A 72,089-nucleotide genomic window follows, 5' to 3' on the forward strand; every position below is an offset into this window, starting at 1 on the left:
GTTTTAGTCTGCTGGGTTTCAGTTTGATAGCCACTGGTACATGGATAAAGCCATGCCAATGAGCTGTGCTCAGTAGCCTTTGCAGCTTTTGAAACCTTCAGCATCTACTTGGCGTGGGCAGTTAAAGTTGAGTAATTCACCCTCAGGTCATCCACTATCTGGATGACTTCTTATTGGAGGGGTTGGCGCCACAAATAAACCACAAATGCACACTGAGGGAAATGCAGGGCCTCTTGGGCATGGCGCCCGCTTCGAGTGGCTGGCTGCACCTTTCTTGGACATGTCTGAGGGAGAGGATCACAGGAAGGGTCAGAGAGGGGCTGGGGGGAGGCTAATTTCCAGAGGAAAAAACCCTCCCTGATTTCTTAGGGGGGGCTCTGCTTCCCCCCCCCCCACTCCTACGATCATGTTTGGTGACTCATGAGTGCGGTGCCAGCTTTGCGCTGCACTTTCCAAAAAATAAAGCAGGTGCAGCAGCACAGCCTCCAGCTCCCCCATCCCTGCCGGTCTGCTGGCTGGACTCCTCCAGGTCCTCAAGCCAGACATCCCACTGCAGTGCCCATGTCCCCGTCAGCCCACTAAGGAAAGTCAGCCAGCGGGCAGTGGGCCAACAGGGATGGGTCAGGGAGCTGGAGGTGCGCTGTTGCTGTGCCCCTGCTTTATTTTTTGGAAACTGTCGCCAATTATGGGAATGGGGTGGGGTGGGGGAGAAGTGGAGGATGGGAGCTGGAGGAAGCGCACTAGCACTGTGCCTGCTTTATTTTTTGAAAAAGGGGGAAGCTGAGGATGGGAGCTGGAGGTGTGCTGCCGCTGCACCTGCTTTATGTTTTAGAAAGTGTCACTGATCACGAGAGCAGCGGGGTGGGGGTGAGAAGCGGATGTGGATTGGAAGCTGGAGGAGGTGGGCTGCTGCTGCTGCTGCTGCTGCTTTATTTTTTGGAAAGCAACGCGCAGCGCATGCCATCGCTGATCAGGGGAGCATGGAGGGGAAGTGGAGGCTGCCCCCAGAAGATATTAAAGTGTGCCTGGGTGCACCGGGCACATCCCATGCACACACCTATGCTCTTGGGGTAGATCAATTTTGCATGCAAGGTGGTTTCACCAGCAGAGCCTTCTGTGCATGCCCGGCAAGGGAGAGAGCCAAAATCCCACCACTCCATCAGCATCTTAGAATTACAAAAAGCATGAGGGAGGATCTGAGGGTATAGATAATCTTCTTGACTGAATACAATGGGGTATTGATTTGGTAAGATCAGCTCTCTCGACTGGATTGGATTCTGAAATCCAATCAGATGCTTTCAGGAGCCTGGGTTGGGGGGTGGTTCTTCCAGGGGCAATAAATAGTTGGCCTGCTCACTGTCATGACAAAGGCAGCATGTGCGATCTCACATGCCTTGAATTGTTGCCCATCTTCGTGGCGGTGTACATTTGGAAAGACAGATTTGGCTGTAGTCAAAGTTATTGACAGCCAGATGTCTTGCACAGTCAGAGTCATGTATTTAGTCAGCAAACTTGTCCTGGCTTGCTAAGCATCCAACATTCCAGGTGGAGCTAATAAGACCGCGGATGCCCTGTCTTGCTTTCAAGAAGAGAGATTCCGGTTATTGTTGCCAGAAGCAAGAATCACCCCGGACATTTCCCAAAAGAGCTGTGGGCACTTGGGAGGAGCAATAATGCAGGCAGCATTTAATTCAATTGCATTTAATTCACTCCTACACATCAGCAGCTATCATATTTAGTTCCTTCACCATTAGCAAAGGAAATCCAGGCACATGATGGTCCTACAGTATCTGGCATGTCTCAGAGAACAGGGTGTCACACCCAAAAGCATGTCCATCAACATTTCTTTCTTCAGTAAGCCCCCCCCCCCCGACCCATTCCTCTTTTGGGGCTAGAAGGATGTTAGAAGAGCGTTTTGCAATCTTCACCTTGGCATTCTTTGGTGCTGTGCAAGTTAGTGAGCTCATGACGGGATCTAAAACAGATGGCAGAAGATTATTTTTTGGTCCCTACTTCTTTGATGCAGCAAATAAAGGCTTCTAAGGCCTTTGCTAGACCAGGCTATATCTCGAGGTGATACCCAGGATCGTCCCTGTGTGTCCAGATGACTCACAGGGGATCCCGGGCTCAGGCAGGGTTCAACCCTGCCTGGCACTGGGATATTAGCCTGCCCTTTGGTCCCTGTTTTTCCCACAGTCTTGAGCTAAGCCCGAGACCGCGAGCGTGTGGCCCGTTCCGCGGCTTTCCCCGGCTCCACGCAATTACTCGCGCATAGCTGGGAGAAGCTGCGCATGGGGCACAGCGGGGGGGGGGGGAGAGGGAAAATCAAGGGTTTTTTTTAAAAAAAACTTACCTGAGTGCACGAGCATTCGTGCGCATCGCCCCTTTAAGAAAATTTTTTAAATGGCAGACGCGACGGCTCTCTTCTTGAGCTCGTTGCGTGTGATGTCTGGACTACTGCAACAGCCTGCGATAGTTGCATCCTGGGCTCTCCCCTCCTACATCACAGATTTAACGGTAGGTCTAGCAAAGGCCTAAGACTGATACATTGGTAGTTTCAGATCATGCGTCAATATGTTTGTGGTTGCAGTTCTCAGATTTGCCTAGGCTTCCCAGTCTCTGGCATCTTAATCTCTCTCTGGTTTTTAATGATATATTTAAATCTCAGATTTCTGCTGAATTATTCAAGTATTTTAATATCAATGAGAGTTCTTATGCCATTGAATGGGAAGCCAGCAAAGCTTTTATAAATTATTACCTATGCTTCTTATAAGAAAAAAAACTTAGAAAAACTCATCAAGTCTTTTTAAATAAGTAGTTGAAATCTTTTATAATCCAGTTCACCATTTCCTCAACAGCACAACTGTATCAGGAGTTGCAGAACGCTAAATCTGAGCTGAACAATATTCCTTTGCAGCAGGCAAAATTTGCCTTAACCTGTTTAAGACAGGTGTATTGGGAAAATGGGTAACATCCCGGTAAATGTTTTGGCATATTGTCTTAAACATCAAAACATTCAAGTGACATTTCTCTTATAAAAGATGAGACTAACACGATACATACAGTATTTTTTCCATAGCTTTTAAGTTCACAATTTTTAAGGTTTTACATGCAGTTGCATAACAAGGGTAGGGAGAATGCATAGAGGAGACATAATGGGAGACAGAATAGGAATGCTATTTTTGCTCAGGCTAAGCTCCCATACTTAGATTCTTTACAAAGGCGATATGTTATGGATCCACTGAGACTGAAAGAGATTATAAAAGCAATTACAAATACGAACACTGGGAAATTCTGGATGGATTTTCAATTAATGGTATGAAACGTTTCTAGCCTTTTAGCTCCAAAGCTTTATCATCTTTATGTATTTGAATCAGGTTCTCTTTGTTGCTGAATGATGCTTATATTACAGTTATCTGGCAATAAATATGGTCCTTGCCAGTTTCGAACTCTGCCCAAATGCCAATACTTTGTACACTAAACAGCTGGCAGCTCCAATTACAAAGTCAAAGTATAGTCATTTCAAACTATCCGAAGATAAAAGGAGTCTTGACATCATCGGAGCGGAAAGAACATGCTGTACATGTCCTGTCCCCCATCACCCACCTGCAATTGCATGCTGCTTCTATCCAAAAAGTAGAATATGTTTTCTACAATTACAACAACGCTCGTGCTATTGTTACATTTGCCTCCTCCAATATAGCTTCCAAAATCTTTTGAGCTAAGGAGGCATTTAATAGATATGGCACACAGATACATAGATACTTTAAGAACATGTCTCCAGCGTACCCTATCGGACCATCATCTTAAAACAGACCTCTTAGTAAGGAGCCCTCACTAATGGACTTGATTGATTTGACATCAACTGAGGAGCAAGACATAAAGAATTGATCACCATTCAAACACAGTAAGAACAAAGAAACCCATAAAATATCTGAGTATAATGTGAACAATAAATATGGTAGTGCCCCTAATTTTTATGAGGACCTATCGATAGATGAAATCAATTTAATTAACAGTTATGATGCTATGCCAACCCAGGAACAACTTAAAATTTTACTAAGACTTTCTTCACTGAAAGAGCTACTCCTGCTTAAATCACAATTGAACAATAAAATCCCAGCGTTAAACCCTCCAACGCTCTTTGAACCCCTTTACCATGTAAACACAGCCCCAAATGAGGTTATTGAATTACAGTCGACAGAGCAGCCTTTAGATGGAGAATGGCACTACCAACCAGTAAAAGGAGGTCCAGTATTGAGTCCTAAAATCCTGGTTTCAAAATCTGGCCAACCATCTACAAAGGAACTGATAACTAGCTCGACCAAATTGGACCAAACGGCAGACTCTAACAAAGGCGCTGATACTGTATATAGAAGCAAACTTCAAGCATCCTTTAAATCTAATCAACTTTATACACAACACCCAGAGTCATTGATAAGCGCAACTCCAAAGTTTAACAACGATCAGCGCCCATGTAGGGCCCAAACGAGCCTACAGCCTAAATCTTCTAATGGTTGAATCCAGGAAAATATGAAAGATCATTTGGACATAATAACTGAGCTCGATTGACTCAAGAAAAAGGAAGCCCTGAACCCCCTAAAAATCACCTCTTGGAACATTGCTGGATGGAATACTAAATGCAGGAAAGAGGATTTCCTCAACTATCTAGCTGATGCCGATATCATTCTGCTCCAGGAAACTTGGTGCTGGGATGACATTTATTTAAATGGATATACTTCCATCTGCCTCCCTGCATACCCCATTAGCGCAAAAGGCGGAGCCAGCCAGGGACTTTGCATATTGATTTCTACCGCTCTTGATTTTAAGATCACTAATCTCCCCTGCAGAGATTCATTTATACAGGCCCTGACTCTGGAACTGAAGGCTTGTAGGATATCTATATTATTGATAAACATTTATATTATCCCACTAGCGCGCAAAGAAGAAATTTTGGCAACATGGCTTAAATTTGATTGTCTCTATTCCGGCTGGACAACAAAATATCCGAATGCATATCCAATTATCGCAGGTGACTTAAATGCTAGGACAGGCAGCTACCTGGTAGTTCCAGCTACCTGCGGTAATAGTTTGATTGCACTCAAAACAAACCTAAGAGTTAACTCTCGAATTTCAAAGGATTCCTATATTAACCCTGCTGGGCTATGCTCACCACAATTTGCTGCAAATTGTAGTAATTTTAATTTTATTAATTTTAAATGGCCATGGTATTGTTGATGGACAAGGAGAGTTTACCTACGTTTCCTCCAAAGGATCCAGTGTGATTGACTATTTTTTAATCCATAAGGAACTGGAATTAATCCAAAAGGAACTTTCCTTTTCCCCCTCCTCCTCCCTCCCAATCCCTTTTCCTTTTGTGTCATGTCTTTTAGATTGTAAGCCTGTGGGCAGGGACTGTCAAGAAATACTTTTGTAAGCCGCCGTGAGAGCCTTTTTTGGCTGAATGGCGGCATAAAAATCCTTAAATAAATAAATAAAATAAATAAATAAATAAATAAATTATTGGGTTGCAATCTTAAAATAGCTGAGCGACTCGATAGCGATCATTTGCCCTTGGAGCTCTAACTTACCTTGCCAGGGAATATAAAGACAACAGTGCAATATCCTTTTCTTTCTAATATGAACTCTGTGCCAACTATTAAAAGAATAAGATGGTCAAAAGACTCTGAACACCAGTTTAAGACCATTACCTCCGCTCCATCTACTCTAAACATCTTTAATCATATTATTGAAGCTACATCCCCTGAAAGTGGTATGCTTGCTTATGAGGAGCTGTCTCAAACGCTGTACCCTATACTTTATAGAAATGCCATCAAACTAAATGGTACAAGAGACCAGTCTAAAAAGTGGTTTGACAGAGAATGTGTCCATCTAAGAAGAGAAATCCAGGGGGGTTACCGTTCATATCGAGAGAACAACGATCCCCGATTACCTAGATTATATTATGAGCTGTCATTTAGCTACCACCTCTAACTCTTTAGTGTCATTGACCCTGCTAGATACTGGTAAATCTCATTGGGCAAAAATGATTGAAGCAAAAATCTGCACTATAGGGCTCTCGCCTTCCCATTTGCTATCAATGGATCTAGTAAAGGCTAAATTGACTGTTAGACAGTGACTAATGGATATAGATTGCCAGGAACTACAGGGAGCTGCCTGTGGCTCATGCTCTCCCTACTCACTGGGCTTAACTAGTCACCTTGATAAAGGTGGCCCTCCATACTTACGTTGGCTGACTGTCCCCAAGTATAGGAGGGCATTTACCCTGGCTAGATTTAATGCCCTCCCTTCCAAGTTGATGGAAGGTAGATATAAAAAAAATCCCTTTATGTCAAAGATGCTGCCCTTGCAATAAAACTGAAGTAGAGAACATTACTCATGTCCTGCTCTTTTGCAATTTTTATGATGACATTAGAAAGGAGTTGATACGTCCTATCACACAGGCTCTGCCCGGCCGATCCCCAGAGACCCTGATGATTAGTCTCCTCCAGGGCCAAAATAAAACAATTACCATACAGGTCCCCAAGTTTTTGAACCTGGCCATCCTTACCAGATCCCGCATGATTGTATAATTGTTTGAATATATTCAGCTCAAGACCTAACGTTAATTTATGTATCCTTCATTTGATTCTGCTCCCTTCCACATTTGATCCCTATGTATTATTTCCATATATGTTTTAATGGTATGTTTTCTGTAATCAATTCAATGTATTGATTCCCTGTTGAAATGATTTGTATTTTTCTCTTTCTGGTCAATTGACTGCAAATAAAGATGATGATGGTATATGTTTTTAAATTTTGTAAGGCTGCCTTGAGGCCCAGTATTGGGCAAAAGGCAGGATACAAATTAATAATAATAATAATAATAATAATAATAATAATAATAATAATAATAATTTTACTTTGGATCAATTACTGGCTCTAGATGATGCATTTCTTTCATTTTCTGATTTACATACTAAATATAAATTATCTACTACTAGCTGTACCCGGCGTAACATATGTTGTTGTAGCATATCTTAAAGTTTATTAATTAAATATCATCGCGGAGGTGCGGGCTGCTTGGAGGCTGTCGATACAGTGCCGTCTGGCAGATCTGGGGGGCAAGGAGGTTGGGGGGAGGGGGAGCAGGTGTCCCCCTCTCCCTGGGGTTCCTGTCAGCCTTGGGCTGCCCGCCCAGCTCGCATGAGATTAGGTCAGGGCCTGGGCTCGCAGCAGGCGAGCGGCCTCCCACCTGGCCTCCAAGGGCCCTGGCTGTGCCTTGCTCATGATCCGGACCCTTTCCCCAGGGTTCCTGTCAGCCTTGGGCCACCCGCCCAGCTCGCATGAGAATAGGCCAGGGCCTTGGCTTGCAGCAGGCGAGCGGCCTCCCACCTGGCCACCAAGGGCCCCGGCCATGCCTTGCTCATGCTCCGGACCATGGCAGTGCCCCCTTTGTGGGGGGAGCAAAGAGGCAAAAAGGGGGGTAGATTACCTTGGAAAGCCCGGAGGAGTCGGGCGAAGAGCTTAGCAACCTGTATCAGCTGATGTTACATGTTGTTACTGTTGCTTAGCAACCTGTATCAGCTGAAGCCTATACAGAAACATACCTAAGCATTTTATATATATATAGATGGCTGAATGGCAATACTTTCAATTGCAACACTTACTGGAATCTAGGTTTGGTCTGGCCATTTTTTCAGCTTCAGAGCCTCCATTACTGTTGGAAACACTTATAGCAGCTGAACAGGCATATCGACCCACGATCCATATGTATAAAAATACTTAATATCAGTAAATAAATACGATATCCAGGCTCTAAGACAGGGATGGAATAGAGAATTGGAGCATCCTATTTTGCCTTATCAATGGATTGTTGCCTTAGAGACTGTACCTGAAGCTTCTATGGATCTTAGGCTACGTCTTATTTAGCAAAAAATCTTGTTTCAGGTTTATTGGGCTCCAAAATGCCTGTTTAATAAGGTTTTGTCTAATTTGCATAATTGTTGATGTAACACACCTAATGCTTCTTTTATTCATATGTTTTGGCAATGCCCAATAGTTGTCTACTTTTGGGAGGAGGTCATAATAAGGATAAATTTTGTATTGAAATAGTCTTTAACATGGAACGATGTGTATGTCTTCTTAAACTACCTACTGGTTTCTTGAAAGTTGCATGGTAAGTGCAAATGGATTTTCTGAGCCCTTGCGACAACTAAAAGACTGGTATTATTACGTTGGAAGGATAAATGTTCACCTCCCATAATGCTTAACAATGCTATCAACATTAGAATGTGTGGTATACAGGCGCCAGTTGTGAGTGGAAAAATAATAGGGCTGTGCACAGCCTTGGGCAGAATCCCTGAAATCGAGAAACTCTTTATGATTTAGAAGGGGAGTGGTAGAAGGAGATCTGTTTTTTTCTTGAAGTTATTGAGGGTGATTTTTTGTTTGATCTAATTAGAATTTTGTTATATACTTGTTCCCCCCCCCCCCCCGGTATTTGTTTAACAATGCCAATATACACTGGAAACTCAATTTTCCTTAACCAAATGTCAGTGCAATTGTGTTTTTCTTATCTACAACACACAGCTCAGATGGCTTCTAGGTAAACTGTTCGTCACTGAAACATACTTGTAGCTCATTCGACAGCGTTAGGTGACTACAATGAAGGCTCTTCCTCTGGTAGATTCCAATCAGACAGTAGGTTCATGTGGAACTACCAGGAGCATGCCCTTGGATGACCTCGGTGACCAGGCAGGTTAATAGGGGAGAAGACGCTGTGTCTGGTATCCTGGTCCCAAGTTGTCTCCACCATCCAGCTATACACTGATATGGGACCTCCTGAAATTGTGGATGCCCAACCTGCCTCTGTGCCTAATCTACTCAAAGCCATACTGTAGTGCCTGTTGACTGGCTATACAGCCCTGAGATTTGAAGTGGCTTTTCCATGATGCTTGTAAAGTCCACCACCTTTCTTTGTTAAGCAGGAATGAGACAAGTCTTACTTTTGTGCACCTGAAAACCACCCATCTATGACCACTTGATTATTTTGTATGTCATTATCACTACCCCAACGCTTTAAAGCTCTTTATAACAGATTTGAAAAATGGTATATGGAGTGTGTCCTGGGCCTCAACAGTTGTCAAAACTGTTATAAAGCACTTTAAAGCGCTTTAAAGCAGTAGTGTAGATCCCGCCCCTGAAATCAGTGAATCTCCCTTCCACAGCACACACACAAACACCACCACCACCAGTTGTCTACATGCCTTTCAAACCTGTGTTTGCCGACAGACACTCTGCACAATGTAAGTTTGCCAGAAGACACTCTGCCCAATAAAATTTTGCTTGTTTGGAAGTTCAGGTGCCCGGTGAACCAGTCATTGAACCTGGAATGATCCACATTACATGTAGCTGCGAGCTAAGCGAAAAAGAGAAATGTGCTGAACTGCGGTTACTCTGTTATTGCTGTATTTCCTCATTGGTGGTTCTTAAACTTTGGTGTGTGGAGGACCGCTATTCCTCCTTGCTTGTTTGTTGTGGGTTTTTTTTTTACCTTAGAGACAGTAAATGAAACATCCCTTGAAAGGCTTCTGAAATAGCACTCAATGTTTGTGCTACAGCTTGCTAATTTTCCATGCAAAATGCAGCCTTGATGTCAAGGTATTCTATGTGAATGCTAGGCTCTTCATAGAATCATAGAATAGCAGAGTTGGAAGGGGCCTACAAGGCCTTCGAGTCCAACCCCCTGCTCAATGCAGAAATCCACCCTAAAGCATCCCTGACAGATGCTTCTTTGTAGCATGTTTCAGAACTGTGCAAAAGTCTCATCGTAGGCCTTAGCTAGACCTACCTGTTAATCCATGATGGAGGGGTGAAGATCTCGTGATGATTTTATCGTGAGATCCCCCCTCTATTTACATGCGACGTGCGATGACCTCAGAGGGAGAGGCGTCACACCCGCCATTTAAAAATTTTTCTTAAAGGGGAAGATGCACATGAATGCTCGTGCGCAAAAGGTAAGGTTTTTTTTTTTAAAAAAATAATTACTTTCCCTGCTCCCCACCCCACCCTCAATGGGCGCCATGCTCCCGAGGAGCTCTGCACCCCGTGCGCAGTTCCTGGCTCCTCACGAGGAACCATGAGGATCCGGGACAAACCGCAGCGCCCGGCCACACGTTCTACGGTCTTGGGCTCAGCGGAAAAACCGGGCCTAAAGGGTAGGGCGAGATCCTGGGACAAGGGAGGGTTCATCCTTCCCTGATCCCAGGATCCCCTGTGCATCATGTGAATGCACAGGGACGATCCCGGGGATCACCCCAGGATTTCGCCCCATCTAGCTATGGCCATAGTCTTCATCATATTTTTGGGAATAGCCTTTGGCGACGAGCCTTAGCCTTGTATCACTGTACCTCTCCTTCTGCACCTGCTTGGCTTTAAGAACTAGGTCGCAGCCTTTTTGCCAACCGGCAATTTTGCAGTAGTCCACGTTTTGTTTTTTGTGTAGGATTTCTACTTCAACTTGTGATTTGTTTTTCAATTTGCTTGCTTGCAGCTGTTGTAGGTTGGCACCTCGCAAAATCTGATTAAGCATGTGGTTATTCAATATTTTAATATTTCAGTAATTTTGACTTAAATTCTTTAAAAAATTATATTTTTAAACAGGGTTTTCTACATTCTATATTGTCAGTGTTGTTAGGGGTATGTGTGTGTGTGTGTATGTGTTTGTGTGTGTGTGGCAGTTCAGATGAAATGACAATGAAAGGTAGTGTGATGGCTATAAGCATATTTTGACATGAGATCAATCTGATCAATTGGAATAGAAAGGTCAGAGGTCAGACATCGGGCATTGTTAAACAGCTGGGCAGGAGCTTTTAGAAATCATCTGTGTTTCACACCCCACCCACCCCACACAGGCAGACGTCCCTTTATCATACAGTCCTGCGCTCAAAAACCTCAGCATGGCAGAATCTGAATGGGTGGTTGTCAGGGAGTCCTGGGAAGTGAAGTGAGGTAGGAACTAAATTCAAATAGTTTGGGGAACATTGAACTAATGTTAAAACAATGAAGAATCTACTGGCACATTAATGACTAACACATTTAGAGGCGGTAAATGTAACATCCTTTAAATGCCTCCTGAAAACACATCTTTTCACATGGCTTTCCCTAGGCTGTAACTGTTGCTGTGTTATTTTAATTTCATGTGGTATTTTCAAACTTTTATGTTTTGATCGGTTGTATTTTATAGTTTTAATTGAGAGCCTTGGCTATTGGGCAATGTAAAAATGTAATAAATAAACAAATAAATTTATATTAAAACCAACCAGCCAACAAGCCTAAAGTTAGCTGTTCTGGTCCATGAGATCCCCGGTTCTCTTAAATGCCCAGTTGGGCAATAGGACCAAGCAAAATGTTGCAAGAATGTTTGTTAGTCACCAAGATGCCTCTTTGCTGTTTTGTATCGAACAAACACCAAGTACCCCCCTGGAAAATGTCAAGCTCTGTCTATGATCCAGTAAAGTCAGACATAGGTTTATAGACTGAAAAAACGCACACACATATGCACAATATATATCTGCGTTCCTCAGCCTGGTGCTCACCAGATGTGTTGGATGACAGCTGTTAGAATACCCTGGCCAGCAGGTGTACAGCATACACAAAATGAAAATACAGTAATCATGGGGTTCTTTGCTGCTCTCTTGTGCTCATTGTATAGAACTGATGCCTTATTTTTTAAGAAGTAAATTGCTAATGCTGGATTAACATAAGAACAAAAGAAATGCCATGCTGGATCAGACCAAGGGTCCATCTAGCTCCCTTTTATTTTCCTCACTTGAGCAAGACTTGCATTTTTTTTTGAAGGAAGCATTTTATCAGTCAATCCAAAAATAGACCTCATTTCAGAAGTTCATTAAAAAAAAAAAGAGTTTCTTTTAAAAGTTCTTTTTTAAAAAAAACAGCTTTCAGAAATGTGACATTGGTTCTTCGGAACCAAAGAGTCATTTTTTAAATGGATCCACTTTTGCTAGAATTGGATACACTGCTGATGTTTCCATTTCTACACAACTATTAAATGTGCAGAAGCCCATCTTCTTTTGTACATCACCTTACAACCGGCTCAAATATGCATGTGGAGCCTGCCAAAATCTCCTTGCCATTTAAAATTCAAATTCTCATATTGATGAACTCTTTTATTATATACTAGCAAATGGACATGGCTTTGCAAGTGTTTGAATAGCCCTTAGTTTTATTGTTTTAACAAAAAATTAGAGGAGAGGGGGGAAAATGGGAATTTCCCTTAGATTCATATCATAAAGACTTCAAACTACCTATGCAGTTGTTAGAGTTGGACACATTGTGCCCACCCTATCCAAGTGAAGCCATGCCTGCTGGCACCCCTAGGTACAGGCCCTGCCATGGTACAGTTCTATAACCCCAAAGGAGGGCTCTGTCTACTCCAGTCCCTGAACAAAGGGAATGGGGCAGGCATATAACTCAAAGCTCCATCACACCAGTGTTATAGCCTGCTGTCGCAGTGAATTTCATGCAAAGGACTCAGATGACGCTAACCATGTCCTGCTGTGATTGCGGTTCTTCCCCACTTCTTAGCAACGTATTTTGGCACGCAGAAAGTCTGGTTCTTCTGGTAATAATAATAATAATAATAATAATAATAATAATAATAATAATAATTATAGTTATTTATTTGTTACCCGCCTCTCCCTCTGGATCAAGGCGGGCACAACACAAATGCAAACACCACAGAATGCATATTAGTGATGAAAACATTTTAAACTAATACATTATTAAAAGCAGCACATTAGCAAAAAGGCATCTTAAAATTCAACTGGGTAGGCCTGGCAGAAGAGATCAGTTTTTATGGCTTTCTTAAATTCCGGAAGACGGTTAAGTTGAAAAATCTCTCCCGACAAGCCATTCCACAAACTGGGAGTGGCAGAAGAAAAGGTCCTCTGGGTAATAGTTGTCAGCTTTGTTTTCGTTGGCTGGAGTAAATTCTTCCCAGAGGACCTGAGTGTGTGGGGCGGATTGTACGGGAGAAGGCGATCCCGCAGGTAGCCTGGACCCAAACCATGTAGGGATTTAAAGGTGATAGCCAACACTTTATACTTCACCAAGAAACTAATTGGCAGCCAGTGAAGAGATTTTAAAACTGGTGTAATTTGGTCACCCCTAGGTGTACTGGTGACTAGCCTGGTAATGCGAAAGCACACTGCTGAAACTTCAACATGTATTTTCATCCATCATTTTCAATCTGATGCTCTGTGGGCATGTTTTCAAAGGGAGATATTGCTGACGAAAGAGAGGGGCGTGCCTTTTCTCCAGTGGGCTGTGTAGCTTCTCTCCCCTCCCCTTTCCCTCTCTCCTTTTCAATAAAAGGGAGTTTTAGGGCCTTGCTAGACATGCCAGATAAGCCGGCAGGGAGGAGGGGTGACGGCACGCTAGAGGTAGCGCACGCCGTCGCCGGCTTCTACATGCACGACGCGACGGGGCAACGGGAAGCCCCGTAGCATCGGCCATTTTTTTTATTTTTAAAGGAGCCATGTGCGCCAGATCCCCGCCGGAGAAGGTAAGAAGTTTTTTTTAAAAAATAAAGCCCCCCCCGCTCTCCCTGCCCCCCCTGCCTGCTAGCTCGTTCTCCCCCCATCCGCCATCCGCGATCCCGTCCCCGATCTTCCCCCCCGTGCCAGGCCTGATCCCCGATCTCCCCCCGTGCCAGACCCGATCCCCATCCTCCCCCCATGCCAGGCCCAATCCCCGTCTTCCCCCCCGTGCCAGGCCTGATCCCCGTCTTTCCCCCCCCGTGCCAGGCTCGATCCCCCTCTTTCCCCCCCGTGCCAGGCCTGATCCCCGTCTTCCCCCCCCCGTGCCAGGCCCGATTCCCGTCTTCCCCCCCGTGCCAGGCCTGATCCCCGTCTTCCCCCCCGTGCCAGGCCTGATCCCCGTCTTCCCCCCCCCCCCCGTGCCAGGCTCAATCCCCATCTTTCCCCCCCGTGCCAGGCCTGATCCCCGTCTTTCCCCCCATGCCAGGCCCAATCCCCGTCTCCTCCCCGTGCCAGGCCTGATCCCCGTCTTCCCCCCCATGCCAGGCCCAATCCCCATCTTTCCCCCCTGTGCCAGGCCTGATCCCCGTCTTTCCCCCCTGTGCCAGGCTCGATCCCCATCTTCCCCCCCCCCCGTGCCAGGCCTGATCCCCGTCATTCCCCCCCTGTGCCAGGCCTGATCCCTGTCTTTCCTCCCCCTTGCCATTGCCGATGTCTGGCTTTCCCCCCTCTCCTGGCGGGTCCAGCCTTCCCCCTGCCCCTCTCTCCCCTCCGGGATCCCCCCCCGGCCTGATAGGCACAGCGCTCGTATGAGCGCTGTGCCCAGTCTGTGGCTTTTCCCAGCTATTCGCGAGTAAGCGAGTAGCCGCAAAAAGCCACGGACCCTGCTAGACGTTCCGCAGCCACGGCCTGAGGCCGGAGCTGCGGAAAAGCTGGGCCATAAGTGACTTCGCTTATGCCAGCTTAAGGCAGGCTTCAGCGCGGCCTGACCCTGGATTCCCCTGTGCGTCATCTGGATGCACAGGAGGGAAACCGGGCCTCACACCGCGCTAACGCCTGGTCTAGCAAGGCCCCATGTTGATTAATCAATTAATCTATGGATTAAATTTGTATGTGAGTTATAAGCAGTCCCTCTGGAGCAAGAAGAGGTTCCATTGAACTCTATGTTCCTACTCCTGAGTAGGCATTTCCACCTTAAAAGAAATGTGGAAAATGCACCCTCCTTGCCAGCAGTGCCCTCATTTTTAAAGATAAAGAGATCCAAATAGGGCTTTCAGCATGCCCAATTTAAATCCGATTGGATCATTCCTTGATTTTAAGGTTTTTTTTAAATGGAAATTAAACAAATGCTTACATCTGCATAGGTTTTAAAGATAAGGAGATCCAAATCAGCACAGTGATAGGTCTTAAGGAGGGCTTTCAGCATACCAAATTTGAATCAGATTGAGTCATCCCTTGATTTTTTTATGATTTTTAAATTCCCCCTTAAATTCTTTTCCTCTGTTTTGCAACAGTGAGAAGGATCATAGGATCGATTTTCCATTGCTTTGATCATGCAAAGCTATGCATCTTCAATTTCATAAATTACATATCTGCTGGTTCCCTTACTCAAAAGCAAATCCCATTGATTTCAACTGCTAACTTCATATGGAGGCTTAGCTTTGAGTAAACCCCATTGAACAGAGAGAGTCTTACTTCTGAGTAAACACATATTCTAGTTCTAGAGAGCCACAGAGGGCTCATGCGTATGTGTGAGCGTTTGACAGCTGGAGTGTGTATGAGAGATGCACCATGCGAGGCAGGGAGAGGAAGGGGGCAAGGGGAACTGGGTTTGCCTGGTGCCCTTTCCACAAGGCTTGGACACCAGGTGTCTCCAAGGTTGGCTGAGGATACCAATCCTGGGAGGGTTGCAGCGGCGGCTTCTTTTCTTATTCCAGGTGGTGGTGGGGCTCTGTTTTGCATCAAGGGGAGGCAGAGAGGCAACCTTTAGTCAAGCGGCAGGGAAGTGAGAGCTCCATGTCTCTTTCCATCCTGGTTGGCACTTTACCGATGTGGGATTCTCTCTCTCTCTCTACGTATGTACACACGCACTCACCCCCTTTCCTTTCTTTCTACCAGCCAGATCCCAGGCAGTGTTCAGTGCGCCTAACCGGGACTTACTTCTGAGTAAAGATGTGTAGGAGGGCGCTTAATGACTCACAGGGGATTTCCACGAAACTACTTGTATTTCTTTATTTACAGTCAACAGACCAATATAAAACAAGAAGATACACCATTATATAAAACAGTACAAAGTAGGGATAAAAAAAGAAGGGGGAGTGTTACTTAAGGGGGGAGAAGTCCTTGTTTTCCCCAAATCTGTTCAGCAACAAGAGAAGCTACTGCCGAGGAAAAAGCAGAGCAACACCCTAGTAGCCCCATGTCCATCACAGTCAGTGCAGGGGGTGCGGGGAGTTCTCCAACCACCACCACTCAATAAAATGTAGGGGGAGGTACAAAGGAGATCTGCTGGCAGATGCAATAGCTAATTCACAGATTTGCAGGGGAGGAGAGGTGTAAAGATGCATGAACCCTAAAAGCACACAGATGTAAGTGCGCACTCACTATGGAAACGAAGGAGGATAATACCAGGAGGGCAAAAGTGTAGGTGTGATGGAGCTTTCAGTTCCTCCAGCCTCAAACTGTATGGACTGCAAAACTATGAGACATTTGCCACCTACTGACCAACTAGGGTATTGCAGGCTTGAAACTCATGGACATATTACCATGTGATATATATTGAAATATGAAACAATTTCTTTAGAAATCAATACCTTGAATTCAACTCAGCCAGTTTGCTTTTTTTTTTTTTTTAAAGAAAGCCTTTACCACACAGATTCAATGAAAAATACTGAAAATCACATTTTGGGCTAATTTCATCCATACATGTGTCTAGTTAAAGTACATTTTCCTATTAACGCCAAAACTGTAGGTCATAGTGATTTCAGGTTATTTTTTATTTTGAAAAAGCTTTCAAAACTGAAAAACTTCCTTACGTACTGTACCAGTTTATCTCTAACAGTGTTTATACAAATTTAATTAAAAAAAATGTGTAAACTCAAAATTGGGTAAAACAGCTGATTAACCATGTTACAAAGTCTTTTTTTATATATATAATTTTTATTTGTTTTCTACACTATATAAACATACATAAAACATTACAATAATAATAATAATAACAAAAAGAAAAACATCAAACAACTGCTACATACATATTGAATAAATGTTGAGTACATATATGTTGAATAACATATATGTTACATATATGTTGAATAACTGTCTCTTCCGCCAAGACGCTTGTTCATGCACTGGTTATTTCACGGTTGGACTACTGCAACCTTCTTCTCTCTGGCCTTCCTTCTTCTCACATCAGTCCGTTGGTTTCTGTTCACCACCCTGTCGCAAAGATCATCTTCTTGGCTCGCCGCTCTGACCATGTTACTCCACTTCTGAAATCTCTTCATTGGCTTCCAATTCACTTCAGAATCCAATATAAACTTCTCCTGTTAACCTTCAAAGCTTTTCACGGTCTAGCTCCTTCCTATCTCTCCTCTCTCATCTCACACTATTGCCCCGCTCGTGCTCTTCGCTCCTCTGATGCCATGTTTCTCGCCTGCCCAAGGGCCTCTACTTCCCTTGCTCGGCTCCGTCCATTTTCTTCTGCTGCCCCTTACGCCTGGAATGCTCTTCCAGAACATTTGAGAACTACAACTTCAACCGCAGCTTTTAAAGCTCAACTAAAAACTTTTCTTTTTCCTAAAGCTTTTAAAACTTGATGTTGTGCAGACTTTATACTGTTAGTTTTACCCTACCCTGTGCCTGCTTACCCTACCCCGTGCCTGTTTGCATTCTCTTCCCCTCCTTATAGTTTTACTATGATTTTATTAGATTGTAAGCCTATGCGGCAGAGTCTTGCTATTTACTGTTTTACTCTGTACAGCACCATGTACATTGATGGTGCTATATAAATAATAATAATAATAATAATAATAATAATAATAATAATACCTATACCTTATCATACTACAACAACATCATTCTTAACATAAAAGTGCACCCCCCACCTCGGGATCATTCCTGAGTCCAAAATCTAATCGTTCCTTCTGCTGGCGGTTTCCCACTTCCCTTAGTAAACACAAATATTAGGAACTGTTTCCAGATTCCCTCAAACTCATTTATTTTAGTTACGCCTTTTCTCCACTTAATATTACATGTCAATTTATCATTAATGGCTATATCCCATACTTCTTTGTACCATTCTTCAATAGAATATTCCCCTTGAATCTTCCAGTTCCTAGCTACCATCAATCGCGCTGCAACCAGCAAACTCGATATCAGCTCTATAGTTTCTTTTCCACACTTTATATCTTCAAATAGTGACAGCAATGCAATCTTTGGTGTTTGTTCTATTTTCATTCCCACTATTTCTTCAATTTCTGAAAACACCATCTTCCATAATCTTTGTACATATTTGCATTGCCACCACATATGTAAATACGTTCCTTTTTCCCCACAACCTCTCCAACAATTTGCTGAATGCTGATCATTTATCTTATTCAATCTAATCGGGGTTAGGTACCACCTCCATAAAATTTTTAAATAGTTCTCCTTTATTCTCACTGATAAACTTCTCAACACTCTTTGTTTCCATAGTCCCTCCCAGCTCTGTCGCCCTATTTGTACCTTCAAATCTGATTCCCATACCATTTTCTCTGGGTTCTCTCTAAACTCCTTCTCTAACAGTAATTTATATATTTCACTCATTAACCCTTTTAAAACTATACTACCTCCTTTCCCTTTTTCCTTATTTACTATTAACTCTTCAAACTTCGTCATCTTTCTACAAACTTTATTATCTTTAATCCACTTTTTATTCCATTGCTCTAATTGCCCATATTCTAACCAAGATAATTTTTTCTCCTTTAACAATTTTTCCATATCTTCTCTTGTTTTTATATCTCTTAACCAATCCTTTAATTTCATTTTACTTTTCTCTTTTAATATTTTACATAATCTACCCTTCAGATCCTCTGGGAAATTCTTTAACATTATTATCGGCGCTAAGGGAGAGTTGCTCGGAAGCAGCTTCCCTTTAAATTTACTCCAAATTTCCCATTGAGTCCTCAGGAGTGGATTATCTATACTTCCAACCCACTTTCTCCCTCCATCTTTAAAAAAGACATTGTCCAAGTTCATAGTTTTTTCCTCCATCCAATATAAATCTCCTACTCCTATAATTGCTTCTACGATATGTCTTAATCTATTTGCTACGTAGTATAATTTTATATTTGGGAGACCCAATCCACCCTTTTTTTGGCTTAGATACCAATTATTTTTATTCACTCTTGCTCTCTTTTCTCCGTTACAATATTTATTAATAATATTTTGCCAACTTTTTATCTCAGTTTCTGATATTTTTATTGGTAACATCCTAAACACAAAATTAATTTTAGCTAATATCTTCATTTTTATTAAAGCTATTCTTCCAAACCAAGATAAATTTAATCTTTTATATTTCTCCAATTTCTCTAATACCTCCTTCTTTAACCTCGTTAAATTTTCCCTTTCAAGATTCTCTAGATTTTTTGTAATTTTAATTCCCAAATATTTAATCTCCTCCTTAACTTTCATTTCTATTCCCTTATGTTCCCAATCCTTTTCTTCCTTCTTAGTATAATTAAACAACATCATCTCTGATTTAGACCAATTTATTTTTAACCCTGTAATTTCCTCAAATTCCCTCAACTGATATTTAATTCTTTCTAATTTTCTTAATGTTACAAAGTCTTAAGTTACACAAACATTTGAAAAAAATGCAATGGGTGCAGCTAGTGTGCTTTATATGGTGATGCATGTGAGGAGAGCATGCTTCTTATCCATTATATGCTTTGAGCCAGATCTTGCCTGCATCCTTCAAGGAACTACAAAGAAGAGGAAAATAAAGAGCCTGGTTCATTGCTGTGAGACAGAAGTCATAGAAAGTACGTACATTTCATTCAAGAAAAGGGGAGATTTCAAGCAGTTAATTTCGAACAGAGAGCAGCAGACAGCTTGTCAATGTCAATTTCTTCTACGTACTGCTTCTCCTCCCAGGTATTCCATACCTTGTTGTTTTCTGATAGCATTACTGTTTTCTGATAGCATTACTGTTTTGTTGACCAACAGTGCCATAGTTAATGATGCCATGTTGTCAGCGCAACCAAATTTGGTGGGGAAAGGCAGGCTCTACCTCTCTCTGATGATAAGTCATGTTTCAGTGATTTTAAGAGAGAGAAGCCCTGCCCAGCGAAGGCGCACATACTAGACAGGTCTCCAGTTGTCACTGGCACTTCCAATTAAAGAAGGATCTCAGAGAACTTGGAAGGCTGCTACCAGTTGAAATCCCACTCTGTATGGGAAAAGAACAAGGTGGGCAACTTGTGACCCTTCAGATCTTTTGGCTTACAATTCCCATCTATCCTAGACAGTATAACCAATGTTGAGGGATGTTGCCCAGCATTGTTTATGGACCAATGGTCTGGCCAATGGTCAGATTCAGTATAGGAAGCTTTGTATGAATATATATATATATATATATATATATATATATATATATATATAGTGTCAGAGCTTTCAGGTGAAACAGCCAATGGCACTGAGGTGTGGGTGCAAATGTTTGAATTAATGTCCCCTTGTGGCAAGTTGTAGCAGGCTGAGTAGCAATGGTTTCAGTGAAGGAAACTGGGCTTTTTGATACATCTTTACATATTGTCCTTGGACAAAACGTAAGAGCAGTTCAACAATGGAGCCTAGGGTGACCATATGGAAAGGAGGACAGGGCTCCTGTATCTTTAACAGTTACATAGAAAAGGGAATTTCAGCAGGTGTCATTTGTTTGCATGCAGCACCTGGTGAAATTCCCACTTCATCACCACAGTTAAAGCTGCAGGAGCCCTGCCCTCCTGATTAGATACAAAAGAGGGCATGGATCCTGCAACTTTAACTGTTGTGATGAAGAAGGAATTTCACCAGGTACTGCATGCATACAAATGACACCTGCTGAAATTCCCTTTTCAATACAACTGTTAAAGAAACAGGAGCCCTGACCCCCTTTTCATGTGGTCATCCTAATGGAGCCATTTGCCTGGAAGGGTAGTGGGCTCACCCTCATTGCAGGTCTTCAAGCAGAGACTGGACAGTGGGTGTATAGGAGGTGATGGAACTCAATTGATTTATGTGGTTCTCTCATTCTTTTTCTTCACTTGCTTTCCAAACAGTTGTGGAGTGGCCACAATCCACAACTTGCCTCCTTTGAAGCAGGCCCATTGACTTTAATTGTGTTGCTGTCAAGTAAATCCCAAACATTCGGAATCTTTCAGTTATTCCAAGTGCTTTTGCCAACGTTAACAAGCTGTTCAAAATTGCATACAATTGCTAGTTTCTATCAGTAGTGTGCTAAGATGTGTGATCGGGAAGTTTGTTTTTGTGAATAACTGCACAAATGTTACGAACCTGCCAGCCAACAAGTAATACTGCATTTCCCAGTGTAACACTAGATGGTGCTCTTTACATTGTGTCCAGATACAACAGGCAGATTGCAAGAGACCTATGTAAACACAGCTACAATAGCAAGTGTTTTGGCATTCTCCAGTCTTCCTCAGTGCTTCCTTTTAACGCAGCAGTCAACATTTGGGACTCATCAAGCCAAACACAGCTCACCAGCCACGTGCAAAATAAACCCAAAGTCTTCATAGCGATGTTGGTCGAGAACAAACATTATTCTGGCAAGGCAACAACTCCCGGGGTATCTCTACAAATCTGCAAAACTCTTGTTCATTGGAAGCACGACCCAATTGCTACCAATTTTACTTATCAGTGGTTTGTATCCAAAGTTACTCTAACTTATGTCTCATTAATTTCAGTGGGTCTACTATAAGTAGTGTAGGACTGACATTGGATACATCCCCATGTTTGCGTTGTACCATAAGAAGTACGGATGCAGGGCCGTCCTCTATCACATTTCCTGCTTTAGATAGGGCCATTCTTTCGAAGAACAAGTCATAATAGTAATGACACAGGTGCAAGAGATCAAGGTAGATCCTTAATCTGAGCTAACAAGATTGTGACTTCTATCCCTTTTCCTTTTTCTGTCGTCGTTGTCATCATCAGCATCAGCATCGATGTGCTAGAGACAGCATATGAAAAAAAAAAATCCTGGGGAAATGTGTGACATGTTTTGTGACTTGTGATTTCATAGGGACTGTTTAGGGGGCTGTTAACTTACAATGTGTATGTCTTATACATGTCTACTTAGAAGCAAGTCTTCTTCTTATATATGTCTACTCAGAAATGAGTTCCATTGAGTGGGTTTAGAATTACAGACTGAATGCAGAATAGATAACCATAAATAAAAAAACAACTCTCAAATAAATGGAATATCCATTTGTGTGAATTTGTAAACTTACCATGAATCAGAGAGGTAGCCATAGGTTGAATACTACCAAGAGTTAGACTTAATCAACAGAGATCTGTACACTAATGCTCAACCCAGGAGAATGTTATGTTCTGAGACTAGACTTGAACATTTCCTAAAACAGCCTGCATTTAAACCCCCTTTCTTTACCTTGTCAACATGAATCATCATGTTTCCTTATATGATTGCACAAGGCCCCTTCTGAGGTCTTTACCCACAGTTGCTTAGTTCTGATCAGATGCAATTTGCATGCCCACAAATGTGTGTCCATCAGGGAGTGTCATCTCACCGATTCCCTCTCTCTTTTACCCTTCATGGCATAAATGGGTGAATGGTGAATTCTATTTAGTCTTCTGTTGACTTTTAGATCCGTGTGCATCCCCCAGTCCCAGATGCTTTCCCCATCCCCATTTCTCAACACATCTTCCTACCTTGATATAACTTGCGATTGGATACTTACTGCAAAATGTCCGCAAAGCCATTGAGCAGGGGCTTGCTTTGATAGTCAATGCCATGCTTGGCACACAGGGATTTAACCAAAGGGGCCACCTTCCAGAAATTGTGTCGAGGCATTGTCGGGAAAAGGCTAAGAGAGAGGGGGGTGGGAAAGAAAAGGCAAGGTGGTGATATTAGGCCCCCTTTCTTCTCGCAGGGCCTGTGGGCCTACTGGAGCAGCTACCCATCCCATATAGGGCAATTTCTCAATGGTGCGTTTACATTTGTACTCACTGGTGCTCAATTTGGAAATTCAGGTGCCCTGTCACCCAGTCATTGAAAAAAGATTGGTTCACATTGCATGTTGCCTGAATCTGATGAAAAAAGAAGAGAGAAATATGAGGGTGGTGGGTGCATGGATGCTCCATCAAACCAAGACAGTTGGAATGAATTGCGGGAGGAAATTCTCAAGCAAATTTTTCTAATTCAGAATTCTAATTTAGATTCACCTCTTTTATTTCTCTCTCTCCAGCACTGCCTGGAGGTAGAAAACCTTCTTTAAGGCTTTTAGGAAGAATATAAAACACTTTATTTTGGGAAGTTATTTCTTGAGAAATGTATCAGTACTTGTATCTATGTAGCTTAACGCTAATGCCTCTGGATAATGAGTTGGATATTAGCAGTAGGATAATTATTACAATCACCTAATTGATGTTGTACTTCTTGGCAATAAACTCCTTTGTTCAGAAGTACTATGGCTCTACCCTTGTCAGCTGGTTTAATAATAATAATGTTGGAATTACCAGCCAGGGAAGCCAGGCTTTCAATTCTCTTCTAGACAGATTGTGCCATGAGGTGCGTGAGTTGTGTTCCAATTTCAGAAGGTTTTAACAGTATTGCCTAAACCAGGGGGACTTCCGGTCCTGCATGGGCAGTGTCCACCAGTGGGGGCCTCTACTGCTTCCATTCCATGAGCAGCCAGCCCTGCCAATTCCCTTCTGCAAGCAGCACCCACCACGGGTGTAACGAAATTTAATGTTTCCAGGGGCAAGTCCCGAAATGAGTGGAAATGCTAGTTCCTGGAAAAGGGGAGGTTGGCACAAGTCCCCTATGCAAGTTCTGCTGGCCGTTCTAGAATTCCTCATTCTGAATGCCTCTGGAAGTGCTTAATCTCTATTCCACAAGCAGTGGGTGCCTCTGAAGCAGAAGGGAACTGATGGGGCTTGCTGCTCACGGGCAGTCTCCATTGGACACTGTTGTTGGACTACAGCTCTTATCATCCCTGACTATTGTCCATGCTGCCTGTGTACAACAACGTCTTGGGCCACAGGATCCCATTCCTGGCCTAAACGGTCCCCCCCCCAAAAAAAAAGGAGAAAAAAAAAAGATGGAAAACCAATCTATCAAAGTCAAATTTGAAAAGTAGCATTATGGTGAATTCAAAATTCAGGAAGCCCAAACTGGATTCAGAAAAGATGCTTAATCTTTTCAATTTGTGTAAAGTTTCTTTTCAGCTTTGATTCCAAACTCTTAGCCTTCTTATTTCAGACTGCACCAGATCACCAAGAATGTTGGGAATGACAGGCCTCTCTTCCTTAAAAAAAAAAAAAAAAAGGTGGGGGGGGAGAAAGAAAAAAGGATGGCTTGATCGTTTGGTGGAAAAGGAATGCTGGGAAACAAGATAATTAATTTCTGCCTTGGCCAGGTTCATGTTGTGAATGCTACTGTCCTGAAATGAGATCAAAAGATTACTGCTCTGCCCATCTGATGTGGATTGGAGGGTTGTTTTTTTTATAGCATCTAAAAGAAATGTAACAAACAAATAAAATAAATAAATCTAGAAAAAATCAAGGACAATAAAGCCGTATCAAACTACATGTGTTCAGGCAAGTTTCTCCTTAGAAGCTCTTTATCAGATATTTGCTTACTTTCAAAGGATGGATTATAAAAAACAGAGAAACAATCATAACCCAATAGATTTCAAATAAAAAAAACCTATAAGTTAACACAACTTTCACACAGGTATATTGCAGTTTGATGTGAATCAGTTAATTATATATGTGTGAACCAGCTCACACATACGTGGACATACAACACACACACAGCCTCTGGCAAGAAATGTAATCCCCTATGCCCATCATTTTGGAGGTGGGAGAATGAAAATGAAAACAATTATTTCTTACCTGGGTAGAGACCCAGTCCATGTTACTATCATAATCAATGTGCATAGGAATATGGTTCATTTGCGATATCCATGTAAATATGATACCCTCCAGAATGCTGAGAGACAGAAAGGACAAAAAGTCAGGGCTGAAAAAGCCACCCCTCTCACAAGCTGAAGTGTCAATTCTCTCACAAGTGTCAATTCTCTGACCCACTCTTTATTTGCTAGGTTTCAAGTGGCAGTCAGGCCCACCGTATTAATGCCTTCTTGTCTAAACCGGTAGCTGTCCAGCTGAGCAAGGACACACATGAGGTTGGACCCAGACTAAGTTAGTCAACTTTAGTCCCATTCAAATGAATGGGACAAGTTACTGGTGGCTAACAGAATTTAAAACAATGGGACTGAAGTGTGACTAACCTAAGAATAATCCTAATGATCAGAGTTGGGAGCGCTGATACCGGAAGCTCCAACAAATGCAAAGCCCTGGGTGGAAGGGAGAGATGACTCCTACATTTTGTTTCTCTCCCCACTTTCTTTCTTGGTTCTGACTTTTCTGACTGGGGCTAAGGGGAGCCCCTTCCTCTTTCCATTGGTGGGGAGGTGTGGGGTGTGCTATCTCTTGGTTATACTAGCAGGGGGACATAGCTCAGTGTGACAGAGCACATGCTTGCCCTGCAGAAGGTCTCAGGTTCAATCCCCATCTTCTTCGGGTAGGGCAAGGAAAGAATCCTGCCTAAAATCCCAGAAAGCCATTGATGTCAGTCAGTGTCGACAATACACGGCTAGATGGACCCATGGTCTGACTCTGCATAAGGCAGCTTCCTATGTTTTTATATTCTTTGTTGAACAGCTTCCTTCTCATTGGTGCCCATGGGAGAGAAATGAACTATGCAGGAGTTCCAACCTCAGAGTAGTACAGGCTGTAGCCTCATGGAGGAAACTTACTAGGTCAGATCTCCCTCTGAAAGGGTAGACCTCTCTCTTTCCAGCCTCTTAGAGAGAGAAATCTGACAAAGCCTATGGACCCTTAGACTGTCTCCCAGGGACCATATAATTGCTCCCTTAAATTAGCCTGGATCCAACCCATTGCCTTCATTTTAAAAATTGTGAAGAGTCTACTCAGGTTCAATACAAAGATAAAGACAAGGAAGAGAAAGCAAGAAGGTATGATTTCAAAGAAGAAATAGTTACTGAGGGCAGGGTCACACACAGAGGGACAGGGTCGGTCCCTCTGATCACTTCTGCCTGTGGTGTTGGATCTATGATGGCTTATTCAGACATGGAAGTCGTCACTTGGTGCTACAGTCATCAAGGGATGAATAGGGATGTATCAGCCCTCAATAGGAGAGCAAATGAGGAGGGTGTCCTAAAAGTAATTTCAGGAGATAGGAAAGGAATAGTTTGGGACCAGGTGATAAGTGAAGAGACCAGGCAAAGAGAGCAGGAAAATCCAATGAACAGTACTTGAGTAGGAAGAGGAATCCCAAGGTGCCCTTCACTCCCAATATTGGCACGGAGGCAATAAAAAATCGGACAAAATACATCACGGTCCATATTACTTCCTATGAAAGAGAAATACAAGAATGGATCAGTTATATTATCACCATCTCTTGAGCCAAGTAAACACATATTTCCAAAGAGGGTGAACACAATGCTCACATATCTTATCATGTACAGGGTAGACTGGGCATGCTGTACTTTTGAAAACCACCCAGCCTCTGCATTGGTCCATCTGCACTGCAGGAAGCATCATCTGTATTTCCAGCAAGACCAGTGTTGGCACAACATTGTGGCTGATAACAGTGGAGGTTGGTCGCTCTGAGTCGTGGGGCGGTGGTTCCACTCTGGGTTTCAGTCAGAACCAGTCAGTACTCTAAGGGAGCTATCCTATTTTGGGGATAGGATTCACATCTTGGTTAGCCCTTTTAGAGTTCTGAACGAAACCGAGAGTGGATTCACTGCCCCGTGGCTTGGAGTTTCCAGCTTCCACTGGGCCATAACTTCTACCTACCCATTTCCGAGTGGAACATTTGTTCCCACAAGCCCAGCTTAGGGTTCAGACCCAAAGCATAAGAGGTTTTGTGCAGCCCCTTAACTACACAGATGCCCTGTTCATGCCACCTGAGCAAACCCATTTTGTTTTCAAAGTGGGTCATGGAAACTATCAAGCCACGTTGTGCATGATGACCATTTCCTCAGATCAGTTCTCGATCCAGAGCAGCCTTTCCCAATCTGGCACCCTTCAGACATGTTGGATTGCAACTCCCACCATGAGCAGCCAGCTCAGAAAGGGGCAATGCTGGCCAAGGATTATGGGAGTTGTAGTCCAACACATCTGGAAGACATCATGTTGGGGAAGGTTGGTCTAGAAGTTCATATAGTTAGTGAACCTGTGAGGAACTGTGTGTAAAATCACTCCCTTGGGCATCATAAAATTGCCAGTCATATGTGCTTGTGAAAAAAGGCCTTTTGGCCATAGGCAAGTTAGGAATAAGTGGAATGCTCTATACCAGCCTTCTTCAACCTGGGGTGCTCCAGATGTGTTGGACTACAACTCCCAGAATGCCCCAGCCAGCTGACTGGGGCATTCTGGGAGATGCAGTCCAACACATCTGGAGCGCCCCAGGTTGAGGAAGGCTGCTCTATACAGTTTAATCCATGGAAAGTTGAGATTCAAATTGAGATTGATTGAACAAAAATCAATGTTTCATGTATAAAGGACACCACAGCAGCTTGTTTAAGAGGAAGCTGGCTAGCTCTGCCAGATGTTGGAGATGTAATGAGGACAATGCCTTATTGAGGCATATGACGTGGGCGTGTCCATAGTAGCTTCTTTTTGGTTGGAGGTCATTGCTTGTAAAAATTGTGTTCTCAAAAAACCTGTAATACTAGCGGACATACATGTACTTCTAAATTACATGCTGTGATCCCCTGTGATGTGGGGATTAACAGATGGACAGCAAAAGTGGATACGGAGAGCCGTTACAGTTGCTTATACTTCAAGCTTAGAAGGAAAAAAAATACCCACTAGCTATCACTTGATGGACTGAAGGTTTTACAGCTCTTGCTACATGTGGATGTATTTCCTATAACCATCAAAGTCGTATGGATGCTTTTTTAGCTCTATGGACTACTTATGTTAACATACGTATTTGAAATGTTAATGTTAATTCTTTTTCTCCCTCTCCTTGTCTTGTCTTTTCCCCCATCACCTTTTCCTTACAGCTAATGACTACTGTATATGGATATGTTTATGGTACGAAGTTCTTTGGGCTTTGCGGGGGGCGGGGCTTTTTAAAATTAGTTTATTGTTGTCATCATATAAATAAAAATATTAATTCATCTGTCAATATGGACCTGAAAATACACCCAGAGCGGATCTACACTGCGTACTGAAGGCGCTTGCGTGCGCCTGCAGTGCGCCCCCAAAGTGATTGTGTAGATCCTGGAAGGAAGAGACGCAGGAAGAGGCGGAGGAGGAGGCGGCTGGGGAATCCGGCCGCGTCCTTGCCGCCGGCGCTGCCCACCTCCCCGCCGGCCTCCTGCTGCCGGCGAAAGAGCCACCCGGGTCGGAGAGCTTCTTCTGCTCTCCGCCCTGCCTTCTTCCGCCGAGTGGCTCCTTCGCCAGCAGCAGGAGGCCGGCGGGGAGGTGGGCGGCGGCGGCGGCAAGGACACGGCCGGATTCCCCAGCCGCCTCTTCCTCCGCCTCTTCCTTCCAGGATCTACACAATCGCTTTGGGGGCGCACTGCAGGCGCACGCAAGCACCTTCAGTACGCAGTGTAGATCCACTCCCAGAAAACTGAGTAATCTAAAGTGGCTTTCAGGGCTTTTTCCTGCGCATCACTTTAAAACACAAATTTGTGTCGTTGCGGGGGATCTACTTCACATATCTTTCCTCAAAGGAGCATTTACATTGCTGACAAATTGTATACTTCTCTCAACATTAAGCCAAAATATTTTATTGCATGGGAAAATGTAACTCCCTATCTGCCCCTTTCTGTTCAGCTCGCATATCCACTGAGATCAGTGTTATCTGGATGATGGTTGAGTGTCACAGGACTGGGTAGAGGTATGTGACTTCTGGTGACAAGTCACTAAAGGCATCACTAACAATAGCTCCACTCCCATGGCAATATTTTTGGTGTCCCATTAAAGCGTTTTAGTCTTTTTTTCCTTAAGGTTTTAATATCTTTTGAGGCTGAGCACTTCCCTGCAGAATCTGGAAAGTGGCCAAAGTGCTTACCCAGCACAGCTTTTCCCCAACATGGTGCCCTCCAGATGCTGGCTGGGGTAGATGGCTATTGGGACTAGGGGACCTAGGTTCCTAGCCTATAGGCTGATCTAGCACTTTAGACAAAAGTGAACTAATAAATAAATAGCAAAGACCAGCAAAGCTACGCCCTGTAGTACTGTACCCTCCATTACAGACCTTTCCCCTTTTTCTTTAAAAGATGTTTTAGCGAATGCACACTTCCCCTTTCTGACATGCCATAGCACACATCTCCTCTAACATTAAAGCCATAGAGCCTTGTGAATTTCACCTGCCCAGCTGGTGACATGGACAAAATTCTACTCCAAGGGCATCACCCATTGGTTTGTTTCTTACATTTATACCGTGCTTTTCCCCTTTTGGTAAGGAACGCAAAGAAGTGTACATGATCCTGTTCCTCTCCATTTTATCCTCACAACAACCTTGTGAGGTAGGTTTAGGCTGAGAGTCAGTGACTGTTCCATAGTCTCCCAAAGAGCTTCCTGGTGGTGACTAGAAATTGAGTTTTCCAATTCCCAGTCCAGTACTCCACAGTGGCTCTCACCTAGATTAGTCTTCAGGAGGTGTGATCCACCAAAGTGAATGCAACCCTCCAGCCATGTATGGTAACCAACCAGTAGTGTGATCAAACTCCTGTTTGTGCCTGAACTGCATAATAAATAAATAAATAAGTATGATGGCAGAGTGCAAAAAAGCCTGGTGGTTGTGTTCAGCTTGGAAGGTCATAAATTGTGCAGGCACCATCAGTACATATACCCTGTAGTATGAGGCCTTGATGGAGGATATACTGCTTCTTCTATTCCGTCTTGCACTGTTTCATAGAATCATAGAATAGTAGAGTTGGAAGGGGCCTAAAAGGCCATCGAGTCCAACCCCCTGCTCAGTGCAGGAATCCACCCTACAGCATCCCTGACAGATGGTTGTCCAGCTGCCTCTTGAATGCCTCTAGTGTGGGAGAGCCCACAACCTCCCTAGGTAACTGGTTCCATTGTCGTACTGCTCTAACAGTCAGGAAGTTTTTCCTGATGTCCAGCTGGATATTAGCTATCCCACCCAACTTTGTGTCATCTGCAAATTTAATAAGCATTCCCTGCACCTCCTTGTCCAAATCATTAATAAAAATGTTGAAGAGCACTGGGCCCAGGACTGAGCCCTGCAGTACCCCAATCGTTACCTCCCCCCAGTTTGAGAAGGTTCCGTTGATAAGCACTCTTTGAGTCCGATTCTGTAGCCAACTGTGAATCCACCTAATAGTTGTTCCGTCTAGCCCACTTTTAGCTAGTTTGTTAATCAGCATAAATTCCACTACTATACAAAATCCCATGGGATTCCATCTCTTGTTATTCTCACCATCTCTGCCACAAGCTGGCTTGTGCCACTATGACAGAAGGCACACGCTCCTGAAAATGTGCTATCATTTTTCATATCATCTTGGATGGGTGAAATTCTAACCCTAGAAAACACTTCATTGTGGGGAAGGACAACCCCAGCATCTTAAAGTCTGGAAAGGGCTGTGGTAATTCAAGGCATACTCACCCTCCACAGTTTGCGTTTGAATATGTAATACAATGAGTAAGCCTGAAATGTAGGCATTGTAATTGGGGGAAACACTGTAGAAGGAGACAAGAAGAGCACATCAATTAACACCAAGGTAATTACTTGGAAAACAATAAGCAACTGAGAATGTTCTGTTATCTTCTTCTTACAAGCAAGTTGACCTCTTACACTGCTGTCCGAAAATACTTGTGCCAGTACAAGTGTAATTTCAGTGTGTGATGTCACACTGGTCTATGTCAAGTACTAGAACAGCATGGGCAACAGTTGGCCCCAGGGCCTTTATCCTAATTTCATGTGGCCTTCAGCCTAATTTCAATAGCCCCCTGGTTTGAGCTATGCTGGCTTAGGCTGATGGGAGTTCTAGCCCAAAACAGCTGGCGCGCAATGGATTGCCTAGCCTTGGAGTCTAATAATACAACGCTTTGTCATGTTCAGACATAAAGTTGGTGTGGAAGTACCTATGATGGCCCCAGGGAGAGGTTTCTTCTCTCTAATGAATGTAATGTGCCACGGGTTAAAAGTTGGCTTCCCTGCCAAAGGGTGGCTACAGGTGGCTACATGCCAGATTTGCATTCCTTAATGGTGGACATCATGTGCTAGCAGACAAAGTGGAAAACTTTCGACCAATAGAGCATCGAGTGTAACCTATGACTCATTGAGATTGTGCACCTTAACTTGAAAATTGAATGGAACTTAACTTGCTAATCCAGAACTGACCAATAGAAGGGTTAGAAAGAGACTAACACCCTCTTGTAGTCAGGGCCTATATATACTGTGAGATTCCCTTGTTCTGGGCGCCTCCATCTTGTGGAAATGGAGAGTGCCCCCATACTGCAGTATCAGAAGTAAATGGATTGATTAAGTGTATTCTCCAGCCTCACGTGTTTCATTGGCTATTAACGCGCTGGGGAAGCGGGCCTTTAAATCCCTGATTGAGGAACAACACCTATGTTAAGTCAGAATGAGATAAGACAGCAGCAGAGAAGATTTTGAAGTATGGGGGTCACTTATGAACAGCTGTTAAACAAGATGGAGGAGATGAGAGGGCCTTTTCAGTGGTGGCTCCCCAATTATGGAATGATCTCCCCGATGAGGCTTGCCTGGCACCAACATTGATATCTTTTCAGCACCAGGTCAAGACCTTTCTCTTTTCCCAGGCATTTAACAGCATTTAACAACATATGCTAAGTTTGTTTGTTTTTAATGGACCCCAGAAATTTTGTTGTTTAAAATGGATACTGTTTTATACCGTTGTTTTTAAATTTTTTGATGGTTTTAAATTTTGTATTTTTTTTTAATGTGCACTGTTTTTAACTTTTGTAAACCGCCCAGAGAGCTTCGGCTATGGGGTGGTATATAAATGTAATAAATAAATAAATAAATAAATAAATGATTTCAAGCAGTAGAAATGGCAGTTGCTGATGGAAATAGGTCAAAGGCTTTCTCTAAATGAGCAATTTATAGCATGCTCATGATTGCCTACTCACAGAAGTTTGTGGGTCAATTATATGACACTGTCAACAGCCAGGACCTCTCTGGCAGTTTTCCCCAGTAATTTTAAAAACACAGAGATAATCTAATTTATGACGGAATTAATTCCACCACTAGATTGATATGAATAGGCTGCAATAGCATTCCCTTTTCAATTCAAAATCATGTGGCCTTTGTTGCTCGCTGTCTGAAGGAGCCTGTTGTGAATGTGAAAAGTTCCAAGACCTGGTAAGGGTGCATTTTTCTTTCTTTCTTTCTTAAAGTAGTGATGCCCAAAGGGATATGTGAGAAAAGCCAAAATACTCACAGATGGAAAAATACATGTGCTGATAATTGTATGGCATGTGCTTCTTCTTTTGCATCCCTAGCTGTAAAAGAAAAAGGGGACTTTCATGGAAAGTCATGAAAAGTATATAACTAATCCATTACTAAGTAATTGTGCTTTCTTAGAAACATAATTCTATAAATACCCTTCAGCTGGTCTCCCCATGAAATAAATACTTTGGATAAGGGGGATGGGGAATCAGGAAAACCTGTACACAGACTGCTGCTGTTTTGCTTTCTTTAAACACACACACGAGAAATGGGAAGGGAACTAGTTTTGGAACATTATGTCAAAATATAAAGATGTGAGAAAGGTAGAGCAATTCTAAACCCTCAGCTCTGTTGAGGCTAAATCCAGATCAGCTGGCTTGAGGGGGTTAGGATAGGGTGGGCATTTCTCTGCTGGCTGAAACTTCAGCAGCTTGAAGGGCCGGTGTCAAGGGTAGACATGGTTGGCATGGGCCCACGCCCCAGCAGGGGATCATGAACAAGTGTCCCCAGACATGCTCCTCCTCTTCACCATTGCAACGTGCTTGTTCACTTGCTCCTCGCTCTGGCCTGGACTGATGGTGGTGGTGAGACTGAAGAGCAGTAGATGCCACTGCATACTGGCTTACTGGAAAGCAAGTGGTAGCAATGATGAGAAAAAGGGGGAGGAGTGTTAAGAGGGTAGGCTCATGGAGGGAATATATCCCACCCAAGGGCCCTCCAAAACCTAGAGTCGGCACTCCCAGGGTGGTGGTGGTGGTGGGCGGCTGTCTTGCAGATACCAGTAACACCAGTGGAAAACTCTGTAGCTGTAGAACTACCACCAGCAGTGTATTCCGACAGTGGTAGCCCCCCAAACATGTGATTCTCGGGATGAGTGAAGGACATGGTTGTTTTGGATCTGCTGGATCAAGAGCTACCATGTTTCATTTTTCCCACAAGGACCCAGGATTATGGACCTCAGCTGACATCAGCCTAGAACCAGTATAGGTAATCCCCCCACCCCCGGTAGGAAATGAAAAAGATCTAACAAACCTGGAAAAGTCAGCCCCCCACCTTCCCCTCCTTGGCTGGCATGAGCTGGCAGGGCTTTTGGAGTGGTGAATGATCCCCCATTTTGCTCCCCCATCCGCTTAGGAGTGCATTGTTAATCAAGGTTAACTATACAAAACTGATCCATAGCTAGAGTGACCATATGAAAAGGAGGACCGGGCTCCTGTATCTTTAACAGTTGTATTGAAAAGGGAATTTCAGCAGGTGTCATTTGTATATATGAAGAACCTGGTGAAATTTCCTCTTCATCACAACAGTTATACTGCAGTTATACTGTGACCAGATTTAAAAGGGCAGGGCACCTGCAGCTTTAACTGTTGTGATGAAGAGGAAATTTCACCAGGTTCTCCATATATATAAACGACACCTGATGAAATTCCCTTTTTAATACAACTGTTAAAGATACAGGAGCCCTGTCCTCCTTTTCATATGGTCACCCTATCCATAGCTAGCAACAGCTACTACAACCTACAGGCCTCTGGGACCACGAAGGACATGTGACTTAAGGGCAAGACCTCAAATTACCAACTCCTTAATACTAAGGGAGTATCAATAAAGTACAAACTCTATCATTACACCTACATCCTTTCTAACACATTTTGTATCAATGGAGGATTCTGGAGGCATCTACATGGAGAGCTCATTGCAGTAGTCCAGTTTAGATTTAACTAAAATATATTTATCCCTATGGCCAGATTAGCCGAAGTTTCCAAACCCTGTTCAAAGGCAGTTTCACAGACAGCATGTTGCAATAGTCAGTATAAGAGTTTTCCACTGTGAAGGAGCATGGGCAATATTTTGTCTGAGGCAAACAGTCACAGATGCTTAACCTCAGGCTTGGCAGCCAAAGCTGTCCCTCCTGGGGTCCCCATCTACCCTCCAGAGTTTCCCAGATAGACACGCCCTCTTTCCCCTAGCCCCACTCCTTTCCCCCAGCTACTGATTGAACAAAGGAGGCCTGGAGAATGTGCACAAATCAACAGATTCATAGAGAATGTTGGACATTGCCTGGCCAGTATGCATAGTTGTGCAAATTCACCAGACAATGGGTAAAATCCAACATAAATCCTACTTAAAGTAGACGTACTGAAATGAATGGGGCTTAAGTTAGTTATGTCTAACTTAAATTCCTTTCATTTCAGTGGGTTTTCTCTAAATAGGACTTATGTTGATCTTTACCCTATATATGAACTATTTTTGATCAGGGGTACAGAACCTCAGGCTCGGGGGCCAAATCCAGTGCTGCCGATCTCTGGAGAACTCTCCAAAATGTAATTCAGCCCTCAGCTGAAAAAGGTTCATGGTCCCTAACCCAGGGACAGCCCTACAGCCCTAAATAGCTCCCTGTCATAAACTCTGTCTTATCTGGATTAAACTTTGACCTGCTAGCCCCCATCCTGGCCATACCCATGTTCAGGAATTCATTCAGATGTTGTGCTACTGCTCCAGGGGTTTGTTTGTTTGATTATTTATTTACAATAGTTATATACCGCTCCCCATTCAAAATTCCAGAGCGGTGTACAAGATAAACTAAAATAAAAACAGAATAAAACACTTTAAAATAGATTTTAAAAGAAGCAAAGTGAACCGTGGCTGCTCATTATGAAAGGCTTCCTGGAACAATGACGTTTTCAGGAGGCGCCAAAAGGAATACAAAGTTGGTGCCTGCCTGACCTCTAGAGGCAGTGAATTCCATAGGAAGGGGGCCACCACACTGAAGGCTCTTCCCCTGGTGGACTACAATCGAAGGATGGGTCTATGTGGAACCACTAGGAGCATGCCCTCAGATGACCTCAGTGACTGGGCAGGTTGGTAGGGGAGAAGGCACTTGATGATACCACTCTCCAAACTGCCCTGCAAGTTCCTCCTTCTGGTTGCTTGCTTATCTGAAAGTGCTCTGTGGACAAGAAAGAATCTTGCAGTATCCCACAAGATACTGTCCTACTGTGAGGCAGGACAGCAGTCACCTGGCACTATCCTCTGATACTGACCCATTTGTTATAGCAACAGAACCACTGCCAAGCAGTACTCCCAACTGTCTCAGGTCCTCCAGAAGGACTTGGTGATCGATTGTAGCAAACGCAACTGAGCAGTCGAGAAGAATCACACGCCTTCTGTCCAACCAAAGCAGTTTCTGTTCTGAACCCTGTTCTGAACCTTGATTGGTATGTGTTCAAAAAACCCATCTGATTCAAGCAGTTTTGGAGCTGCCATTGCTTCTCACCTCTAAAGAGAGAGGTTTCCCTAAAGAAAACATGATAGGATGCATTGCAAGGTCTGGGTCCTTCCGGAAACAGTTGGGTTTGGCATGATGTTGAGCATGGTGAAAAGACCACCAGTTGGCTGAAAGACCCTGGAGAGAAAGAAGAGAGCAGAGAATTTAGGCTACAACACTCTTCAACTTGGGGAGGGACCATAGCTTAGTGGTAGAGTGCATACTTTGCATGCTGAACACCTTAGGTTCAATCTCTGGCATCTAGCTAGCACTGGGCTAGATGGACAAATAGTTTGGCCTAGTATAAAGCAGCTTCTCATTTTCTTAAAGAAACACAGAGCCCATATCACATTTGCCATTTGCTGCTAGAAATGAACTTGCATATTTGAAATTTGCTCAGCCCTTTTCAAGCATACTACCATATTCCAAACTCCATTCCGGCCAGTGCCATTGAACAGGGCTGGGCAAAAGGTAGAACTCCAGATGGTGGGACTTCAACTCTGAGACATTGCTGCCAGTATCGCCAATGATCAGGAATACTGGAAGTTGAAGTCCCAAACAACTGGAGATCCACTTTTGTTCACTCCTGTTTTATAGAACACACTAATAATAATACACTTACCTTGAGATGGCACATCACAAACTCATGAAGAACGTGGTTCCATTTTGGATTGCTGAAGACTGAAAGGTGCCCCAAGTCATGCTGTAGCCAACTTGCCTGGGACTAAAAAAGAAGAAGAAATGGTAACTCAGAAAAGAAGGCCTTTGTCTTATGGTTCAGCTGCATCAAAATGAAGCCAGGATCTTTCCCGCCCATCTTTGTTAGGACAGCAGGACTTTTAAGTTTAGATATTTTCAGTACATCCAATGGTTGTATGAATATAAGAATTGTCAGGGTGAATTGTTTCCCCTCAGCATCTCAGGTAATCAAAAACATGCTACCACTGAAGATAGCTTTTTTTGGGCAATGATAGATCTATTCCCTATGAATTTATCTGACATTCTGGGAGATATTACAGGTGAAATTACATGGATGTTACTTAATGCATTACTTCTGTTCCATTGCCTAGCAGTTATTTTTTAAAAAAGGATGGGAGGTAAATGAGACATGGGACCCAAAACCCTTCTTTTCTACATTTTCTGGGGAGCAACCAGCTATACAAAAGAGAGACTTCTGGTCCGCTTATCTAATGTTCCTACTGCAAGATTTGTCATTTTGCTGTTGAGTTGTCCCTAGCTACTGTATTTCTTCGATTGTAAGACACCATTGATTGTAAGACGCACACTAATTTCAGTACCACCAACAGAAAAAAAAAACACCCTAAGACACGCCTGCGATTCTAAGATGCACCCATTTTTAGAGATGTTTATATGGGGGAAAAAGTGCGTCTTAGAATCGAAGAAATAGGGTATTTGTGGCTTTTCAGCAATCCATGGTTCCTTCAGGAAGCACAGTTGCTTCCTTGTGGCCCATGGAAGCTGAATCTGTGGGCCAAATTGTTATGTTCATGGTGCAGAAAGTCTGTTCTGTTATTCTGGCTGAAAGATAGTTTGCTACAGGAAGACTATCAATAGGATACAGCAATAGGGATATGTAACTGTGCCTAATGAAATCTGTGCATAGACAGAAGATCGATGAAAAACTACCTGAACAATGGTAAGCAGCGTTGTGGCAATAAGGAAAGTCGTTACAGATGTCCCAAAGTACCACAAGACAAACCAGCCAGCAGCCTCCATCAGTAGGATGTGCAGAAGCATCAGAAGGAAGAAGAATTGGTTTGGCTTGAAGAGTCCCAGTTTTTCCACAGTGGACCGCAGGTCCCGGAAATCTTCTACTAGCAATTTCTGTGAAAAGATCCGTCATTGCAGCTCTGTTTGCTCTAATGATACAACATGGTTGTCTTACAGCAGCCATAGTAGCAGCAAGAACCCATGATGAACTGGATAGAGGTCTTAAAATATCATCTGCTGCCTCCCCCCGCCCCCACTTTGTTGCCGTCATCTTTCAGGGGAACACAGCCAGAAACCACACAATATTATTAGCAGCATCAGGTATTATTGGATCTGTTATTGTGAGGATAAATCTGATGATATCATTGTCAACCACTTCGAGGATCATGATGGTTGAAAAGCAGTATACAAGCATGGGGCAAAGTAAGTCCACTCTTGCCATGGGACTTCCCTATCTTCTTCTCCCCTTTAGACCCCATGCCCCCTGAATCTGTTCTAAATGTCTTCCACTCCTCCAGAGAAGATTGTGTGTGTGTGTGTGTGTGTTGCAGGAGAAGGAAGGAATTGCTTCCTCCCGCTAGTCTTCATAGCTGTGGGCAGGGCCTTTTTTGACATGATTTTTAAAATTCTGAAATAAAGTTGAAAATTCAGATGACAGCTTTTACCAGAAGAATAACACCTTCCCAACCCCTCCTGTGTAGGACTGCTGAAGTTTTGATGTAGGTTATTGTGACATTAATGGAAGTCCATGGATGGGAGATTCTGCAATGCTATAATTAAATGAAAATCTAAGTTTATCTTTTGCCCTGTGCTACTATACAAGCCTGCTTTGATTTGTGGATTTTAAGACAAACTTACATTTTTGGTGGGTTCAAAGCTGGGTTGATCAGGTGCCAGTTCCCCAATCAGAAGTGATTTCATGTGCTTCCTTACCAAAGTTTTGTCAACATGAAATGCTCTGAAAGGATCCTAAAGCAAAAAATAATGTAATAGCAGAAATTATTATTATTATTATTATTATTATTATTATTATCATCTGTTAGAGAAATGGAAGAGATTATTACATTTATATCTTGCCTTCCTTCAATATAACTTGTATGTCTCAAGAGACCTTCCACCCAATACCAGAAGTGCTTAGCTTCAGCTATTGAAGTCAATAGGACTAACTTCCAAGTAAATCCATTTAGGATCAGAAATGAAACTAAACATTCTGGGTCTTAGCAAGCTGAAGCGGAGAATGGAACTGTTTTCTCAGGCCATAACCAAATGTTGGCTTAGAGTGAATGAATATGAATAACATTAAGGGCTGATCTTTTCCACGTACCTGCTAGTCCTAGGTACTTTGACTGACTCTCAGCTTACTTGACTGAACTAATTGGTGTGCTTTCAAAGAAGGAAGATTATTATTAATTAGTGCTTTACATTAAACCAGCTGTTCCCAACCTGGTACCCTCCAGGTGTATTGGACTATATTCTTATAGTCCAGAGAGCTTCAGCTATTGGGCGGTATAAAAATGTAATAAATAAATAAATAAATAAATTATTGTTATATTTATTTTGTATCCCAGCTTTCCCCCCAATACTGGAACTCAAGGTGGCTTTACAAAATTAAAACATATACACAGTTAAAACATATAAATAGAAACACACAAAAGTTAAAAATATAATTTAACCATCTATTAAAACATGTAAAAGATGAAGAGGGAATTTCACCAGGTGCTGCATGCATACAAATAACACCTGCTGAAATGCCCTTTTCTGTGCAACTGTTAAAGGTACAGGAGCCCAGTCATGCTTTTCATGTGGTCACCCTAATCAAAGCCTTGTTTTGTTTGAACTGGCTTAGAGAGGAAAGTCAACTGTGGCCATGGGTCACCACCAAGCTACATGGTTTAAAGGAAGTAAGCAAACCAGTTCTCTCTGGACAACCCTTTCCAGTTTTAGCCCAGACTCATAGTAGGAGCCAGACTCCCAGATCCCAGAACATGCGTGCAGCTCTGAACCACATTGTATAGCTGGCATGTGCATGCACCATGCTCGGCCCAATAAGGAAATACAAATGGAAAGATATAGGCATGCACAAGGGGTGTGCCAGATGTGCCCAGGGACACCCTAATGCCTCAAGCAATAAGTGCTGAATGGAGGGGGTCATTGAGTAGGGATCCATAGGGGGATCCAGGGGCAGCAGGAACGGTCCTACAGGTGCCCTCCAGCTTCACCACCACCATGCTAAAAAACTGCTGCCTATGAGAGAGCACCATTGCTCCCGGCAGCAGGAGTGAAAAGGAATCGCCCTGCTGCAAGCTCTCTGCCAGGAGCTGCGCTCCCTTGGCCACTAGGCCTCTGCTGGAGCAGCTGCACCAACCAACCTCGCACCAACGGAGATGCATGTAAATGATACCAGGTGCACACCATGTCAAAACGTCAGCCATGCGGCAGGAACGGCCCTCTAGCTGCTCCGCTGCCACTGTCCCTGACAGCGCTGTTGCTCTGGGCAGCAGGAGTGGAAAGGAAACACTCTGCTGGGAACCTCTTTGCTAGGAGCCATGCTTCAAAGAGGCCAGGAGGAGGGGACACAAAGGCTAATATCGCCTCATAAGCTCTTCCTCCAGCCAGTGTCACTACAAAGCGTTACCAGGCTTAAGGAGCATCTCCTCATTCTCCCCCTCACCTGCAAAGGCCCTCCCGTGGCCAGGCAAGCCAAATGTGGAGTAGGCTATCAGTCTCTACAGTGCTTAATAAATAAATGTCCTTTATGACTGAGTACTCAATACATGTTCATGTTTAAAAATAAATAAATCCTTGGGTGCACACCCTAATGAAATGTGCTGCCCATGCCTATGGATATGCTAAGTTGTTTTAGCACCTGAGGATAACAATTTAAAACACATTGACCTTCCAAATGACATTTCAAACCGTGGCTTGCTTAGCAAACTCCAGATACTAGGTGCTCCCCACATAACAGATTACCATTTCGAACTGCCATGTGTTATCAGTGGAGGCTGCTGGCTACAACCATAGAATCATAGAATAGCAGAGTTGGAAGGGGCCTACAAGGCCATCGAGTCCAACCCCCTGCTCAATGCAGGAATCCACCCTAAAGCATCCCTGACAGATGGTTGTCCAGCTGCCTCTTGAAGGCCTCTAGTGTGGGAGAGCCCAGAACCTCCCTAGGTAACTGATTCCATTGTCACACTGCTCTAACAGTCAAGAAGTTTTTTCTGATGTCCAGCTGGAATCGGGCTTCCTTTAACTTGAGCCCATTATTCCGTGTCCTGCACTCTGGGAGGATCGAGAAGAGATCCTGGCCCTCCTCTGTGTGACAACCTTTTAAGTATTTGAAGAGTTCTATCATGTCTCCCCTCAATCTTCTCTTCTCCAGGCTAAACATGCCCAGTTCTTTCAGTCTCTCTTCATAGGGCTTTGTTTCCAGACCCCTGATCATCCTGGTTGCCCTCTTCTGAACACGCTCCAGCTTGTTTGCGTCCTTCTTGAATTGTGGAGCCCAGAACTGGATGCAGTACTCTAGATGAGGCCTAACCAGGGCTGAGTAGAGAGGAACCAGTACCTCACGTGATTTGGAAGCTATACTTCTATTAATAGCATTTACCTTTCTTGCAGCCATATCGCACTGTTGGCTCATATTCAGCTTGTGATCTACAACAATTCCAAGATCCTTCTCGTTTGTAGTATTGCTGAGCCAAGTATCCCCCATCTTGTAACTGTGCCTTTGGTTTCTATTTCCTAAATGTAGAACTTGGCATTTATCCCTATTAAATTTCATTCTGTTGTTTTCAGCCCAGCACTCCAGCCTATCAAGATCACTTTGAAGTTTGTTTCTGTCTTCCAGGGTATTAGCTATCCCACCCAATTTGGTGTCATCTGCAAATTTGATCAGCGTTCCCTGCACCTCCTCGTCCAAATCATTAATAAAAATGTTGAAGAGCACTGGGCCCAGGACTGAGCCCTGCGGTACCCCACTCGTTGCCTCTCCCCAGTTTGAGAAAGTTCCATTGATAAGTACTCTTTGAGTCCGAGTCTGTAGCCAACTGTGAATCCACCTAATAGTTGTTCCATCTAGACCACTTTTAGCTAGTTTGTTAATCAGAATGTCATGTGGTACTTTGTCAAAAGCTTTGCTGAAGTCAAGATATATGATGTCCCCAGCGTTCCCACAGTCCACAAGGGAGGTTACCTTATCAAAAAATGAGATCAAATTAGTCTGACAGGACTTGTTCTTGACAAATCCATGTTGGCTTCTAGTGATCACCGCATTGATTTCAAGGTGTTTACAAATTGACTTCTTTATAATCTGCTCCAGAATTTTCCCAGGGATGGATGTCAGACTGACAGGTCTGTAGTTCCCAGGTTCCTCCTTTTTGTCAGTGGGGTGATTGATTCAGACCTTGGGTAGCTCCTTTAGAGTTCTGATTGGTTCTAGGAGTGGATTCCCCACCCCGCTGATAGCAGAGACACCAGCTTCCACTGCCTTTGATTTCTCACAATTGCTTCAGCTCTCACTTTCATCGACTCCCCATTATCCAATGTCCCCTAAGCTTCAGAAGTTTCTGCAGTTTTAATATATTAAGCATCGACACCATGGGGCTTGAACATATTCTTATCTCCTGCAATTACTTACTGGACAGGAATCAGATGACAAATTAACTGTTACACAACTGAGATTTATCTCCATTCCATGAGAATGGCTGCGCTTCAGACCGTTGTGTAAAAGGTAAAGGACAGGGAACTATCCTGAAGGTCTCATTCAGGATGAAAAGTGTGGGATATAAGTAATTGCTTAAGTAAATATCAAATGAATAATTAAACTCTTACATGGTGACTGTAGCATGAATATTATAAGCAAAAACTGCTATAACCCCACAAATCTGAAAAAAATGTAACAAGGATTGTTTGACTCTGCCAGTGTGACTAAACATAGCTGCTATGTACAAATGAAAGAAAACGAACAGAAAACCAAACTATTTGTAAAATAATGGGTTGCTTTTAGTAAATCCTGGAATAGTTAAATATCACCTGCAAAAGATTTATTCATGTATTTAAAATTATTGGAATATGTGTCTATGTCTGATCCAGACTTTCTGTTATATGAGTTTTTATTTTTATTTTTAAATAGACATGACAAATTTAAATTCAAAAGGTCTATCTCTCCCCCCCCCCCAAATTGTAATAAAATCTGGTATGTATGAACAAATCACAGTTTTGAATTGTGTATTCATAGTGATATGGAGCATCACCAACAGATGAAGTGGGCTGATTTGGAAGAAAGAAAAAACAACTGTCTGATGTCTTGACTGTGACTGAAAGAAAGAAATTTGTTGCAAGCATCCCTGGACCAATCTACCTTCATAGACAGCGGATCTCCCTCTCAGGCATTTCAAACTCTACGAAGAAACACGGAAACGCCTTTTTCAGTGCTGACTTGCAAGAGGGCGCCTTCCCCGTTGCAGATAAGGGACTAACAGCTGAGCTCACACTCCACCGCCTGCCAGCCCCCTTCTCACCGTGGCGTCTTGGCCCGCGTAGCTGCAGATAACACGGGAGCCGCCCGGGTGCCTCTTGTGGAAGCGGCTAATGTCGTAGACCTTCCTGTCGATCACCAGCCATCGCTCCCGCTGTGGGTCTCCATGGCCAGTGCGGAGCCCGATCTCTTCCCAGGTGAGCCATCGCAGTGGGGGGGAGGAGGAGGACTCAGCACCACCAGGATCAGCCCCCCTCCTTCTTTCCGCGGTTCCACGCGGCCAAGGCATCTCCCTTGCAGACTGAGCGAGCGACCGAGTTGCCCCTGTCCTTTTCACACCAAAGTCCCAACGGGCAACGCCTTCTCGGCCCTCCCTTGGCTGAGACAGCTGACTAGAGGGATGCCCTCCGCCCTCCCTCCCTCCCTCCCAGGGGGCAGGTTCCACGCTGTGCTGCTTTCCGAGGAAGGGCGGAGGGTTGATTGCTCCTGCTCGCGGGCGGTGCGACTACTCTACACTTTTGTCAGCCCCCTGATTTCGGTGGGGCTGGAAATCCATTCTGGGTTTCAGTCAGAACCATCCAGAACTCTAAGGGAGCTATCCAAGGCACTGAACCCATTTTGGGCTAGGCTTCAGCACCTTGGATAGCTCTTTTACAGCTCTGGCTGGTCCTGACTGAAATCCAGAATGGATGCACAGCCCCACCGAAATCGGAGCCGCCAGCCTCCACCAGAATCAGGGACCATGCATTTGTGTCCCTCGATGGAGGTCAACTGATTGGGCAATAACAAGCAAGAACTAGAAGACGTCCATAATCTATAAATGTATTAGCATGGAGCTTGGGTAATCCCCACAACTTTCCTCCACTCTCAAAGCATAAGGGATGTTAATTTTATCACACTTTAATATACGTTTTGCTTCTCTTGCATTATCCGGTTTGCTCCTGTCTGCTTATCATTTCCCTCTATGTCTTACAGTTCCTTTGTTTTTTAAAAGAAGCCCTGAGGCCAGCTACGTTTGGAGCCTTTCTTCACCTGGTTAAATAAACATCAAGTTTATTTAAGCGATGCATAAGTAAATGGTCTCCCCTTACCTTCTTTTGTTTCAAAGCTAAACTGTCCCAGACTGTGGCGGTGTCTACACTACTGCTTTAAAACGGTTTATTACAGTAGTGACAACTGCTGGGGCCCAGGACACATGCCATAGACCGTTTTCAAAGTGTCCTGCTTGGTGTCACAGGGAAGGAGGAAGAACAGTGAAACTGACAGATTGGAAACCCTGGGAATAGCAGAAAGCTTGAAATATTTGTGCCAATAGGATGTAAGAAACAAAAGCTATATGGGCAAGAGAATACTGGCTTGGACTCCCATTGAAAACAATGGGAAGCTTATAGGATATGACCCTTTTTAATATCTTATAATAGTGATCCTTATAATATACTGATCTTGGCAACTGTGATCCCTGTGGTTGGGGGTAGAAGAATGCTTGCAAATTATATACAATTTGGATGGAAAACACCAAATTGACAGGCAACAGGAAATTGGTTCTCTCATTGAAATCAATAGGAAAACAAAAATGAATGAAACTTTAAAGAATGAAAATGAATGCAACCCCAAAATGTGTTTTTCCTTGTACAGCCCTCATATTTTCTGATGAGTCAAGTGTAATAGCAGTTAGCTGTGAGCTGGGAAGTTCAGTCGCAGACTCTGTTTCCACATGACAATAGTCGTCTGGCATCGAAAAGAGTGTAATGTGCGAAACTGTCTAGGGACGTCATTCCACAGCCAGGGTGCCACAGCTCAAATGCCTGGGTGAACAAAAGCCTGGCACCAGAAAGACTGCAACATGGTGCCAAGTGAACCTCTAGGGAGGACATTCTGTAGTCAGGGTATCAGGGCCAAGAAAACCCTGTCTTTTGATGACATGTAATGATAACCCGAGTTGTTTAACCCATGGATTGTTGGGGCTAAGCACAAGTGAGTTGCCTTCTGCCCATTCACTGCCCCATTTCTGGGTTGCTACTCATGATGTCCAAACCTGGCCCACTGGATTGTTGAGGGTTAAGCAAGTACAAAAAAGGGAAAAGAGCACCACGGAACCAAAGGGAAAAAAAGAGAGCCAAGCTCTGGTGCTATGAAACAATAATTTTCTTTATTCTTTAATGATTTCTTCGATCTGCTCTATTCGTTTTGGAAGTACATCCTTCTTCAGGAGCTTTATAAAAACCAAGTATGACTACAAATTAGACAAGCAAAACCTTAAAAATATATTTAAAAGCTTAAGATTAAATCCTAAACAACACTCATATCAGATAATGAACAACCTTTTTAAAATCCTTTGCTTACATCAAACACTATAACTAGGGGTGTGCACGGACCCCCCGCTCCGCTTCACTTGCAGATCCGCCATTTTCCGGATCGGGCCGCTCCGCCCCGCCCCCGCTCCGCCCACTTCCGCTCCACTCCGCCCGGAGCTCCGGATCCGGATCCGGAGCTCCGTTTCCCCCCCCCATAGGCTTGCATTGAAAGCTAAAAAATTATACAACTTTTTTTCTGTTCAAGTTAGAAACCTCATGTTTGGCACCATGACACCTCATGGGGATATACACACGCACGCCAAGTTTCAAAGCAATCCCATCATCCCCTGATTTTTGGCAAATTTTTGAAAATCGGGCACCCCACACACAACATCCCTGCGAGGTGGGCAGGGGAGGAGGGAGGGAAGGCAGGCAGGCATGCAGCTGGCATTTCTGGGGGCATAAGGAAGTGAGCCAAGGATAAGCCAGTAATGCATATAAAATGGAATAAATCAATCAATAAACAAAGGAGGGGTGGAATTAAAAGCAGCAGTGTTGCTCAATAAACAGCAAGAAGAATTTTTTTAAAAAGGCTATATCTGTCTTTTACCAGCAATAGGGGGACGTGCCCGGGGGAGGGGGAAGTAGCTGCCAGTTCAAGACACTGACAGCCACCAACAGCTCTGAGAAGAAGTAAAACGCTCACTTCGACTCATAACAGGCATTGCTCCACCACTGAAAAGTGACCATTCACTTCAACTCATGATAGGCATTGCTCCACCGTTTTACTCTCTTTGGAAGGCTCTAATGGCCTTCCAGTGCAGGAGAGAGTGGGGGCACGTCCACGATGAGATGCGCGGTTGACCCGATTTTCACAAAAATATAGCCCGCGACCCGTACGATGCAGAAAGTTGAGAGTGGTCTCAAAATGACCCCCATCCACGACTCTCTGTGCACAAGTATTTTCAGAATGATAGCTTAAACCCCCCCCAGTTATCCCCGATTCTTTCCCTCAATGCAATCCTATGGGCGAAAAGCCGAAAACGCCGTTTGAGCCGCGCGGTTGACCCGATTTTCACAAAAATATAGCACGCGACCCAGACAACGCAGAGAGGTGAGAGTGGTCTCAAAATGACCCCCATCCACGACTCTCTGTGCACAAGAATTTTCAGAATGATAGCTTCAAAAACAATGTAGTTATGCGCGATTATTTGCCGCAATGCAATCCTATGGCGAAATGTTTTCAAGATGGCGACCGGAGCGCTCCGCCTGAACTAGGAGCTCCGAAAAATGGGCGCTTCTCTTCGCCTTGCTTCTAGGGGGTCCGCGGTCCGCTCCTACTCCGCCTCTGGGTAAGGCGGAGCAGGCCAATCCGCTACTGCTTCTACGCTCCTAATCGGAGCGGAGCACATCCCTAACTATAACTAAACATTTACTCCTTCACCTGAAACCACGATGAATGAACTAACTAGAGGAAAAGTGCACTTAGCTGTGATTTCGCAAACCTTAGCAGAATATTAAAACAATGAAACCTAAATAGAAATAAAACAGTTCTACCGAGCTCTGTGGTATCTCAAAACTCTCCTCCTACTCAGTAGCCAAGGTCAGTTGGGAGCAATTTAAGTTAATCCAAAAATGGCCAGCAGCCTTAATTGTCTTATCTCTGGTCGATCCTGTCAACGCTTAGTTATAGCCACACGTCATTATCATTTGAAATGTTGTTTTATATTATTTTCACTATATTTTCATATGAATTTTTGGTGGGTTTTTTTTTTAAGGACTGATCTACTGCTTCTAATGCTGAAAACTTATTTTAGATTCTGTTATTGTTTATATGAAGTCAAATCCAAAGAATTGTTATGTTCCCTGGGTTCCAGGCTTTTAAAGAAAAGAATCCAGAACAGTTCTCTCTTTTTTTGTTTTTTTGTTTTTTTAACTTTTTTAAATTTTTATTATTAAACAATATACAACAAACACAAAAACAACAAATAAAATCACTTAATACATAAACTTAAAATTGCCTTAATATCGTATATTCAAATTTAACCTATTAAACATATTTATACTAAACATAACAGTGCTCCCCCCACCACGGGATCTCATTCCTGTTTCCAAAAACTCATAGTTTCATCTGTTGGTGGTTTCCCACTTCCTTTAAAGAACACAAACTCTAGGAACTTTTTCCATATACCCTCAAAATCGTTCGTTTTTACTATGCCTCTTTTCATTTTAATATTACATGTCAATTTATCATTTATAGCAATGTCCCACACTTCTTTATACCATTCTTCAATACAATAATCTCCTTGAATCTTCCAGTTCCTAGCTACAATCAACCTCGCAGCTGTCAGCAGGTTAGTTATCAGTTCTTTCGCTTCTTTATTACATTTAAGTTCTTCTTGCAGTGAGAGTAATGCAATCCTTGGTGTAACCTCTACTTTAAATCCCACAATCTGCTCAATCTCAAAGAACACCATCTTCCACAACTGTTGCACATGTTTACAATCCCACCACATATGTAAATACGTTCCTTTTTCACCACAACCCCTCCAACAATCTGCTGAAAGCTGCTTATTAATCTTATTTAATCTGACCGGAGTTAAGTACCACCTCCATACAAGTTTAATTCTCCTTTATTCTTACTGACATATTTCTCAACACTCTCTGTCTCCATAGTCCTTCCCATCTCTGCTGTCCTATTTGTATCTTCAAATCGGTCTCCCAAACCACTTTCCCGACACTATCCAACACTCCTTTCTCAGCTAACATATTATATAGTTGACTCATTAACCCTTTTGTCCCTATATTTTGTCCCTTGTCCATCTCTTTTTTCTCGATTAATTCCTCAAATTTCGTCCTCTCTCCACACTCTCCATTTTCTCTTACCCAATTTTTCGTCCATTGTTCCAATTGCCCATAGTTTAACCACGTTAATTTCAAATCTTTTAAAACTTCTTCCAACCTCTCTCTTGTATTCATCCCCCTTAACCATTCTCTTAACTTCATTTTATTTTTTTCTTTTAAAACTTTACTTAGTCTATTCTTTAAATTTTCAGGAAAATTCTTTCGCATTATCACCAGTGTTAAGGAGGAATTACTTGAAAGCATCTCCTTTTTATATTTATTCCAAAGTTCCCAATGGAACTTCAAAAAGTGATTATCTAAATCATTAAGCCATTTACCCTTCCCTTTTTCCTTAAAAAATACATTCTGCAATTTTAACTCAATATTACCTAATGTATTTTCCTCCATCCATTCTAAGTCCCCTACCCCTAAAATTGCTTCGACAATATGTCTTAACCTGTTTGCTATATAATAGTACTCAAGGTTTGGGAGACCCAATCCACCCTTCTTTTGGGTTAAATACCATTTACTTTTATTAATCCTTGATTTCTTCTCAGCATTACAGTAATTATTTATAAGATTCTGCCAACTTTTTAACTCTAAATCTGAAATTATTATTGGTAGCATCCTAAAAAAAAAAAATCTTTGGTAAAATTTTCATCTTTATTAAAGCTATTCTTCCAAACCAAGAAGATTCAGTTTCTTATACTTCTTTAACTTTTCTACTAACTTTTCTAAATTTCAATCCATTTAAATTCTCACTTTCCAAATCTTCTAAACTTTTAGTAACCTTAATACCCAAATATTTAATTTTTTCTTTACTTTTCAGAACTGAAGCCTTCCCTTCCCATTCCTTTTCTTCCTTTTTGGTATAATTAAACAACATCAATTCCGATTTTGCCCAATTTATTCTTAACCCCGTAACTTCTTCAAATTCTTTCAACTGCTGTTTAATGCTTTCCATTTTACCTATAGGATCTCTAATAGTCATCAATGTGTCATTTGCAAACATATTCAACTTTATTTTATTACTGCTACCTATCCCCTCTATCTCCCCATCTTCTCTTATTGCATTTGCCAACAATTCCATCACCAATACAAACAGGACTGGCGAGAGTGGGTATCCTTGTCTTGTCCCTCTGGCTAGTCGTATCTTATCCGTTATTCCATCATTTACTACCACTACGGCTGTGTTTTTGGAATATAACTGCTCTATTATTGCTCTAAATCCCATTTTATTTAACACCAACTTTAAAGTTTGCCAACTCACACAATCAAAAGCCTTGAAAATATCTAACGCTAAAATACCCGCCTTATTCTTTGACTTTTTTATCCCCTGTATTACATTCAAAACTCTACCTATTAATGTGTGCATCTGTCTACCTGCTATGAAACCACATTGGTCTTCCCCTACATATTTAGCTATAAATTTATTTAACCTTTTAGCCAAAATAGTTGAGAAAATTTTAGCATCTTGATTTATTAACGAAATTGGTCTATATGAATCAGGGAGAGTCAAGTCCTTATCCGGTTTCGGAATTAAAATTATTATAGAATGCTCCCATGACTCTGGAATCTTCTCCCCTTCCATTATTGCATTATATAATTTCAACAACTTTGGCACTATTAATGTTTTAATTTTTTTTATAAAACTCTGGTCCTAGACCATCTACCCCCGGTGATTTCCCTGCTTTAAGCCGGTCTATAACCTCCTCTATTTCACTTTGCAGTATCTTATTTTCCATTATTTCCTTATGCTCTTTTTCTAATCCTTTCTTCAAAAATTTACCCACATACTCTTCCATCTTCTTCGTTTGGGTATCTCTCTCCTTATATAAATCTTCAAAAAATTCCTGATTTTTTTTTATTTTATCCTTCATCATGTGGCAATAATTACCCTGCTTATTTTTTACTAGCCCTATCCCATTTTTAGCTTTTTCCTTTTGTGTGAGCTTGGCAAGCATCTTCGAATTCCTGTTACTATTTTGGAAGTATTCCCTTTTCATATAAATTAAATTCCTCTGGACCTCTTCTAAATTAATATTTTCTAATTCCCCTTTTTTTTGCCTGTAATTCTATTAATTTATATTTTTTCTTAGTTTGCCAATATTCTTTTTCCAACTTTATTATCTCTTTCTCTAAAATAACCTGCCTTGCCTCCAGTTCTCTTTTGTTGAGTAATGTTTCACCCCCTCTCATTTTTTCTATTGCCCCAAACACAAAGGATTCTGGCTCATGTTTTTTATCCACAAAATGTTTTACCAATGGTGCCCGTTTTTTGATGTCTTAAATTGTATAAATGTTCACCTACTGTATCCTAACCTTCAGTGGTCTTGATGTCTTTCCTTCATAAATCTTATTGCAGGGACAGTTGATCATATAAATGACCCCTGCAGTGTTGCAGCTCATAAAATCCTGTCGCTTCTTCCTGTATAATATTGCCAGGATTCGACCATTTTTGTCTGTTTCTTCTGCCAAGACTCTCGTTCACGCACTGGTTATCTCTCGGTTGGACTACTGCAACCTTCTTCTCTCTGGCCTTCCTTCGTCCCACATCAGTCCGCTGGTCTCTGTCCACCACTCTGCCGCTAAGATCATCTTCTTGGCCCGCCGCTCTGACCATGTCACTCCACTTCTGAAATCTCTTCATTGGCTTCCAATTCACTCCAGAATCCAATATAAACTTCTCCTGCTGACCTTCAAAGCTCTTCACGGTCTACCTCCTGCCTATCTCTCCTCTCTCATCTCACACTATTGCCCCGCTCGTGCTCTCCGCTCCTCTGATGCCATGCTTCTCGCCTGCCCCAGGACCTCCACTTCCCTTACTCGGCTTCGTCCTTTTTCTTCTGCTGCCCCTTACGCCTGGAACGCTCTTCCAGAACACTTGAGAACTACAAACTCAATCACAGCTTTTAAAACTCAGCTAAAAACTTTTCTTTTCCCTATAGCTTTTAAATATTGAGTTTGTTCTAACTCCATACTGTTAGCTTCACCCTACCCGGTGCCTGTTTACACTTCCCTGTGCCTGTTTGCATTCTCCTTCCCTCTTTATTGTTTACTACAACTTTATTAGATTGTAAGCCTATGCGGCAGGGTCTTGCTATTTACTGTGTTATCTGTACAGCACCATGTACATTGATGGTGCTATATAAATAAATAAATAAATAAATAATAATAATAATAATAATAATAATAATAATAATAATAATAAAATCTACAGATGGGATGAGTGAATGAGGGCACCTTTTTGGTCAATTTACTAGGGGTGTGCACGGACCCCCCACTCCGCTTCACTTTAAGATCCGCCATTTTCGGATCGGCCCGCTCCGCCCTGCCCCCACTCCGCCTGTGCCCACTCCGCTCCGCTCGGAGCTCCGGATCCGGATCGGAGCTTCGGGTCCCCCCCCATAGGGGAGGTTACCGGGCCCTGCCGCCATCGCCGCCCATGCGGCGACGGTGGCAGAGCCCGGTAAGGGACCAAAGGGGAGGGGGCCTTACCTGCCTCCATCCGCGGTCCGTTGCCGTCTTCAATTGAGCCCGCAGTTCCACCAGGAAGTCTGGGCCGCTGCTGGAACCACAGGCTCAATTGAAGACGCTGATGGACCGCGGACGGAGGCAGGTAAGGGAGAGGAGGGCGGGGAGGTTACCGGGCCCTGCCGCCATCGCCGCCCATGCGGCGACGGCGGCAGAGCCCGGTAAGGGACCAAAGGGGAGGGGGCCTTACCTGCCTCCATCTGCGGTCCGTTGCCGTCTTCAATTGAGCCCGCAGTTCCACCAGGAAGTGGTGCTGGAACCACAGGCTCAATTGGAGACGCTGACGGACCGCAGATGGAGACAGGTAAGGGAGAGGAGGGCAGGGGGCGTTACCGGGCCCTGCTGCTGTCGCCGCATGGGCGACAGCGACAGCGGCAGGGCCCGGTAAACCCCACTTACCTTTCCGGCAGAGCTCCGGATCGAGGCGAAGGATCCACCTTCACCTCGATCCTCTTCGCCACGCTCCGCCGGCCCCCCAATCCTCTTTGCCTCCGCCTTAAGGGCAGGCGAAGCCCCCCGCTCCGCTACTGCTTCTCCAGTCCGATTAGAAGCGGAGCACATCCCTACAATTTACAATAAACGCATCGACCACATGGATGATGTCCTTGGGGCCTGAGTAAATTTGACAAAGTCTGCTGCACCATGATGATGATGATGACGATGATGATGTCTAGTGTGATCTGTGTGGATAAGCCAATCTTTTAAATTTTTTGTTCTCTTAAATACCACCATGGGTTTCATAGTCAGACCCGGCAGACCCTGAAGCAAATGTCAATTTGAGCGTATTTGCGCTTGTAGTTTTTTGGTGACCGGATCGAAGGGTAAAATACATGTGATTTTGTTGTTAGCCATTCTTCTTTTTGGACACAAGAGGTGGTCATGATTACAATTGCTAGCCTTGAATCTGGCTGCTTCGATTATGTCCTTTGGAAACCCTCTACTCTGAAACTGTTGTGTTAGAGTCTGGGGCTGTTTCTACACCAGCCTTTTCCCCCAGGATTATCCCGGGATCATCCCTGTGCAGCCAAATGACACACAGGAGATCCTGGGAGCAGGCAGGGACAGTCCCTCCACTTTCCTGGGATAATCCTTAGGCGTAGAAAGGGCCTGGGGCTCCTGAAGAAAGCCCTGATGTTCCAAGGAACATCTGCGTTTCACTCTTAAGAATTGTTTACATGATGGAAGCAGTAGATAAGTAGTGTCTTTTTCAAAAAACACACACCCAAAAAACTCATGTGAAAATATAGTTGAAAATAATATAAATGATAACAGAATCTAAAATAAGTTTTCAGCATCAGAAGCAGTATATAATTAGAGTCTTAAAAAAAACCAGAAACCAAAGAACATATGAAAATATAATGAAAATAATATAAAACAACATTTCAAATGATAATGACGTGTGGTTATAACTAAGCGTTGACAGGATCGACCAGAAATAAGATAATTAAGGCTGCCGGCCTTAAATTGCTCCCAACTGACCTTGGCTTCCGAGTAGTAGTAGTAGGAGGAGAATTTTGAGATACCACAGAGCTCGGTAGGGGATGCGAACAAGCCAAGAAATGCTTTCTTTCGCATTTAGGTTTCATTGTTTTAATATTCTGCTAAGGTCTGCGAAATCATAGTAAAGTGTGCTCTTCCTCAGGTTAGTTCATTCACTGTGGTTTCAGGTGAACAAGTAAATGTTTAGTTATAGTGATTGATATAAGCAAAGGATTCATTATCTGATATGAGTGTTGTTTAGGGTTTAATCTTAAGCTGTTTAATGAATTTGTAAGTTTTTTTATTTATTATTGCATTTATATCCCACCTTTTTTTTCCTCCAAGGAACCCAAGGCGGCATACATAATCTTTCTCTCCATTTTATCCTCACAACAACAACCCTGTGAGGTAGGCTGGGCTGAGATACTGTGACTGGCCCAAAGTCACCCAGAGAGTTTCCATGGCCGAGTGGGGACTAGGACCCAGATGTCCTGACTCGCAGTCCAACACTTTAGCCACTATACCACACTGACTCTCTGTTGCTTGACTAATTTGTAGTCATACCTGGTTCAAACTCTGGGTGGGAGGCATCATGTGTGCTTATTCCCACATGACCCAGCCAATACATGGGTTGTTTCCAAGCATGAGAAAACCTGATGTGCAAGATTGTTTCCCCTGAAAAAAGGCAGACTTGTACCTACACGGATATATGGCCCTCCAGGCAGAATTTCCACTGCACGTACTGTATTACACAAATGGTGAACAGAAGGGAAATACCTACCACCACCATGTAAAGACCATCCCAGGCTGGTAGGCATATGAATCAGGATGCGCCTGTTGCATATGTTCGTGCAGAAGTCGGTTAGCGTACCGCCCAGGCAAGAATACAAGCTTGGCTCTTAAATTTTCATAATAGAATGTCAACTTTGCCATCTTCTCCTTTGGTTTCTATAGTCTATGCCTTGCTATTAACCTCATAAAAGTGAGTTGTTACTTCATGTGCATGCCCTAGAGTCTCTACAGAGAGCTGATTTCAATTCAGTCAATGTCTAAACTGCAGTTAATGCTCCTTATGACTGATTTGCTAACTATTCATTCATTGAGATTTTCTAGACAGTATCCATGTATTAAGAGAGACCAGCAGAAAGCTAATTATTTGGGGACAATTACCTTAGCAACACAAAGAATTGCCTTTACAGAACTAAGGGTTAATGTTATGCTTTCTGCCTTTCTGTATGGTCATTTTTTAAATTATTATTTATTATTGCATTTATATCCCATCTTTTTTCCTCCAAGGGACCCAAGGCAGCGTACATAATCCTCCTCCTCTCCACTTTATCCTCACAACAACAACCCTGTGAGGTAGGTTGGGCTGAGAGTCTGTAACTGGCCCAAAGTCACCCAGTGGATTTCCAAGGCCAAGTGGGGACTAGAACCCGGATCTTCCGACTCCCAGTCCAACACTTTAGTCACTAATTTAATTGCTAATTTAATTGCTATTAAATTAATTGCTAATTTAATTGCTTTGAGCCCGTTCTCTTAATCAAAGCATCTATGCTTTATCAGTAACTGAAAAAATATATTAAGAACGCACCCACTTCCTCTAACTAACTGAAAAGTGTTGAAATACTAGTCACAAAGTTGTGAGCCTACAACTAGAATAGTTGAAGAGTGTGGTGGCCTATTTTAGAAACAGCTAACCGCAAAAGGAACAGATGGTCAAGTTTCTCATTTATGGGTTGTTTTTTTCCGTTCTTGAAAATATTGCACTCTGCACATGCGTGAAATTCTTGCTTCTAATTAGTTGTGAGACTTACCTGTTACTGTTTTATGATTGGTGTATTGCACAGTGAAGTTCTGCCTTGTTTCTAAGGAAACTGGCCCTATAAGAATGTTAGCCTTTCTGTAAAATAGTGGGCAGTTCATCAGATCCTCTGAGGGCTGCCACCTTGCAGTGCTGCTCGTAATAAACTTTCTAAAGAGAGAGAAATTGTGTCTTGGAGAGTTTGACCACCACTCAGCGAGCCCTATTAGAGGTGACTCTCTTTTCCAGGGTTCCTCCACAGCATTCTCAACAAGAATGAAAGACACGGTTTTGAACATGTTGCTTAAATTAAGGTTGGGCAGGAGTTAGACTACATTTTAAAAACAATTTTGAAAGCTGTGTAGCTACTGGATCTCACAGGAAAATACTATTCTTGTTTCACAAGGTACAATCTGTAGGTCATCTAGAGAATTTTGTTTACTGGGCAACTGAATAATAATAATAATAATAATAATATTAAGTGAAGTGAATAAGTAAGTAAACCAATAAAAATATAAACACAAATGAAACTATTTGTTTCATTTTTTATTCATTCTTAAAAGAAATGCAGCCCCAGAAAATAAAGGTCAAGCTGCAAAAACCAACACCAAATCTCCAAGAAGTTGGATTTATGGAACAAATATAAATATAGTTCCTAGGGCTGTGCTCCGCTTCTCTTCGGGTTAAAGAAGCAGAAGCGGATAGGGGTGCTTCGCCTCCCCTTAAGGCAGAGGCGAAGAGGATCGGGGGGCAGTGGAGCGTTGCGGATCGAGATGAAGGCGGATCCTTTGCCTTGATCTGGAGCTCTGAAAAAAAGGTAAGGGGGCCTTACCTGGCGCTGCCACTGCCCGTGCGGCAACGGCAGCAGAGCCAGGTAAGGGGGCAGGAGGAGGGGGGTCTTACCTGCTCTGTCGTGGCCTGTCGCCGGCTTCACTTGAGCTCGCGGCTCAACCCGGAAGTGTAGGCCCCAAGTGGGGCCTACACTTCCGGGTTGAGCCACGGGCTGACATGAAGCTGGTGACGGACCACAATGGACCAGGTAAGTGGTGTGCACAAGAAGGGGTTTACCTGGCCCTGCCGCCACCCATGCGGCAATGGTGGCAGAGCCAGGTAAGGGGGCAGGAGGGTGTGTGGGGATCTTACCTAGTCCGTCGCGGCCCATCGCCGGCTTCACTTCAGCCAGCAGCTCAACCCAGAAGTTCCGGGTTGAGCCATGGGCTGAAGTGAAGCTGGCGACGGGCCACGATGGACCAGGTAAGTAGTGTGTGCAAGGGGGGGCTTACCTGGCCCTGCCACCGCAGTTTGTGTGGTGATGGTGGTGCAGCCAAGTAAGTCTATGGGTGGGGGGTAAATGGAGCTCCAATTTGGACCCGGAGCTCCATAACGAAGCGGACCGGGCCGCAGGCAGATCGTGTCGGGGCGGATCAGCCTGATTCGGAAGTTGCGGATCGGGCCGCGAAGAGCATCGGGAGGTCCGTGCACAGCCCTAGTAGTTCCTACATTTGGAATAGTAGTTTTTCATGGTCCTAAGACAAGATGTGTGAAATCTGGTGTAATTTGTTTTGCAGTTATTAACCAATAGATACATTAGATACATCCACACATGTGTACAGGCTGTGATTGGGTAATGTTTATATTAGGGACTATGTGTACTAGATCTTTTCTTTTATGCTGGTTGAATTACTGGAAAAAATGATTTATGGGATGTCATGAAGATGAGCCACTCATTGTGATGGCTATCTCTCCTTTCAATTTCCTGCCAAACGAGCAAGGCTCAGGACAGGACAGATAGTAAATTAAATATGGGATGGGAGATGGCTTCAAATTTAACCAGTGTCATGGGGGTGCCTCTGCCTAAGGCAAAGAGATAGTAGCAGGCAGCAATACAACCAGGCTCCTCCATACTAAAGTAACTCCTTTCTGAGAGTGGCAACAGCAACTTTCTCTCCAGTTCCTGCAAGCAACACAAGCGGGCAAGGGCCAGGCAGGGGAGGTCAGTAAATTAACACCTGGGGTTGGGGATGGGTGGGGTGGGATTCCATTGAGCTCAGTTGAGTGGCTGCAATTGAAATGGTAGAACGTGGGCCTGGACAGGGATGTGTGTGAGGCCAGCTTTCTGGCAGGCCTAACCAGGCAGCACTGCAGCCTGTTAATTTGGCAGCCTGTGGGAATTTGGTAGCCTGTGGTAGCACCTGCCTCAGAAAGCAAACATGTACTATGACAGGCTCCCTCACTGATGGTGAATAAGCAAATCACTGACTTCCCATCATGTTTCGCTTGCCATGGGCCCCTGACTGAATTCACTTTAATTAGGGTGACAATATTTTGGAAACCAAAAAGGAGGACAATGTGGTGCCCCAAGGGGGTAGGCCCACCAACATGTCCAGACCCCAAGGGGGCATGCCCACCCAAACATGGCCTTGGTCACATGTCTGATTTCACAGCACACAATTAAGACAAACCTGTTCTACATAACATCTTAATGTTAAAATCACTGAAATAAAGAACAAGTGAGACATTCAATGTATCTGAACAGATGCCCATTATCACAATGCTAGGCAAGGATCTTTGCCTCCTTTTATCCAAATATCTCCTGAATTTACACTACCCCAGTGTGCAGAGAACAGAAATCCCGATCAGGGACCCAAAGAAAACTGCCCAAAGGAACCTCAGAAATAAGTCCCATTGATCTCAATCAAGTTTACTCCCAGATAAATTAATATAGGGTTGCAGCCTTAAATGAAGGTGTTTACTGGGCCATTAGTATTTTATTGCGGTTGGTGATATAATTTAAGCAAGCTGAAAAGTGCAACATTATACATGTCTACTCAGAAATCCCATTGGCTGCAATAGGGCCTGCAATCCCAAAGTGTTAACATAAAGATAATTAGAAACACAAAATAGGATCATTGACAGAGAAGGGGGGAAGTTGTTAAGAGGGGGAGGTTTCTGCAGTTGTGGAGCAAGTTGTCAGTCACACACAAGTTGAACATAGTTTGTGAGTCTTCAAGGTGCCACACGACACTTTATGGCTTTTGAACACAAAAGAACAAGGGGTGCCTCTGCTTCTTCACATCTGTTCGCCTTACTTTAGCAAGTGCAAACCCCTTCTGTCAAGGAGGACTATGCACTCACCAGAGCCTGGCCTCGTGGTTCATGCAACCAGCAGGTGCACTTCAGAAAGACGCCCAGGAGGTCCAGACACACTCAAACAAGCCAAGCCAAGCTACACTATGCACTCACATATTACCTTGCCCTCTAGTCCAAACCTCACTGCTCAAATCCCTTTTGGGCAGCAAAACCATGTCAGCAGCCAGGGTACCTGCTCACCCTTTGCAAGCAGCCTCATTGTCTACAATGGCAAAATGCAGTGTTTGACTAGTGGGCACCTCTCCACCCTGACAGACACCACTTACAATGGTATTGTTAAGCAATTTTGGATGCTGGGTGTAATGGTCTTACAGCCCCTTATATTTTAATAATGCATAATTTCACTTCCACATTGCACAGCTGCTACATTTCTGATGATACAGCAATAATAATAATAATAATAATAATAATAATAATAATAATAATGGCAACCCTGTTATTTTTTTAATTTTTTCCATATATGTGCAGAGTTCCACATTCTAAACTCACTTAAGGTGAATCCTATGCATGTTTAGGCAGAAAAAAGCCCTACGGCTCCCAGTATTCTACAGCCAGCCATGCTAGGGTATTCTGGGAGTTGTGGGACTTTTTGTTGTCTAAATATGCAGAAGATTGTGCCTTTAACTTACCATGTCACACCAGCATGGCTACAGGAATAAAATGTGTTTTCTTCTAAACATTGCACAGTTGCCAAAATGTCCCTCCAAAAAACCCAGAAAGGAATTAAAGCAAGAAGGGAGATGAGATCATGAAAAGAAAATATCTGTCCAGTTTTCAGTATTTTTTTCCTGAAGAGCTCCAATTAGAAAGTTTCTGTTCCAAGAAAAAATTACTGTAGCATCCTAGAAAATTAATTTACCCATGACCACAGCATTCTCTGTTCCTAAGAGATAACCTATAACCTCCTTAGTATTCAACAGCAAGTATTACAGTTTATAATGAACTGCCAGAATTAACTCCAGGTGCGTGGAGGGTAGATAATGTTTCACAATAGAAATTTGGAAGCTACAACAGATTAAGACAGTTAATCCTCTGGAAAGGTTCACGCACCTTACAGCAAAGTTCCCAGGGCAGTTTACAATGAAGCATAAAATCAGGCATTTAACAGCATTTAACAATGCTAAGTTTGTTTTTTAACGGACCTCAGAACTGTTGTTTTTTAAATGGATACTCTTGCTTTTATACTGTTGTTTTTATGTTTCTGGTGGTTTTTAAATTTTGTATACGTTTTAATGTTTACTGCTTTAACTTTTGTGAACTGCCCAGAGAGCTTCGGATGTGGGGTGGTATATAAATGTAATAAATAAATAAATAAATAAAATAAAAGACAATCAAGCACATGACAGCAACAATTGTACTATTGCAACCTTCCACTACCTGTGGCCTTCAAAATCTGTTGGATTACAACTCCCATCATGGGATTTGGAATCCAACAAATCCAACCAGGTTGGGGAAAGGCCCAGAGAACTTCAACTATTGTAATGTAATAAATAAATGTAATAAATATAATAAATAAATAAAGGCTGTATTATGGATTATGTCATAATATAAAATGTTTCATTCATGAGTTCTACCTTCTGACAGCCTAGAAAGACTATTATTTATTATTATTATTTAGTACATTTATATACCACCTTCTTTCTTCTGAGGAACCCAAGGTGGCATGCATAATCCTCCTCTCCATTTTACCCTCGCAACAACAACCCTGAGAGGTAGGTTGGGCTGTGAGTCTGTGACTGGCCCAAAGTCATCCAGTGAGTTTCCATGGCTGAGTGGGGACTAGAACCCAGATCTCTATAGCCACTATACCACACTGACTATTAACTCGCATGCATTTTAAACAAAAGTGAAATGAAACTGAAAATGCAACAGGTATTTTTCTATGAACCAGTATCAACAGATAGATGAAACAAAGCGAAAGGATTCCTTACAACGTTTGTTAACTCTTTGATGCTTCCTCTTCATTTCTCTTAGTTAAATTTAAAAAGGACTACCATTGCACTGAAACATTAAAAGAAAAAGAAAAGGCTATCTCCACATCCCTGCCCTTCATTGATAATTCTTTATTTCTTCTAAATAATGCAACACAAAATATCAAGGTATTAAATATGGAAAGTATATTTGCATTCATTAACAAATTGAGAGAAGCTAAATCATGAACAGTTTCAGAGGATTATTAATTTTTAAAAATCATTAATATTACATGCTTTATACAGGATATTAAAAAAAAAAGTAAAATAAAGGCAGATGGTTTATCCTTGCTTCTCCTGGTCAAATTATTGGTATTTGTGGAGAGAAGGAAAGAAGGGTGGAAACACAAATATTACACTATTCCAAGGCAAAGAGAGTAGGAGGGGATTTTTTCTTCCAGGTCTTCTGTGATTCAGGAATTCATTTTGAGGATCAGAACATTCAAGTTGCGCTGGGGGCTGCAGAAACAAGCCCTTTCATCCATCCCGTCTCGCCTCGCACGCTGATCCAGGCCTTTTTGTGGCTGGTGCCATTGTGCTGCCCAAGGAGAAGCCTCCATTAGCCCTGGGAGAGCCTAGAGATGCCTGTTTCTGCACTTCCGGAAATGGGCCTTTCTAGGCATTGCTGCTCAGTGATCCAGGCTCCTCCTGGGTCATCGCCATAGAAACGACCAAGAAGACCAGATGGCCCTGTAGGTGCTTAGAGAGGCCCATTTCTGCACTTCCTGAAACGGGCGTTTCCAGCCTCTGCCATGGTGATTTCCCCGGATTTCCCCCCCAAAAGTGGGATTTCCCCCCGGACCCGGTTTTGCCGTCCAATTTCCAGACTTGTCCTGGCAAAAGCAGGCATATGGTCACCCTACTTTAATGTAAGTGGAGAGTAGATGAGTTGTTTTTGAACTTGGGGCCAATCTACATTGGTGATTTAGTGTGGAGCAAGAGTACACTGTTGTCATTCCTGCATTGAGCAGAGGGTTGGACTCGATGGCCTTGTAGGCCCCTTCCAACTCTGCTTTTCTAAGATTCTATGACACTGTCACATAACATTGTGGCCACTCCATAGCAACCGTATAGCTTCGCTTTCAAAAAAGCACATTTTCACATAGTCATTTTACTGTGTCTTTTTATCTTAAGTGTGGCTGTCATGCAGTTCCATTGCAGTTTGCTCATCCCCTTGAATTAAATCCTGCTTACTGGTCATGTCGAGAGGTGTATTTGAGACATGGCTGTGACCTAGTTGAGGAGTGTTTTTCTGTTGCATCATTGTTATGTGTGTGGACAGTGGAAGAGTAGAGTCTGAAGCGAACTTCAGTCTCTTCCTTCCTACAGCCCATTTGGAATCTGGGCGGGGAAGAAAAAAACAGCAACTGAAGACAGCAGCTTCTGGGTGACAATCATTCCGCTTCTTGACAAGCGGCAGGGGGCATGTAACATGGACTATGTTGGGCAGCAGAACCACGAAGACAGGGAAGCTGCTCTGCTGTCTGCTGCTGAGGGATACAAATATAACAATATAATCTAAGAGCCCATGTCAAACTGCTTGTGTCAGAAGGTACAAATGCTTTGACTATCTGGACAACTTACAAAAGTTTTGGCATCTCCAAAACTGCCAGACTTACATGCAACTGCTGGGGCATCTGGGGGGCAGCACCCCAAACCCCTCTTTGGGGCCAATAATTACATCATAAAGTGCATGGATGAAGCAAGCAACATCTGTTGGGGGAAATCATATATATAATTCCAGACTGCCCAATCTGATTGACTTTGATGCACCCCCTTTCTGACCTTTTTAAAATGGCAATGGTCACTTCCACCTATTTGAGGCAGAGGTGGCACTTGGTTAATCATTTCTGCACTGTTTTGAGGGCCATGCATTGGCAGGTGACAGCCCAGCCATAGACTATGACGTGGCTCTCAGAGGGCTTCCCATAGTTACAAGGCCCAGTGGGATCTCCAAAATGATAGTGGCTTTTAACAGTGGCTCCCATATAAAGACAGAACACAACCCTTTGGATCAACCAGGCCCCAGGCCAAGTGAGATGTCTGCGCAAGGTATGCTGGGAATTCAATGGGGAAAATGTCAAAGGGCACAGTGCAAATCCTATCATGTATGTGAGATCTGCTTGGTCCCCCACCCTCGGGCCCTGTGGGGCCAAGGCCCCTTTTAGGGTGCCCAAGCACCCAGTGGTAGTTTTGGAAAAGGGGAGGGCTCTTGGCTATTTGCATCCACGTTCAACCAGGCTACAGCCCCTACAATATAGCCAACAGGGGTCCAATATAAGAACTCTGGGAATGGCCTACATGCTGATTCTCCAAAATGCCCTTTGTGCCCTCCTGGACCACTACCTGGACAAGGCAGGAGCATGTTAATTATGGGAGGGCTTCATACATAGCTCCTGCACTCCATTCACAGGGATTGTAGGGCTACAGGAGCATCAAATCTTAAGCTGGTTGGAGAGATGCTGGGGATAGCAGCTTCAAAAATAAAGAAGGGATGCCAGGCAGGGAGGGTGGCTGGCTGGCCGGCCCTTTCTCCATACCCCCAATACTGAACCTCTGGGTGTCACCACTAGGAACAGTGCCCCCAAATCCCTGGGAAGCTTAGGCTTATACATCACCTATCATACCCCAAAGGGGCCTCAGTCAGTGGCCCCATACTACTGGAGCTTTGCTCTGTCACGTAGGCTTCATTTGATCAGGTGGCAACTACACTGAAATCCTGTGGAAGGGGTGCATTAATGGCAAAGTGCAATATCTTATCTTCAAATCCTGTGTGTGTAACCTCAGTTTGAGGATTTATTTTCATTTGTATCATGGTATGTTTTGCAGTAATTTTAGTGAAGTTCTGAGGAAGCTGCAGCGAAATACGTGTAAAATCCAGAGTCCTGTTAAGTCTTATCTCGCTCAGCAATTCATTGCCAAATACATAAACCTGTTATTGTAATTCACTGTCATGTATATATGTATTATACAATGATATATGTCTCAATCTTGTAAAAAAAATCATGCTCACATATCTCACTATCTCTGTCCTTTTACCCCACTGTCTTGGATGTTATTCAGTTTTCGTGCAGTTGTGTGATGTTTAGCATTTGTTTTTGCTGGGTTCTTGCAAGTCCTGCCTCTGTATGGGGATTAAAGGGCAATATACAGTTTGCTTCCAGTCCACCCTCATGGTTTTAGTCTGCTGGGTTTCAGTTTGGTAGCCACTGGTACATGGATAAAGCCATGCCAATGAGTTGTGCTCAGTAGCCTTTGCAGCTTTTGAAACCTTCAGCATCTTCTTGGTGTGGGCAGTTAAAGTTGAGTAATTCACCCTCAGGTCATCCACTATCTGGATGACTTCTTATTGGAGGGGTTGGCAAACATGGGGGAGTGCCCAGTTTTCCTTCAGGTGTTTCAGAGTCTGGCCCAGGATTTTGGGATCCCATTGGCACAAACCAAAATGGATAGTCTCAACTATCCAGGCATACAGTGAGACTGAAGAGTGGGTGCGTGTTGCCTCTCAACACACATTAACTGCTTTTCGGTGCCACAAATGCACCACAAATGCATACTGAGGGAAATGTCAGCAGTTGATATAGAGAGATGGCTGAGTGCCTGCCTGTGCAATTACTGTATAAAGCAGCCTTCCCCAACCAGGTGCCCACTGCCCTTGTGATGAATAAAGCGAGAAAGTTCCTTCTTTCTGTTGTGATCATTTATTCCCTCCTATCTTGGAGTAAAATGGGTGGTACAAGAGATGTCTCACTCACTGTTTTCATTCAGAGGCAGGGTCAGCGAGACAAGCCGTGGAGCCCACTTCGAGTGGCTGGCTGCACCTTTCTTGGACATGTGTGAGGGAGAGGACCACAGGAAGGGGCAGAGAGGAGCTGTTAGGGAGCCTGTTTCCAGAGGAAACAACCCTCTCTAGTATCTTCCGGGGGGGGGGAGCTCTGCTCCCCCCCACTGCTACGATCATGTTTGGTGACTCATGAGTGCGGTGCCGGCTTTGCGCTGCGCTTTCCAAAAAATAAAGCAGGTGCAGCAGCACAGCCTCCAGCTCCCCCATCCCTGCCGGTCTGCTGGCTGGACTCCTCCAGGTCCTCAAGCCAGACATCCCACTGCAGTGCCCATGTCCCCGTCAGCCTGCTAAGGAAAGTCAGCCAGCGGGCAGTGGGCCAACAGGGATGGGACAGGGAGCTGGAGGTGCGCTGTTGCTGTGCCGCTGGCGATAGTTTTTGGAAACTGTAGCCAATTATGGGAATGGGGGGTGGAGAAGTGGAGGATGGGAGCTGGAGGAAGCGGGCTAGCGCTGTGCCTGCTTTGTTTTTTGAAATGGGAGGGGGAAGTAGAGGATGGTACCTGGAGCCTGGAGGTTTGCTGCCACCACACCTGCTTTATTTTTTAGAAAGTGTCACTGATCTGGAGAATGGCGGGGTGGGTGGGAAGCGGATGTGGATTTGGAGCTGGAGGAGGCATGCTGCTGCTACAGTCTGCTTTATTTTTTGGGAAGCAATGTGCAGCGCACACAATCGCTGATTATGGAGGGGGAAGTTGAGGCTGCTCCCCAAAGATATTAGGGTGTGCATGGGAACACACCTATGCTCTTGGGGCAGCTCAATTTCACATGCAAGGTGGTTTCACCAGCAGAGCCATCTGCGCGTGTCTGGCAGGGGCCAGAGCCAAAATCCCACCATACCATCACCATCTTAGAATCACAAAAAAGCATGAGGGAGGATCTGAGGATATAGCTAACCTTCTTGACTGAATACAATGGGGTATCCATTTAGTAAGATCAGCTCTTGGCTGGATTGGATTCAGAAATCCAATTGGATGCTCTCAGGAGCCTATTATTATTATTATTATTATTATTATTATTATTATTATTATTAATTTATATAGCACCATCAATGTACATGGTGCTGTACAGAGTAGAACAGTAAATAGCAAGACCCTGCCGCATAGGCTTACAATAAAATCATAATGAAACAATAAGGATGGGAAGAGAATGCAAACAGGCACAGGGTAGGGTAAACAGGCACTGGGTAGGGTAAAACTAACAGTATAAAGTCAAAACAAAATCAAGTTTTAAAAGCTTTAGGAAAAATAAAAGTTTTTAGCTGAGCTTTAAATGCTGCGGTTGAACTTGTAGTTTTCAAATGTTCTGGAAGAGCGTTCCAGGCATAAGGGGCAGCAGAAGAAAATGGACGAAGCCGAGCAAGGGAAGTAGAGACCCTTGGGCAGGCGAGAAACATGGCATCAGAGGAGCGAAGAGCACGAGTGGGGCAATAGTGTGAGATGAGAGAGGAGAGATAGGAAGGAGCTAGACAGTGAAAAGCTTTGTAGGTCAACAGGAGAAGTTTATATTGGATTCTGAAGTGAATTGGAAGCCAATGAAGAGATTTCAGAAGTGGAGTTACATGGTCAGAGCGGCGAGCCAAGAAGATGATCTTAGCAGCAGAGTGGTGAACAGAAACCAACGGACTGATGTGAGAAGAAGGAAGGCCAGTGAGAACAAGGTTGCAGTAGTCCAACCGAGAAATAACCAATGCATGAACATGAGTCTTGGCAGAAGAGACAGACAAAAATGATCGAATCCTGGCAATATTATACAGGAAAAAATGACAGGATTTAGCTACTGCCTCAATATGAGGAATAAAGGAGAGCGAGGAATCAAATATAAAGCCAAGACTACGAGCTTCCTTGACTGGAGTAAGTGTAACATCATTGACAGTAAGAGAGAATGAGAGGAGGAGAGGGTTTAGGAGGAAAAACAAGCAATTCAGTCTTTGCCATATTAAGTTTCAAACGACGATGAAGCAACCAAGCTGAGATATCTGAAAGACATGCCGAGATACGATCGTGAACATCAGGAGAAAGATCCGGAGATGAAAGATATAATTGTGTATCATCGGCATACAGATGATATTGGAGGCCATGAGATTGAATAAGATTACCCAAGGGCAACATGTATAAAAACAACAACAGCGGACCAAGCACCGAGCCTTGCGGAACCCCTACTGAAAGGGCAAAAGAAGAAGACGAGCTGCCATTAGCCAACACGCTGAAAGAGCGACCCGCTAGATAGGAGGCAAACCAGTTATAGACAGAGCCACAAAATCCAAGGTCATGAAGGGAATCTAAAAGAAGATCATGATCAACCGTGTCAAAGGCTGCAGTTAGATCAAGGACAATAAGAACGGAATAATGGCCTTTAGACTTGGCAGTAAGAAGATCATTGGTAATCTTAGTAAGGGCTGTTTCAGTGGAATGCAAAGGACGGAATCCAGATTGAAAAGGTTCCAGAGCAGAGTTACTAGAAAGAAAGAGAGGCGGGGAGAGATGGTGGATTAGGCTTCAGGAGAGAATTGAAGGACGCAAAGAGCGGCTGAGGATGCCTAGCATTTGACTGGATCAATGTTGAGTAATACTGCTGTTTGGCCAATGAAATGGCAGAAGAGAAGCCTAGGTTTGTGGGGTAGGGGGGGTTTCTTCCCGGGGTGATAAATAGGTGGCCAGCTCACTGTCACGACAAAGGCAGCACATGTGATTTTATATTCCTTGAATTGTTTCCCATCTTGGTGGTGGTGTACATTTGGAAAGACAGATTCAGCTATAGTCAGAGTTATTGACAGCTAGATGTCTTGCACAGTGTGAGTTGTGTACTTAGTCAGCAAACTTGTGCTGGCTTGCTTAGCATCGAACATTCCAGGTGTAGATAATAAGATTGCGGATTCCCTGTTTTGCTTTGAGGAGAGATTCTTGTTAATGGTGCCAAAAGCAAGAATCAGCCTGGACCTTTCCCAGAAGAGTTGTGGGGACTTGGGAGGAGCAATAATGTAGGTAGTGTTTAATTCAATTGCATGTAATTCACTCCTACACAGCAGGAGCTAACATATTAGTTCCTTTGCAAATAGCAAAGGAAATCCAGGCATGTGGCCCCATCCAAAGTGATGGTCCTACAGTATCTAGCATCTTTCAGAGAACAGGGCATCAAACCAAAAAACATGTCCATCAACATGGTGGTCATTTCTTTCTTCAGTAAACCCCCCCCCCCAACCCATTCCACTTTTTGGGCTAGAAGGATGTTAGAAGAGCATTTTGCAATCTTCATCTTGGCATTCTTTGGGACTCTGCATGTAAGTGAGCTCATGGTGGCATCTAAAAATTTTGTGAACTTCCCAGAGAGTTTCGGCTATTGGGCGATATAAAAACATAATAAATAAATAATAAATAAATAAAACAGATGGTAGAAGATTTTTTTTTTTGGTCTCTACTTCTCCAATGCAGCAAATAAAGGCTTGTAAGATTGATACATTTGTAGTTTCAGATCATACCTCAGTATTTTTGGAGTTGCAGTTCTCAGATTTGCCTAGGCCTCCCAGTCTCTGGCATCTTAATGTTTCTTTTTTGAGTGGTTATGTTTAAATGTCAGATTTCTGCTGAATTATTTGAGTATTTTAGTATTAATGAGGGTTCTTGTGCCATTGAATAGGAGGCCAGCAAAGCTTTTATAAGGGGTCAAATGACTGCCTATTAGGGATGTGCTCCGCTTCTCCTCAGACCGGAGAAGCAGGAGCGAATTGGCCTGATCCGTCTTGTCCAGAGGAGGAGGAGAAGCGAACCAGGGGCCTGGAGAAGGAGCAATCCGCCCGCCATTTTGGATTTTTTCGCCCATAGGATTGCATTGCGGAAAAGATTAGGGGATAACTGTTTTGTTTTAAAGCTATCTTTCTGAAATTTCATGTGCTTAGAGAGTCGTGGCTGGGAGTCATTTTGAGCCTACTCTCAGCACTCTGCGTGGTGTGGTTTGCTTGCTATAATTTTTGGAAAAATAGGGTAGAAAAAGCGGGAGAGGTACCTTTTTGAAGTGCTGAGAGGCAGGTTCAACTCCAAGTCATGATCACCTGATGAAGCATCCTCCAATCCCAAAGTTGGAGGAGGGGACAGGGAAAACGGGATACTTAGTAACTTGGGATACTGGGAAACTTCTCTTTCTTAGTCTGAATGGACTTTTCCCAGTGTTTTTTGAAGCAGTAGCCCCACCAAATGCACAAACACAACCTGAAATCATATACTAAGCAAATAAATAACAGATAGGAAACACAGCACTGCTACCCATCCTAACCTTGGTGAACAACTGAATAGATGTGTTGCAAGGGATGAGGTCCCCTAGGGCATGTGGATAGGCATGTGCTCCGCTCCGATTAGAAGCGTAGAAGCAGGAGCGAATTGGCCTGCTCCACCTTGCCCAGAGGCGGAGTAGAAGCGGACCGCGGACCCCTAGAAGCAAGGCGAAGAGAAGCGCCCATTTTCGGAGCGCTTCTCTTTCCGCGGACCGATCCGATCGCCATTTTGAAACATTTCGCCCATAGGATTGCATTGCGGAAAAGAAAAGGGGATAACTGTGTTGTTTTTGAAGCTATCTTTCTGAAACTTCTTGTGCTTAGAGAGTTGTGGATGGGGGTCATTTTGAGCCTACTCTCAGCTCTCTGCATGGTGCGGTTCGCTTGCTAGAATTTTTTAAAAAACCGGTGGGAGAAATACCTTTTCTGAAGGGCTGAGGGGCAGAGTCAACTCCCGGTCATGATCCCATGATCCCAAAGTTGGAGGAGGGGATAGGCAAAACGGGTAACTTGGGATTCTGGGAACTTCTCTTTCTTAGTCTGAACGGACTTTTCCCAGTGTTTTTTTAAAACAGTAGCCCCACCAAATGCACAAACACAACCTGAAATCATATACTAAGCCAATAATAAGAGAGCACTGCTACCCACCCTAACTTTGGGGAACAACTAAAAAGATGTGGTGCAAGGGGATGAGCTCCCCTAAGGCATGCCATGTGGATGTGCCCTCACTCTCTCCTGTACTTGGAGGGCCATTAGAGCCCTCCAAAGAGAGTAACCCGGTGGAGCAATGCCTTTCATGAGTTGAAGTGAGAGCATTACTTCTTAAGACTGGGTCAGCCCTCCGTCCGTAGCATGGTGAAGCAATGCCTTTCATGAATTGAAGTGAGAGCTTTGCTTCTTAAAAGACTGGTTCTTAGACAGGACCAGTTAAATTGGCCAATGACTCCCCCTCCCCTGGGCACGTCCCCCTCTTACTGGTAAAAGACAGATATAGCCTTTTTAAAAAAGTTCTTCTTGTTGTTTATTCAGCAACACTGCTGCTTTTAATTCCACCCCTCCTTCGTTTATTTATTTATTTATTTATTCCATTTTATATGCATTACTGGCTTATCCTTGGCTCACTTCCTTATGCCCCCAGAAATGTCTGCTGCCTGCCTGCCTTCCCTTCCTCCTCCCCTGCCCGCCTCGCAGGGATGGTTTGTGTCTGGCTTTGACTCAGGGGAGAAGTCCTTCCTGCGCTCACTTGGAGTTTTGGAAGTTCCAAATCCATTTTTCAAGTGTGGAAGAAGATTCATATTAGGTTGATGATCTCTACTCCCTAATACATGGCATCTTGGGATTTCCTTTGAAATGGCCCCATTGAGCTGTCTGCAGGTTTAAGCCCCGCCAAAAATCAGGGGATGATGGGATTGCCTTGTACCTTGGCATGATTGTGGGTCTAGATGGCATCTGTGAGTATGCCTACTTCCCTTTTTTTATCTGTCCAAATGTCAGAGAACAGTCCACGTCTGCAAATGAGGTGCCCGATTTTCATAAATTCCCCAAAAATCAGGGGATGATGCGACTGCCTTGAGTCTTGGCATGTGTGTGTATCCCTGGATAAGCTGTCATGGTGGCGAGTTTGAGGTTTCTAACGTGCAAATTGACGGAGCTATCGAAAGGGGTGTGAATGGGGTGTTGGATTTTCATAAATTCCCCAATAATCAGGGGATGATGGGACTGCCTTGAGTCTTGGCGTGCATGTGTATCCCTGGATAAGCTGTCATGGTGGTGAGTTTGAGGTTTCTAACGTGCAAATTGACGGAGCTATCGAAAGGGGTGTGAATTAGGGTTATGGGAGGTGCGTTAGAGGTTAGAGCCCCGCCAAAAATCAGGGGATGATGGGACTGCCTTTAGTCTTGGCGTGCGTGTGTATCTCTGGATAAGCTGTCATGGTGGTGAGTTTGAGGTTTCTAACGTGCAAATTGACAGAGCTATCGAAAGGGGTGTGAATGGGGTGCCCGATTTTCATAAATTCCCCAAAAATCAGGGGATGATGGGACTGCCTTGAGTCTTGGCGTGCATGTGTATACATCCATGACGTGTCATTGTGCCAAACTTGAGGTTTCTAACTTTAACAGAAAAAAAGTTGTATACCTTTTTAGCTTAATGCAAGCCTATGGGGGAGGGGGGAAATGGAGCTCCGATCTGGATCCGGAGCTCCGCAGCGGAGCGGAGCGGACATAGGCGGAGCGGGGGCGGAGCGAAGTGGCCCGATCCGCAAATCGCGGATCTGGAAGAGAAGCGGAGTGGGGGGTCCATGCACACCCCTACATGTGGACGTGCCCAGTGCACTCCTTGGAGGATCATCAGAGCCCTCCAAAGAGTAACCAGTGGAGACTAATGCCTGTCATGAGTTGAAGTGACAGGTAGCTTTTTAAAGACTGGTACTTACTTAGGGCCAGTCAAAAACTGGCATATCCCCCTCCCCCTGGGCACATCCACTTTCCTCTTACTGGTAAAAGACAGACATATCCTTTTAAAAAAAAATCTTCTTGTTGTTTATTCAGCAACACTGCTGCTTTTAATTCAACCCTCCTTTGTTTATTTATTATACACCCCCCCCCCCCATAGCCCAAGCTCTCCTGGTTTTTCCTCTTCAGTGAAGTCAGGCAGGCTTTCATTGTGGTTCAACTCCTTGTTGTTGTTGTTGTTGTTGTTGTTGTTGTTGTTGTTGTTGTTGTTGTTGTTTAATAATGGCTGTGATCACAGTGCAGTCAACCAACTCTGAAGCAAGGATCACAAAGCTTTACTCTTATCCTCCTAGCCTCCTAATTATGGGATGCAAAAGAAAAGGCATCTCTCTGTGCTGCTCCCGCCTCATAGGGATGGTTTGCATTACTGGCTTTGAAACAATCCTTGGCTCACTGCCTTGTGCCCCCAGAAATGTCTGCTGCCTGCCTGCCTGCCTGCCTGCCTTCTCCCCAGGGTGCTGCTGTGGTGGGGCATCTGCCGGGACTGACTCCCCCATAGATCTATGGCATATCTCTGCCTGCCTCTCTGCCCGCCTGGTGTCTGGGAGATGGGCTTTGTGGTTCGTGCTCAGCAGCCTCCGGCATGCTTGCTCCCAGTCGTCCTCTTCTGTGCCTGCCTCAATGCGTTACTGCTGGCTGAGAAAGAAACAAGCCATCCTTGGCTCACTCCTTGTGCCCGCCTCGCAGGGTTGGTTTGTAACACATTACTGCTGGCTTAGAAAGAAACAAGCCATCCTTGCCGCACTTCCTTGTGCCCCCAGAAATGTCTGCTGCCTGCCTGCCTTCCCTCCCTCCTCCCCTGCCCGCCTCGCAGGGATGGTTTGTGTGTGTGTCTTGCTTTGACTCAGGGGATAAGTCCTTCCTGTGCTCATTTAGACTTTTTGAAGTTCCAAATAAATTTTTCAAGTGTGGAAGAAGATTCATATTTAGGGTTATCTACTCCCCAATTCATGGCATGTTGGGATTTCCTTTGAAATGGCCCCATTGAGCTGTCTCAGCTTTAAATCCCTGAGATACTGAGATGTCCGATTTTCAAAAGTTCCCCAAAAATCAGGGGAGGCTTGGATTTGCTTGAGGCTTGGCATGCATGTGTATATGTGCATGAGGTGTCATGGTGCCGAATTTGAGGTTTCTAACATGAAAATTGACGGAGATATAGAAAGGGGTGTGAATTGCGGTTAGGGGTAATGCGTTAGAGGTTAAAGGGCCCCCAAAATCAGGGGATGATGGAATTTGCTTGGAACTTGCCATGAATGTGGATGTGCCTGCTTCCAAGTTTTTATCTGTCAAAATGTCGGAGAAAAGCCCATGTCTGAAAATGGGGTGTCCGATTTTTAAAAATTCCCCAAAAATCAGGGGAGGCTTGGATTGGCTTGAGGCTTGGCATGCACGTGTATACATGGATAAGCTATCATGGTGCCAAGTTTGAGGTTTCTAACTTTAACAGAAAAAAAGTTGTAGGCTTTTTTGGATTTCAATGCATGCCTATGGGGAGGAAAAGTGGAGCTCCGATCCGGATCCGGAGCCTCGCAGCAAACTGGAGCGGACTGTAGGCGGAGCGGAGCAGACCCAATCCGGAAGTTGCGGATCCAGAAGAGAAGCGGATTGGGGGGGGGGGTCCTTGCACACCCC

The 72,089-nt window shown here is 43.7% G+C and overlaps 1 protein-coding gene across 1 annotated transcript; it reads right to left on the minus strand.

Moving 5' to 3' along the window:
- Positions 1–19,414: 19,414 nt before the first annotated feature.
- LOC134392582 (acyl-CoA (8-3)-desaturase-like) lies at positions 19,415–42,990 on the minus strand. The gene is made up of 12 exons (XM_063117023.1): positions 42,805–42,990; positions 38,141–38,251; positions 37,199–37,396; positions 36,174–36,275; positions 35,561–35,689; positions 32,279–32,339; positions 30,460–30,533; positions 26,117–26,214; positions 24,672–24,768; positions 22,783–22,862; positions 22,514–22,639; positions 19,415–19,522 (listed from the first exon to the last, which is right to left on the minus strand). Exons 2-12 carry the CDS (start codon positions 38,201–38,203, stop codon positions 19,474–19,476), a joined length of 1,077 nt encoding a protein of 358 aa, XP_062973093.1. The 5' UTR covers positions 38,204–38,251; positions 42,805–42,990; the 3' UTR covers positions 19,415–19,473.
- Positions 42,991–72,089: the final 29,099 nt, after the last annotated feature.

Source organism: Elgaria multicarinata, chromosome 2 (genome assembly GCF_023053635.1).
Source record: "Elgaria multicarinata webbii isolate HBS135686 ecotype San Diego chromosome 2, rElgMul1.1.pri, whole genome shotgun sequence".
Lineage (NCBI taxonomy): Eukaryota > Metazoa > Chordata > Lepidosauria > Squamata > Anguidae > Elgaria > Elgaria multicarinata.

Excerpts from the sequence above, each read along its gene's own strand:
- LOC134392582 (XM_063117023.1), bottom strand. The coding sequence starts at position 38,203 with ATGAAATCACTTCTGATTGGGGAACTGGCACCTGATCAACCCAGCTTT. Across the intron at positions 37,397-38,140 it reads GCTTTGAACCCACCAAAAAT|AAATTGCTAGTAGAAGATTT; the intron begins GTAAGTTTGTCT and ends ATCTTTTCACAG. Across the intron at positions 26,215-30,459 it reads TCAAACGCAAACTGTGGAGG|GAAGTAATATGGACCGTGAT; the intron begins GTGAGTATGCCT and ends TCTCTTTCATAG.